General features: G+C 49.2%; 4 protein-coding genes across 5 annotated transcripts in view; 2 read left to right on the top strand and 2 right to left on the bottom strand.

The window, feature by feature from the left end:
* Positions 1-4,789, bottom strand: part of KIF3A (kinesin family member 3A) — a 21,068-nt gene extending 16,279 nt beyond the window's left edge. Inside the window, exons 1-5 of the mRNA XM_059825636.1 lie at positions 4,758-4,789; positions 2,935-3,217; positions 1,185-1,329; positions 856-940; positions 257-362 (exon numbers count right to left, since the gene is read on the bottom strand). Of these exons, the coding sequence (XP_059681619.1) occupies positions 257-362; positions 856-940; positions 1,185-1,329; positions 2,935-3,217; positions 4,758-4,763 (625 nt within the window). The 5' untranslated portion in view covers positions 4,764-4,789. The remainder of the gene's footprint in view (positions 1-256; positions 363-855; positions 941-1,184; positions 1,330-2,934; positions 3,218-4,757) is intronic.
* A 3,539-nt stretch (positions 4,790-8,328) lies between these two features.
* CCNI2 (cyclin I family member 2) lies at positions 8,329-14,555 on the top strand. Its single transcript, XM_009815476.2, has 6 exons — positions 8,329-8,442; positions 9,799-9,933; positions 10,680-10,754; positions 11,955-12,095; positions 13,113-13,343; positions 14,148-14,555. The coding sequence occupies exons 1-6, from the start codon at positions 8,329-8,331 to the stop codon at positions 14,553-14,555; spliced, it is 1,104 nt and encodes a 367-aa protein (XP_009813778.2).
* A 10,561-nt stretch (positions 14,556-25,116) lies between these two features.
* SEPTIN8 (septin 8) lies at positions 25,117-59,308 on the bottom strand. Of its 2 annotated transcripts, none has more exons than XM_059825538.1 (10): positions 59,263-59,308; positions 41,666-41,780; positions 37,722-37,917; positions 36,842-37,028; positions 31,810-31,971; positions 30,248-30,344; positions 29,722-29,890; positions 29,332-29,464; positions 28,329-28,519; positions 25,117-25,733 (listed from the first exon to the last, which is right to left on the bottom strand). In XM_059825538.1, the coding sequence occupies exons 1-10, from the start codon at positions 59,290-59,292 to the stop codon at positions 25,730-25,732; spliced, it is 1,284 nt and encodes a 427-aa protein (XP_059681521.1). In that variant the 5' UTR covers positions 59,293-59,308; the 3' UTR covers positions 25,117-25,729. The 2 variants fall into 2 exon arrangements, with proteins under 2 accessions (XP_059681521.1, XP_059681522.1); XM_059825539.1 differs by having other exon boundaries at positions 36,842-37,022.
* A 9,043-nt stretch (positions 59,309-68,351) lies between these two features.
* Positions 68,352-69,698, top strand: SOWAHA (sosondowah ankyrin repeat domain family member A). The gene has a single exon (XM_059825551.1). It carries the CDS (start codon positions 68,361-68,363, stop codon positions 69,696-69,698), a length of 1,338 nt encoding a protein of 445 aa, XP_059681534.1. The 5' UTR covers positions 68,352-68,360.
* The last annotated feature ends 328 nt before the right edge of the window (positions 69,699-70,026 follow it).

Here is a 70,026-nt window from a genome sequence, read left to right as displayed (position 1 = left end):
ACTAGTAGTTCTGACATGCTGACTGCCCTCATTGCATCCTCCCCTTTGCCATTTCCCCGGCTGGCACTGGCCAATGTGGGAGGCACAGCCTTCTTTACCTGTTCCTGCACAAAAAGGGTTTGGGAGGAGATACTCTTTTTGCTCTGCTCAGCTGAACAATCTTTCCAGCATTAGAACTAGGATCTCTTACTGTGGTCTCATAACCAGACCTTTGTTCTGACTGAGCTATAAACCTGCCCACAGCAAGGCTACGTACGGTTCTTGTGGCCCAGAGTCATGATTCTGTCCATATCATCTGCATTGTTTACGACATAAGCTGAAAGGTCTTTGATATAAACTCCCACATCAGGTCTCTCTTTAACCTAAGAGAGAAACAGTTTAGATGGAGCATCCTTAGGAGACCCACGATAGCAAATTTCAGTGGTGCTGTAATAGTACAGTGATTTACTCCTCCAGGTTCTGCTTTGCACATAAAACACTCCAACACTCAGAATCAGAGCAGCTAAGGAATCAAGACCCGTGCAGGACAATATTCCACTGGTTTCCCCCAGTGGCAAATAATGACTTCAAATCTCAGTCTCCCATTCCTAGAAAGACTGCCAAGGTGCCTTCAGGGTAGAACTGCAGGCACAAAATTGACTCAGATGGAACAGCCAGTTTCTCGCTATGCAGCTGACCAAGTGGAAAAGATTCAGAGATGTCAGTAGTGATATCCAGCTACTGTATCTTAAAGGAAATAGCACATGTGCTGAGGAGCCCTATCTGCCACTTCCCTTCAAGTGCTTCTCTAGCCTTTAAAATATGATATTCCTCCCTGAATCAAAGCGAACTTCACTTTCAGAACAGCAGGCTCACCTCTAATCTCTGTGTCTGGTCTTTTCCTAGAAGGTCCCGCACTTCTTCATTGTAAATTTCCAGGTAAGACACACGAACTAAAAACCTGAAGACAAACAGTTGGATAGCTTTCTTAGTAAGACATTTGTTGAAGTCTGACAAACACACGCACAGAGTGCAAAGGAAATGCAGTGATATACCAACACAATCCTGCTACCCCATTAAGAACTGCCTAAGCAGGAGTCTTTCAGCTAGGGCCAGAGGTACCATTTCAGTTGCCATTGTCAAGGTCAGGCTCCTACTACAGATGGACACACAAAAGACAGCAGCAGTGAAGAGAAGCCATTTACCTTGTATCCCCCTCTGCCTTGGCAATGTGACCAAATATATGGGCAAAGGAATTGGGAATGATGCCTCTAAGCTCAGGAACTGCTCGGACCCCTTCCATGGTGAAAGTTTTGCCTGTTCCAGTCTGCCCATATGCAAAAATAGTACCTGAAGGATAAGAAGATACATGAGCAAACTCTAAGAAGCTGCTAACTGCAGTTTTACTTCACCCCTTCTTAGCCTGATGGCACTAAACACCTCTATTGCTATGGAGGTGAAAGTTTCCACCTACTCCGGTAGATACTGTACAAGGCTAGGAGCAACAGAAATGCTGGTCAACCACAGCAAGCAGGACTGAGCCACTGTTTTTTATCCAGCCTGCAAGATACCCAAGAAAAAGACAGCTTGTTTTAACTGTGCAGAGCGATTAAAGTATGGAGTGCTAGGACTCTTAGGTCTCACACACAAATAATTAAGGCAAGCCCAATTAATAACATGGTCAATTAGAGGAAGATCATTATATACCAACTGCAAAAACAGCTATTGCTAGCGCTCTAAGCCACAGCAGAAACAGTGTGAGGCTTCTACAACACAGGCCACAGCACAAGCCTAGTTCTGAACCTGCAGAAGCAGCTACAGCTTGGACTAGATAATCAGCCTGCACAGGAAGACATCCAGAAAATTTACTGAGATCCCAGACTCTGGTACTCCAGAAATATACTGGTCCTTAAGTTTAGCCTAGCATTTCTGAAAACTCAAGTTTTGATTGTCAAGCCACTGACCTTACAGTTTGGAAAAGCCAAATAGAGTAGAATATTTCGGCTGGACGGGACCTACAATGGACATCTAGTCCAACTGCCTGACCAATTTAGGGCTGACCAAAAAGTTAAAGCATGTTATTAAGGGCATTGTCCAAATGCCTGTTAAACACTGACAGGCTTGGGGCATCAACCACCTCTCCAGGAAGCCTGTTGACCACCCTCTTGGTAAAGAAATGCTTCCCAATGTCCAGTCTAAACCTCCCCTGGGGCAGCTTTCAACCATTTATTTTTGAACAATTAATTTTAATCGGCTGAAACCTGGGTGTGTTAGCACAAGAGCTTATTAGGCATTTTACAAACCTTTAAAAACTTTGTAATCTGTTGTTGTTTATAGCATACTGTTATGGAAAGCAGTAATTTGCTTCCTTACTAGCATCTGCTTTCCTTTACATAATCATTTGCATGCATAACAGACACACACACAAATCACGGTCATACTCTTCCCAGCTGTAGGAAGCAACATATTATCTGTGGGGTAGGGCAGATGTGTTTAACTAGTCATCTTAGTTTAAAATAGCAAAGTTTAGAGGAGAAAACGCAGCAGTTATATGCACAAGTCTGGTATGCATACCTAGTTACTGCAGGACCGGGGCAGCTGCCTGGTTACTGAAATTGTATAGTGAAGAGTCACTGAGAATTCTGATAATGAGATAAAGTGTATATCTTTTGCAAACAGAAGATACAAAATAAAAACATACAGCTAACTGACCTCAGCTGCGTCTTGCTCATCATGGATCTCCCACTATTAACGATCATATCATAGTAGGTACAACCACCAAGTACTCAGAACAGCAAGTACCTTCAGGCTATTTTAAGTTAGAGGCCACAACAGAAACAATACAGGGCTATAGCACTCAGAAGGTGAAACTCTCTTAAATAAGATCAGCAGGAACTCTTAACAATGCTAAGAATAGCAGATGGGATCCTTGACTTAAAACAACAAGCGACTTACCATTGTATCCTTCTAGGACAGAGTCAATAATAGGCCTTGCAGTTAAGTTATAGACATCCAGCTGTTTACTCTCTGGTCCAAACACTGTGTCAAACGTAAATGTCTTCGGAGGCTCATTGGATGAGTCTGTTTTATGAACAGTTATAGTTCCTCTCATTTCATCTACATTGACTGCCATTTTGTAGCCTGTAGCTTTCTCTCGTTCATTAAGAGGCCGGCATCGAACAACAACCTTGACATTGTCACAGCTCTCTGGCTTGTCCAGCTTCTCAGGCTTGTTGATCTATAATTATTAAAAAAGAAAAAATACACAGGCTGTAACACTGCTGTTAACATACCCGTGTGTTTAAGCACAAACGCTGCTGAATCAACTCAAGTAGATGCATACATCTCCATAGGATCATGAACTGGGGTACTTAAAACCGGACCGTTTTATAATTAAAGCTGAGAGAATAACATACACTTACTCAGTCAATGCAATCTTCTTCTGTTTGCTAATGTGGAAACTGATTGAGTAAAACTTGAGAATTTCACATTCAATATCATCTATGAATTTCTTCAAGAAACAATTCTGTGCTTGGAAACAATCCGCGAGCAGTTTGCTGGAAGTAGGTGCAGCCGTGCCATTCTTTTACATTAACACTGACCATGCTCTCTCACTGGAGCACACAAGTCTCAAACCTTACAGATGACATAAGCAGATACCAGTGAGCACTGGCTGAAGGGAATTCATTTACGTTACAAGCTTCAGTGTACTTGCTGAATTTTAATTATTTAGGAAAGTCAAATGCTGCATTATAAAACCTCACAAACTTTTTCTTTTGCGAAGTAGTTACAAATACAAATTTTGAAGCACCACCGACTAATTTGATGTCACATGCTTCCCCTGATTAAATAAATCTAAAACCCATTTGATCTAGTACATTCTAAGACACCACCCTTGGTGATTGGTGCTGTAGCTGAGCATTTAACTACTTCTAAAGCAGATATCTTGGATGTCAACAGGAAAAAAACCCTGTTTCCAAGCACCTCTCCCACCAGCTGCCACCTGCCTAGATTCCTCTCAGGCCTCAGCAGAGGCCAGAAACAGCTTCTGTTGCTCTGGTGAAAGCAGTGAGCTGATTAGGCCCATCTTGTTGCAGGAGGGATCCTACAGCCGTACTCTACCACCGCAGGTGCAAGAGTTTGTGAAATCAGCTACAGAACTAGTGAGTCACGGTGAGCCACGCGCTACCTCGCCACTGCGCTGCCATCCACAGCCTCCCAGGGGAAAGCACGCAGGCTGAAACGCCGCCCGGGCCAGACCTCAGCCCGGAGCCGCCACCCGGATTCCTCCTACCCGCCGCTCCCCCAGCCGGGGCCGTCCGCCTCACCGCGCCGTGCGCTGACAGCAGCGGGCCGCGCCAGCGCAGCATCACGAGGCGGTCGGGAGCGGAGGCCGGGCCGGCCTTCGCCCCTGCCTGCCAAGGGGCCGCCGCTGCCGGGGGGCTCGGCTCGGCTCACCCCACCCGCAGCCCCGCACCGCCCCGGCCCCGCTCAGCCTGACAGGACGGCACACGCCGCCCGCGATTTCCCACCCCACGGCGCAGGCGGCTCCCGCGCCGAGACGGAGACGGGAGCAGAGGCCTGCGAACCCACCACGCCGGGCGCCGCGGCTCCTGTCAGCGGCGGGCCGAGGAATACAGGAACCGGACGGCACCAGGGCCGGGCCGCCGCCCCCTCGGCCGGTCACACCGCGCCCCCCGAGCCCAGCGGCAGCCGCCACCCCCGCTGCGGGCGTCCCCTCCCCGCGGCGGCCGCAGACCCGGCGCGGCGGGGCTCACCGGCATGGCGGCGGCGCGCGGGCAGGGAGCGGCGCCGGGCGCGAGGCACCCGCCGGGCGGCACAACGGAACAATAACAGCACCGCGCCTGCGCCCGCCCCGAGCCGCCCCGGCCCGCAGCCAATCCCCGCGCGCTGCGGAGGCCGCGCACCAATGGCTGGCGACGATAGGCGGGGCCCGGCATGCCTCTCGCGGCCATAGGTGCCTGGCCTCAGCCAATGACGAGGGGGGAGCGGCGGGGGCGGGCGGGGCGTCGTGTCGTCATGGGAACGGCGGGGGGCGCGGGGCGGGCCGCTGCTGGTGTCACCGCGGCTCGATGGCGCCGCCCGGGACGGGCGCGGGCGGCCTTGCCCGGTGGCCCCGGGGCTCCGGGACAGGGCTCCGGGGCGGGGGGGCTGACAGAGCTCCAGGGGGCTTCGGTCTTAGGCCTGACGAGGCTCCAGGACTGACTGGCCTCCGTGGGCTGACAAGGCTCTGGGGGTTCTGAGAGGACTCTGGGCCTGACGAGGCTCTGAGGGGACTGACAGGGCTCTGGGGGGGCTGACAGGGCTCCAGTGGCTCGGACAGGGCTCCGGGCCTGTGGCGGGGCTCCACTGGCTCTGGCGGGGCTCCAGAGCTGATAGGGCTGCAGCCACAGCCTGTTCTCCACACAGAGAGAAAATCCGTCTACTCCTTTTCCCGATCCCTGATCTGTTTCTCACTTCCCTCCCAGGTATTTCTGCACACCCAAATCCTTCTGTTGGCAGGTCGCAGGGCATTCTTCCAGTCCCACTCCCCCCCACTCTGCCTTTGCTCTGGACACAGGGGCCTGGGATGCCAGAGCAAGGCCAGGAATAAGCAGCAGTAAGCATCAAGCACAGAAACAAACTGAGGGCTGTAAGTCAGTTGTGCTGTATTTTTGCCAGAGGGCTGTAGGCGGGAGCAGGAATGTGGACAGGATTGATCTGGGGCTTCCAGAAGGGTTTCTCATCTCACCCACCAAACTCACTGGTGTATCGCAGGGCAGGGAACACGCCGGTAATGACAGGATGGGGCCGTTCCCTCACCCCCAGTTGAGCGTCACCAGGTGAGTCAGGGAGCTGGAGGAGAAGGTGTTCAGCAAACACAGTCGCTTTGCTATTTATACATTGCCACAGTATTACTCAGAGCTGTACTGTATGCAAAGATTTGTAGACTAATAGAGTAATTTAGCACCAAAAAATGTATAACCCAAAGGGCTGGTGAGAGAATAGGGAGTCGTGTGTGGGCAGACAAAGCAGAGGAACAAGAAAAGATTTAACATAAAATATTGGAACCAGCTCCCCACAGAAAATGCTGCATGGGAAAAACAAAGGGAACCAGGATCCAAGGGGAAAGCTGAGGAGAGTGGTCACGAGAAGGGGAGAGACCCTGGTTGGAAGCAAACCTGGGGTGAAACACGGATGCTGGCAGAGCAGCCCAGCCCTGGGAGGGGACAGGGGTGTGTCCATGAAACACACAAAAAAGGATCCTTCCCAGTGTCTGGAAGGAAAACAGCTCCTGTCAGGTGTTGGGGATGATGTGGATGCAGCAAAAGGGTATTTATTTTGGACAGGGCCATGGCGAAGAGCAGGGGCAGTGTATTTGTTGAGGCAATAACCCATGCCAGGAAAGGAGGTAGGGGTGGATTTGGGGGCTGAAGGTTACCGTGTTTTTCACCATGGCAGAACTTCATCCTGATCCCGGGAACGCATTGCCTGACACGGACAATAACCTCTGTGCAGGCGAGACAGCCCCACGCGGGCTGAGCCAGCGTTCACCCGGGAAGTGCCAAGCGGTTTGGACCAGGAGAGCAGTGATCCGGTGATCCGGCGGAGCCATTCCCCGTGAGATCGAGCAGGACAAGGCTGTGCTCTCCCAGGAGAAGGATGCTCGCACGAGGAGGTTGTGGCCAGAGACCCACCGAAGTCTGCAAGAAGGAGCTGTGCCGAAAAGGACTTTCGCACCCACTAGACAGCTGGGTTTTACCGTGGGGGCTTTATGACACAGCAGTTCCTGGCGGAGACGTTCAGCAGCGCCTGCGGGCGCTGAAACGGGGCGAAACACCTCAGGGCGCGGTGCTGGGTCTCCGCAGCCACCGCCTCCCCTCCCCGGGCGGGCCGGGGCGGGCCCTGCGCGCAGCCGCGGATGTCAGCGGGCGGCCCGGCCCGGCCCATCCCGTCCCGCCCGGCCGAGCTGCTCCCCGGCGGCGGGGCCGCACCGCCCGCCCGGTGCCCCCATGCCCGGCCGGACCCGGCCCGCACCCCCGGCGCGGCCCAGCCGGGCGGGTAAGGACGGCACCGCGGCTTTTGCGGGCGGGGCGCGGGTCTCCTCCCGGGGGCGGGGCGGGGCGGGACGGGGCTCCCCGCCGCCCCCGGCCGCTGTGCGGGACTGGAAGGGCGGTCCGGGCGCGGGCGGTGCGGGAACTGCTCGGTGTCGTTCTCAGGGACAGTCGCGTTCAAATTAGCCGGAGGGTGAGCTTTTAATTAATTCTTCTTTTTCCCCAGCGACAGAAAGATAAACTTTTCTCTGCCTCAAACCGGACAGATAAATCTTTTCCAGCTCTCCCTCCGCTGAACCGGTGCGGGCAGCCAGCTTTGGGTGCTCGGGCAGCCAGCTTTGGGTGCTCGGGCAGCCAGCTTTGGGTGCTCCGGCAGCCAGCTTTGGGTGCTCCGGCAGCCAGGGGCAGCGACAGCCAAAGTCATGTGCGGTTCCTGCGTCCAGTGAAACAACAAACATCACAGAGTTTCAGCTTTAGAAATGTAGAGCGGTTTCCAGAGGATTCGTGTCACTTTGGGGGTTTTAATGGAGCTGTGGGGATAATGGTGTCAGCTTCCAGAAGAGGCTGATGAGGAAGCCCACATCCACCACTCTTCACAAAGAAAAGCAGAAATTTTATATGTAGTAACATCTTTTTTCTGCTGTTAAAGGGAGATCAAAATGTAAGCATTGAAATACTCAGTTTCAGGCTGAGATGTTCTCTCTGCTTGGTTCTTACATGATATCATTCAGAGACATTTATTTGATGTAAATATGTGCTTAGTCTGGAGAGTGGTATTTCCAAAGTGTTGCTGCTGCATGTCTTCAGCAGCAACTGAGAAAGATTAGACTGCTTTATGGAAAACTGTTAACTGGGAATTAATAAACCTCCTCAGCCATCTTTGAGCTTTTGTACGGCAACAATAGACCTCTATTTGCCAGAAACTTGAAATCAGGTGATAATGGGTTGCAACTTAATAGCTCTGCCAGTGGAGAGCTGAGGAGTAACAAATACCGCTCAGCCCAAGGTTACTCAAGCAAGCCTTTACACAGCCCGGGAGTAAAAAAGCTCGACTGCCCTGTTGTTCAGCCATCTGACATGTTTTCTTTCATCATGAGCTTCCCCCTGGGAACATGGATGACCGGATTGCTCTGTCTGCAAACAAACAAGTCGTATCGCTGCTCCTGACTTAGCTCTCAGCGTTGGAAAGGCATCACGAGAGGAAAGCAGAACAGGGAGCTGGGATGTTGCTTTGTAATTCTTTTCTTGGTTTTGACAGTGGCTCCCATCAGGGAAACTGGCTCAAAGACTTGCCATGAAGTGCCCTGGACCTCCAGAGAGCTCGAGACTTGCCTTCTTCCTGGAAAATGCCTTAGCCAGAGAGGCTAGGATTTGGAAAGTGCCAGTTTTCCAGAACCTCACCCTGAAGGTATTTTCCTTTGTCCTCTTTGGAAGTGCCTAAGGGACTCTGTAGAGATGCAGTGCTGGTCCTGCCATCTAATCCACCTGAATTAAAAGTCATCCCGCATGGACTAAGCTTAAGGAATGGAGGGGGAGGAGGGTCTGTATTTGTCCCATCTCACATCTTATTAATGCCCCAGGTGCTTTGCATTTTGTTTTGACTCAGATAGTTTTGGGCAATCTGGTGGAGGAGGTAAGAGCAGACAATTGATAGTAAAGCCATAAATACATCATGTTAGAGTTAATTGTGCTCGACACCATCTTCGAGTCCCATCTATTCAGATGGGAGAAAAGGGAATTCACTGGGGCCTGACAGAGACCCAGCCTCATTCCTGGCTGCCAGAGCGAGTCAGTCTGCTACCTTCGGAAGCTACAACACTTAATGGCTCTCTGTGCACAATGGAAACCGTTAATGCTCAGCTGCTTCTGTGAAGTGCAGCAGATCCACGGAAGAATGCACAAAAGTGCCTTGCCAGCCTTGTCTCTTTTTTGCAATAGTGTAGAAATGCTATTTTTTCCCAAGCATTTTTACTACCAAATAAAGCAAAATAGTGAAATGGAGGATAATGTGATGAGTAATATTAAACTAATTGGTGGTAAATGTTGTCTGTTCTGTGTAGCTGCTAGGCCCTTTCAGTTCTCCTACAATTATGTTCAAGTACATGCCATGGGTCATGTGTGGCATTGTAATGGCAGCCAGAGTAAAGTCCTTCCTCTCACCTGAATGCATCTTCTAATAAGATATAAAAAAGAAAAAAACTGAGTATGTTTTGCCTTGTGCCTTGGGGGATTCATAAACCTGGCTTTTGTGGTCCCAACACTAAGCAAATTCAAGGGCTGTTAAAAAAGAAATCTTGCAGAGTAAATCAAAACCAACTCCTGACTCCAGTTTCTCGCTCCCTGTCGAGGCTGTCTGAATGAAACGTGCTGCAGCAGAGGCTTCTGTCTTCTCTGGAGGGGGAAATAACGAGCACACCCAGCACCTTGTTTGTAAGAAAGAGCTCTGTTCAGTGGTTCAGCTGTGCAAGGGGAGGGCTGGGTGCTTCCTCAATCAGAGCTCCAGAAAATTCCAGTACCAGGCCCTTGTAAGCACAGCTAGAGTCTGACTGGGTGGGCAACACGAGTGAGTGCTTTAAACTGCTCCAAAATGCGCCCTTGCCCTCACTCTGTAGACACAGCCGACAACTTTCTTCATTTCAAGCCTCCAGACATCTGAAATGTTAATTAGAGCACTTAGAATTATTTCAGTCTTCCTTTGGAGATATGTTAACAAAATCATCAAAGCACTAACTGTATTTTTTTTCTATCTTTTTCTTCCCCTCAGGGTACAGATATCTCTCTGTTGTGTTACAAGAAAGCAGTTCTCTGGATTGCAGAAATAAGCTCTCAGTTCCAGTTTTACCCTGAAACATTTGCCTTAGCTACCAGCATCCTTAACCGGTTATTGGCATCAGTAAAGGTAGAGAATCTCTCAGCTTTTTCTTGGCTAGATTACTGATTGGGGATGTAAGGAGTACGTAATCAGTTTATACACAAAGCAGGGACTATATTTGGCAGCAGATTTAGGGAGCAGTCAGGGTCTTCACTGGGGAGGGCTTTTAAGCACGCATGTACATGAACTTGAGTGTTTGAGGAGGTTCCACTGATTCACAGCCCTCGGTAGAAGTGTTTGTGTGAATTGTAGTCCAAATGCTGTGGTAAGTACAAAGCACTCATTATCATCTGGCTGCTAAACAGAAAACATTTGCATTATCACTTCTAATATTTTAGCTTTGAAACCACTATTTTTAACCAAATGATGGGGCCAACTTTTTCTGCCATTGAAGCAACAGCAAAGTTATGAGTTGAACTGAGCCTTGCAGCTCTCAATTCCATTTAGATCAATACTGGCATTTGGTGAAAGCATATTAATTAATATCTCAGTTGAGAAGAGGAGTAACATTGCATTGTAAATACTGTGGCATTGCATGGTTTAAAATTGTGGGATACATGAATAAAAATTGCACTAAGAGGAGGATGTATTGTGTTTCACTTTGGATTTCCTTGCTCTATTTCCAGCTTCAAATGAATCTTTCTGCAGCTAAACCAATTCAGAAACAACTGCAACTTAAATGAAAGTTTGAAACTTGTGCATCTGTCGTAGAATGACAATTAGTTCCCCCAAGACTGTTATCTTCTTTACTCAGTGTTTTCTTCTCCCTTCAGGCCCAATTAAAGTATCTTCAGTGCATAGCAATTTCCTGCCTCGTCCTTGCAGCAAAAACCAATGAAGAAGATGAGGTCTGTATATTTAATTTTAAACACACTAAACTCATCCTTTGTGTTCACATTGTTTATGTCTCCAGGTCTTTCAACAACTTGGGTATAACAAGGAAGTGTTAACTTGTTTACCCTAAGTAGTCCTTAAGGGGTGACAGTAACATTTTCAGTCCTGCTTCATTGTCGCTTGGAAGAATTGTGACCTTTATGGATGAAGGACTTGTGTTTGCTTATGTAATGGATGTGTTTCCCTCGTCCCGCCCTTAAACCTCTCTCGTCTCTTCAGAATCCACGGCTTGCAGTAAAGCTTAGTCTGGGGGGACAGTCAAGATGCACAAGCACAACTTTGTGCGCACGGCATCAGAGTGCTGTAATTCTGTTGTGATAGGTCCTGGGAGGGAAAGGTAGGTGAGACAGAGCAGAGGTTCTTCAGAGGAAGCTTGAAATAGATGAGTTTGCTTGGAGTTGAAACTGGTTTCTGAACCTGGTGAGGAAATGACTCAGGTCTGCACCTCAACGTGAGCGTGTAAAATCAGCAACTACCCATGCAAGTGTGAGATCACACAGGATAATCTCCCATGGCAGAAACGCACTGGTAAGACTTCTTCAGACATTTACAAACATGAGCCAAAAGCATTTCAGATTGCATTTCTCCTCTTTCCTTCATTCTGTTTTGAAAAAGAACAGGAAACGGAGGAGTTGGAGTCAGACATGCATCTCTCTTCGAACAACTTCTGCTGTAGTGAAATGCTCTTCATAGCCTTTCTTAGGATGTGTCATGCTGAGGTTATTCTTTTCCCCTCAGCTAAAAAGGAGAAGCTGAGTCAATGACCGCAGGAAACAAGACAACCGCAGAAGGCCCTGTAAAACAGGCCCCCAGGAAGCCTCCTCCTAGCTTGTCAGAGGAGCAAAACTAACGAGACTGGTAGCAGGGAGCGTGCCTCACCGGTGCAGCGTTAAGGGGGCTGACAGGGCCCCGGGAGGTGAACGGCATCGTTATTGCTGTGGGTTCGTAGCCAGCTGCCCTGTGGCGAGCATGGGCCAGTCTTCGTTTAGGATGGGAGTTATCTAGGAACGTGGTCTCCTGAGCAAGCATTCTGCTTAGCACTTTGGGTTGTGTGTAAACTTGTCAGATCCCTTTGCAATACAGAAAAACACACACAGCACTGTGTAGACGTTGGCTTCTTTATTAGGTTTGTTTGTTTTTTTGTTTTTTTACAGGTAATACCATCGGTGAAGATGCTCGCGGTGCAGAGTGGTTGTAAACGCTCTCCAGCTGAGATCTTGAGAATGGAAAGAATTATACTAGATAAGCTTCACTGGGATCTTTACACAGCAACACCAATGGATTTCTTAAACATTGTAAGCACTAAGTTTTGCAAATTTTTTTTCTTTAAAGAAACAGCTCCTTATCAAATAAGACTAGAAAACACAGATGCACACACGTACACACACCCACACATCCTTCCCAAGATGCTTTGCAGACTACCTGTTCTTAGCTATCTGCAACTCTTTTGAAGAATGTTACAGTGATTTTTTTATATCTTTATTTTTTAAATTTTGTACTATTTAAAACCTTTTGTTTTGCTCAAAATATTTACTCCCATCTTTAAAGGACAGTTAAAACGGACGTTAAAAAGATTCTCATAATGGACAACTCTACGCCATTTTTATTTTTTTTAAATACACACTGCAAAAATATTTCTAACTATTTCCATTCTATTAATACTGTACATAGAAAGCTGTCAGAGTTTTGCTACATTTCACACACAGGTTTTTTTCTTAAACCATTTTGCTTTTCATCCCACTAATTATTCACGCTTGGTTTAGGCAATGAGACTACCCCAATCTGGCACTTAGTTCACATTGCAGTTACTAAACATTTGATAGAAACAATTAAACTTTGTCTTCAAGAAACGATCGTGTGCTAGTAAGGCAAAAATCATGTGATACAAACACATCCTGGATCCCTTTTTTAAGGTTATGTGCAAATATTAAGCCATCTTAGGCTGCTGATTGTGAAAACTGCCTTTCTTAGGTGCTTGTTTCCTCAGTAAATTCAGAGTGCAGTCATTATTACTGGGTTTACTCTATTCGTATCTGCTGGCCTGAATTGAATCTCCTGGATAGCGATCTGGATAACGTAGAAACTTCAGAAATTGTTAGGAAACACAGACCTTGTACATTCATTATAAGCTCAAAAAAACAGTTCAATGGTTGGCAAGTACAAACACAAAACACAAAAAAAAAGGGGTTTCCTGATATGAGATGAAATTAGTCTGTATTTCTGGTTGATAACATATGAAAACATACAAAGTTCACTGACCTCTGCTTTTTTGTTTTATATATATATATATATATACTTTATCTTCTCTCCAGTTCCATGCCATGGTGATGTCCAAGTGGCCCCACCTACTACACGGGCTGCCTCAGACGAATCCTTCCCGCCACGTTGCGTTCTTGACCAGACAGCTACAGCACTGTATGGCGTGCCACCAACTACTGCAGTTTAAGGGCTCCACATTGGCTTTGGTGATCATCACCTTAGAGCTGGAGAGGCTGACTCCTGATTGGTTTCCTGTTATTACTGATCTGCTAAAAAAAGCACAGGTAGGAATCAAAATGGCCTTTGGTCACAAATCTTGAGGCCAGGACACCCACCGATAGATTAATAAAGCGCACGTGTATTTACAACCAACATTGCACTTTAGCAGCCTTCTGAGAAGCATGTGTCCATGTTCCACCTTTGTGGCAGACCTTGCTAGTGCTAACGAGAGAGGGAGTAAAACTGCAGTTAAGGGCTGTGGCCGGGGAGAGGGCTTTCCCTCTGGCAGGGAAGGGAGGTTTCCAAATCGCTTGGCCACACACAGCTCCCTGCCTGCGGAGCAAGGAGAGATTCTCCCACAATGGGAGTGTCTGAGAGCACCTAAAAACCCGCTCACTGTGTCCCCAGCCTCCCACTGAACACTGTGAAAACTTCTAAGTACACATGAAAGGCAAGCTCTGGGTTGTTTTTGTTTTTTTTTTAAAGCTTTTCTCCAGTTTCATTAAACACAGTCTTTTAAGAGAGCATACCGAGAAGGCTGAAGACCCAGGCTGTCAGCTTACCATCCCATTTTGTGGTCTTGAATTTGTCCACAATAACCCAGCCTCCTGCTGTCCCTCCTGACTGCTGTCGCCTCCTAAAAAGAGGGAGCGCTTGCCCACCTTTTATGTAGTAGTTCAGGAGCTCCCGGTTAAGTGTTTTCCATCAGGGCCAACATGAATCTTGCTGATTGCTGATAGGCATCTATTGAGGTGAACAACACAGCCTGTGCTGCCCTCCCCTGACTTACAGAGTTGCAGGAGCAGTGGCCAGAAGAGTAATTTATCATTAACTTAAAAAAAAAAAAAAATCTGCATCTTTCCTTACAGGTTAACAGCACTGAATTCATCCACTGCAAAGAGCTTGTGGATCAAGAGCTAATGCGCTTGCAGCCATCCAATGCTGTTTTTATTTTCCATCCCATCAGTCAAGCCCTCCAGGGCCATCCAAAGACAAGGCTACCCTGCCGCCACCCTTCTGCATTGAAGAATTCCCGTCAAGCGAGGTTGAGGGTCGCTGTAAGCCAGCCAGTTTCAGCACCTTTCACTCCTGCTACAACCCAAATTCCTGATGACACCATGGAGACAGATGAATACTATGATGGGTTCGGACACCTGTACAGCGAGGATGGGGGAGCGAGTGGTGGGAGGGTGAATGCGGGTGGCTCGTGCCCCCCGCTGAGGCCTGGAGACGGCGGCTCCCCGTGTCCTCCCTTACAGCCGCCTGAAAGGGACTAGTGCAGAATTGCTGCCTTGGAGGCAGCAGCTGCAGAACCAGGAGGTCCCAGCGAACCGAACAGCCGACGCAACGGAGCAGAAGTGCTGCTGTCTTTTTCAGAGGATAATGACAGTGTCTTTCTATTTTTTTTTTACGTCCTTCCTAAGCAGTGTGTGCTACCCCTCAGTTTTTAACATCCCGTAAATACAGAAAGCTGGGGAGAGGAGGGACTTGGTCACAATCCTACAACTCAGGGATCAAGTTGGCAGAAGGCTACGAACTGCACCAAACAGAATCGAATGTCTCAGTTTAAAACAGCTGCGATGAAGTGTGACAGACTGAGCCCTTCATCCAGCTCACTCTGTTCTTCTCTTAGAGCTAGTTTGACTTGCCCCATGGGAGAGGGAACAGGAGCTGGGGGAGCTCCCACTGCTGGCTCTGTAAGTAATCCTCAGGTGGAACCAAGGTTTTGCTTTAGTCATGAGAAGACAGAGAACCAAACCTTCTAGTTTTTCTTAAGGCCGCCCCCGGAACGCCGGGGTCTGAGGCCTGTGCCCCTCCCTGGTTAAGCCATTGGAGACCCAATCCCAGTTCCTGCAAGCTGTGGGAAATCGCTTCTTGTTGGCAATCAGTGTTGCCTTGGGTCCTCACCAACCAGCGTGTGCCATTCAGGGGTTTTTAGTTTATTCTGTTTTACCAGACCAGACAATACAAAATGCCTTTAATTAATTCCACCACACACCCCCCCCCATTATTTTTCATTAACTGCTAACCTTCACAGCAAAGCATTTTTACAAAGGTCAGTTTAAAGCTCTATTGCACTTTTTAAAACCAACCTTATGCATTCTCTAAAAAGAAGTGTTTTCTTTGGGTTTTTTTTCGTTCTGTTCTTGTTTTGAACACTAGGGCCAGCATTTTCAGGTGTGAAGGTGTAATCCAGACAGTAGTGGCTGATTAATGCCAACCCACGTGCAAATCCTGTCCCAGAACAGGAAAGGGTTTCATACAGAGGGGCACAGGCTCAGAGCTGAGCAAGTGCCTCACGTAATGACACAGGATAAATAAACAGGGGACAGGGATGAGACAGGAGCAAGGAGACCCTCATGCTGCCTAACAGCAGCACTCATCAGTGCAGGAAGAAAGTTTCTGGCCTCCTTCCCCTTGCTCATCGTCTTACCTTGTAGGAGAGGAGTTCCTGAATGCCGAGCTGTGCGGGACGGATGTCCTGAGCAGCTCTGCTAACAGAGAACGCTTTCTGAAGTATTACGTTTGCTGGAACCAGCACTGAGCACAGAGTGAGCGTTGTATGCGTGCAGGGAGAAAGCCATGCTTTGCTTTTTAAACCGCAAAGAAAGCGGTGCCCAAGCGTTCTGGAAAGAAGCATTTGGCATCAGAGACGTAGTTCAAACGACACGTGTGAGCAGATGTGACTTGAACCAGCGGTGAAACCGAAGAGGGTCCCATGAGGCAAGTCAGAGCCGCCGCAAACTGTGAACGCTGTGCTGCTGGGGGGGAGCTGCTGCCCTGGCCTGGGGATGTCGCAGGAGCGGGACTCGGCGCCTGGTTTTAGACCGGACGAGGTCTGGGAGGTGCCCACGCAGCCGGGGGCCAGGCAGCGGCACACTTGGGAGATGTTACTTCCACAGGGGAGGTTTTCTTTTTGTGGTAGGGCTCTTCCCTCCCCCCCAGCGCAGCGCCTTCCTTTTCTCTCACAAGCTGTGACTCGACTGCCTGACTTTTTGAAGGAGGCAAGTTGTCTTTTGCAGTTTTCATTAAATAAAATATAAGCTTGGTCTGCGCGTTCTCGGTGTGCTCCTTGAAGAGTCCAGCCAAAGGCTGATGCCCGCACAGGTCCTGGCAGGAGGCTGGGATGCGTGTCTGGTGCTGCTTTTCCTCCCATCCCTTTGCCCTAGCTCAAGCATCTTCTCTGGCAACGTTAACCAGTGGAAATGTGAGCAGAAAAATTCTACACGCAGTAATTAACATGCTGTGACTTTATACCACAACAACAATACCTCATGGTTTTTCCCCCCAGCTTCGAGCCTATGCACATAGTTTCTTGTCCGTAACCTGGATGACACGTTAAAACCCAGGAACGAACCTGCTTTTCCAAACCTCTGCAGATCTGTATGATCAGTGTTCAGAAGTATACATTAACAGGGGGTTCATTCTAAAAGATGAAGTCGGTGCTGAAAGGCCCACCAGGGTCCTGTGTTCCCAGTCAGGGTGCAAGGTGCCACGCTGGGATGGGAACAGTAAATCCAGAGCCTGACTGCTCTCCCAGGATCTGCTGCTGCTTCTCCCTGGCAGCGCCGGTCCCTTCTCCGCACCTATTCCAGTGCTGGAGTTACAGTAAAGGAGCAAACGCTGGCGGCTTGGCCCCCGTAGGTTAAAAGTGCCGCTTACCTTTGCGTTCTTGTCACCATTAAGAACGAGCTGCAAACTGCAAGAAGCAGCTGCTGTTGCAACGGGATCGTTCTTGTTAGGGAAAGAGCATTTTTGATAGTGAGAGCTGCACAAATTCCCTCTCACTGGCAGAAAGGAGTCTGAGGCTGTTAATATCTTTCCCCTCACTGCCTGGACAAGCGAGGAGTAACAAGACCAACACACCACACATCCAGGTGACAGCAGGAACGGAAGCAACCACTTTGCCCAGCTGAGTTTCAGAGATGATGACCACCTCACTTCTGTGCCTGCCCCTTTGGATTGTGCCTAGCCTGCATGCTACAGACACAAGTTTATTCTACCCGCAGCTAAGCTCCCCGCTGTGGATCCCGTAACTGTTTTGCTACACACCAGTTACCGGCCAGAACGTGCCAGACTCAGCCGGCACAGCGAGCGCTGGCACAGATCGGACGTGTTTAGGGCTAGTTTTGTGAGGATTGCTGTTTTGGGGAACATTCGGTCCCTGTAAAACTCCAGAGAACATTTACAGGATATTTTCAAAGAGCTCTTATGGTGCCTCATGTTGACCCGCTAAGGGCGGTCGCTTCCGCCCTCTCTCCGGGCAGCACAGCACAGCTCCCCATCCCGGGCTCTGGCCCTCGGCAGAGAAGTGAGGGTGGATTTGTGTCAGCAGTGGCAGGACCCCTTCCCCTGCAGGGGTCTTGGCCCAGGTGAGGCACAGCTCTCAAACCCTGACTCCTTTTGCTGCTGCCTTACTTCGGGCCAGATTTCCAAATGCCTGAAGTTAACACCACCTCGTAAACAAAGCTGCAATTACATCTGAAATCCTCTACGGTAAGTATCCACGGAATTGTTTTGTCCTTCAAGAAGTTTCCTGGCAGACACCGCTGCTGCACACAGATGCTCAGATTCTGAATCAGAACGGAAACATAAACCAAACCTTAAATCACCTACAGAAACAGCAAAGCAGTTCAGAGTCACCCCAAGCCGCCGTCACATCTCCCATTCACAAACCACCACCAAAAGGAAAAGTGGCACAGCTGAAGCAAGTCACCCAGGAACCGTTACGCGCAAGGATGAAGCTGCCGTACTGCGGACCAGCACTCACCACAGTGTTCCAGGTAATAAACCTGACTTGGTATCGCTACTTACAGTGGGCGTGTGATGACCTAGAAGAAGAGTTCATTTACACAGTTGTGCAAATAAAGAAACTTCTGTCGTCAGAGAATTGATCAAGATACAAGAAAACAGCAGAGGAAAGAGCAATAGTCACAACAGTTGTTTTACCGTATTACAGGTTTCTGACAAAATTTGCTGATCAAAGAAACGCACAGAAACAATTCACAGCAACCAGCACCGGGATCAGAGAGATCTTTCAAAGGACCCAGCAGGCTACCTCGAGACATCACCGAAACCGAGTGCCTTCAGACACGTGTAAAGCCTTTATACCTCATTTGTGGGGTTGCCTCTACGTGGTGGTTATTTTGCTAATTGGCTTTACTGTTTTAAATTCAATTTGAGCAGTACTTACAGTTCGATTCTTTAAGAATGCAGAAAAGTGCACTTAGATCAAGTGATGCATTAACTCCTGGCAGGTCTCAGCAGTTCCCTCTCGTTCTTCCTCCGCAATGCATGCAATTTGAATCCCATTGGTGACCAAACTACAGTTATGGCAAACAGGACTTAATCAAATCTTCTGAGAAATTTGGAAAAAAAAAAAAAAAGCTTTTATTCCCAATTCACCTATCCAGGTGGGAATCTAACTCGACAATAGCTCCAAACTGGATTAAAGCTTTGCCAAGGAAATTAGATCGGTTTGCTTCAAGAAGAGAACACAGGCAAGTTTAGAAGTCACCAAAGCAGCAGCAAAGGGCGTTTCATTGCTCAGCTCAGCCTGATGGTCACACACTGCTTCAGCTTCCCTCCTCTTTGGTGCAGGGCACAACAGACATGAAGACAGACAGAGCCATCAGCAGTGGACGTCCAGCTCTGAATCCATGGCCCCGGAGAGACAGCCTGGTCAGATCCTGGCCACTTCTCACCTGGTCCCACTTCCACTGAAGCACGTGGTGCCTCACCCCCGCCTGCTGTGGCAGCGGGGACAGGCAGGGATGAGCCGTGTGGGATTAACACGCTTGTCATGGGGTCTAGTCCCTACTGCCTGCAAGTGGCAGGAGTCCCCAGATCTTCCCTGTGTGCCCAGTGTGGTTATTTTCAGACCACATACCTGTTACTTGCTGAGATTTATTTCCAAGTTCTATTTTATGCTAAAGGCATCCAGAGGTTTCAGCAACTGTGATGCACAACTCACCCTGGGGACAGGAGCTCAGTGCCTGCGGCAGTCAGCGCCTCTACACCACCCTCCCCGTCTCGACAAACTCCTGGGTGGCGATGGAGACCCAGCCTGCTCCGTGGGAGCCACGCTGGGCTCTGGACACACACCCCTGTTCACAGCCGCATCGTGTCCCACTCCGGTCACACCACCCAGCACACGGTAGGGGTACGGGGTGCCAACTTCCTTCAAACCCCCTCCCAGGGACTGGTTTTCTGCCGGACCTACAGCCCCATCCCACGGCAGCGGGGCGAGCAGCAGCTTGGAGAAGGGGAGGGAGGCAGCAGCCGCCTGGACACATGGGGACATGCAGGGGACATCACACTTTAAATACAGATACACAGGGTAACGGGGTTAACGGAGAGAAACTGGAATAATAGTGAGGGTTGTGAATTGGACACAGCACGCTGTTCTTCCAGGGAATTTAACTAGCATACAAAACGTGTTTCTAACAGATGTTTGTTAAACAAGTCAGTTTTGTTTTTATTAAACCCAACTTTGGTACAAGCAGGTCATTCCTGAGATGCATTTACAAGGCTGTTTTAAAACGAAAATCAACTGGGGCCTCTCCCTGTTCCTGTGTGAAGTTAGACTGGGGCAGAGACATCACACTTCCCCCCCCCCCCCCTTTTTTTTTTCCCCTTTAAACAAGTAATTGTGTAAGGGGAAATCAGTCTGTTACAAACACAGAGCTCACAACAGGAACATCGAGTCTCCAGCTTTAAACTGTTTCCCCTCTGTTAACATATAACATTTAGTTGTCCTTTAAAATGGTTCCATTCTCACCCACCACATCCCAGTAGGAAGAGCCGGAGTCCGGACTGGCCAGGCAGGGTTACCTGGCCCCGAAGCAGCGAGCGGGGAGGTGGGCAGGGAGCTCTGGGAAGGGGTTAAGTTGTGAGGCACGCGGGTGCAGCCCTGGGAGAACTAAACAAATGAAGGTTGGGGATTTTGGTTATAAAACACGTAAGTCTACAGGAAAAAGCTACACGGAAGAGTTATTGCCAAGAAACATGAGATTCCAGCTCAGGAGGTTAGGGACGTTAGGAGGTTCTCCAGGTACACCCCAAAACCAGACCGAGGAGAGGACACACGGAAGCCCCATGACAGCGGCAGCTCAAGCAGCAAGCTGAACTCTCGCCTCACGCTAGCTCAGATTTGTCCCTCATCTCTCTGGAAGTTTGGTCAGTGTTAACGGCTTTGTCCGGGCTCTCGCCCAGAGATCAGCGTTTTGGTTTAGTGCGAGCCATGCAGCAGCCTTAATTAGCAATTTATCTTTTGGCAAGTATCTTAGATTTCAACTTTATCAAGAAACCTGATCAAGCAAACTTCTCCCAATCAAAAGATACGGTGCATCTTAGTCCTTGCTATATAATCTCTTCTGTGCAATACATGGCAAGCTTAAAGGTGAAAGCACCAATTAATTTCTTCTGCATGAGATGTTTTGGCCTTAATAAATCTTCTAATTAACATGTCTTCCTGATGTTATGGAGCACGCACTGGGAAGACTAAAAAAGCTACAGAAAGAACAAAAGAGAATCAGTATTTAAGGTTCAGTTATTTACATTAATTAAAGACAGCACGAAAGGTCAAAGTACCAATCTAACGCATGCGCCCTGATAGCGCACGGGGCTGGGAACACAGGAGACATTGGAATTTACACCGTCGCAGCTCGGAGAGGCTCTCACGGCTGCCAAGATCTGGCTCAGAACCAGTAATCAGAGGATTGATTTAAAATTTTAATGAGGAAAGACTGCTGACAGGGAAGATCTGAGAAGCCACGTGCTACTGCGACGTGGGATGGGGAGCGGTGCGGAGCCGTCCCCAGCCTGGCCAGGACCACAGGCACCACCGACCAGCCTGAGCCGGCTCTCCCAGCCGCAGAACCCGCGGCTTCGCTCTGGCCTGGCAAGTTACGTCCCTCCCAGCTGCGCAGTTCTCCCTATCGAGCCGCCTGGGACCAGGAGACGAGGCCAGGTTTGGGTCGTCTCCTGCACGGAAAGCATCAACACGTCCTAGGGCCTCGGTCACCTGGCTTCAGCTCTGGAACTGCAAAACAGGGACAGTACCGACCTCACTGCTGAACGGCTCTTAAACAGCACTTCGCATTTCTCATTCTCTTGCAGGCGTCTCTAGGAGCTTTGCACAAGTATCAATAAACGATTTTAACACCACTCCTGTGGAAAAATACTTGCCCATGTACGTCATCCTGAATCCCCAGGTGGCCCGTCTTTAAAATGACCAGCTACTCTGCCGCCTTAGTTTCTCAGTTAGTTCTTATGTACCTGAATGCACTTTCTCTTCTCTGGCCTCCTACAAGATTAGGCTTTAAAAAGTATTGGGATGGAAACGGTTGTAAAACATTTCATACAGACCACTTGGTATCAACTGCTAAGTCCCCATGAAGGCTTATCCTTCAAAAATTTAAGAGGCTGAGGCGACACAACTCTGACCCAGTGCAGGCTCAGACTTCCACCTGCGCTCTTTGTCGGGGATCGCTACAGGCAGTATCACACCAGCTCCGACCACCGCTTCTGGTCAGCTGTCTGCGGTGACGCACGGTGTCCGTCCGGCTGGGTACCCATCCCGGCCTTGTAAGAGGGTGGGGTGCCAACAGGCAGCACGCAGCATGACCAGAGCTGCCCTCCCCTTTTAAGCAAGCTGCGTATTAAATGCAAAAAGCAGAGGTCTCGCACAGAAGCCGACCCCTGCAGCAACAGCACAGTCTGTCGGCACATTTCTAAAAAGATTTCGGAAGCAGTCAGGATCACCGACTTGCTTTTGTTCTTGAAACTGGGGCTGCAGAAAAAGCTCCCATCAGAAGCACCACTTCAGTAAACACTGCATCAGCCAAACTCCACTTGTTGGTTTTGTCTTAAGTGCAGCATTGATCTCAGTCCAATACCGAATAAAACCCAGAGAGACCCTAAATTAACGGAATAAAACGTCATACGTAGCAGTGCCCCACAGAACAGACGCCAAGAAGAGGCCTTCAGGTAAAGCTTCCGCAGCAGCGCGCTCTGAAAAAAGAACCCCGAACTAAAGCTGTGCTCTTTTTTTTGGCCTTGATCTAAGTGTATGATGTGCTTCTCCAGAAAAAGCATACAGCTTTGGAAGTACCATTAGGAAGACGTCACCCTCCATCTCTGCTCCCTTTTCATCCTGCCCTTCAACCATCTCTTCGGGGCCCGTTACACCAGTGAAACCGCTGGTAAATCTACCCGCTCAGTCAGCGGATCCCACAAAGGAGACGTTCCAACAAGCTTAAAGGCAACATTTGCCCAAATAGGAATGGCATCTGAATTAATATCTTAGAATTTCTCCCGGGATTACAGATGAGGTGCTTTTGGCATACTGTATGATTAGCTAATTGTTAATTAATTAGCTGATTTTACTTTTGAATGTTCCCAATAGTCATAAGACACCCTGTGACTGGCAATCTTTCAATCATTACGCATTATTATTTCAACAGAGATCCACTAGATAACACAGGAAATCCACTGCTAAATAAACGACACCACAAAAACTCAAAATACATGTGAGATTTAATAAAAGAAAAAAAGTACAAAGTGAGTGGGAAGAACTGAATGTAAAAAAACCCACCACCCCAACACATTCGGAATGACAAAGCAAAGGGATGCAGCACGTCGGCGAGGCTGCTACCCGCCCCGGGCAGGTCCCCACGGCACCTCCACGTGCCCCGAGCCAGCCCCCCCATCCAGCCGGGGCATCCGCCACAGCCCGACCTGAAGCCTACAGAGCTGAGAGCCCCGCAAAACACATTTGAAATTAGAAAGCAGACAACATACATGATGGTAAATGTTTAAATGATAAAAAAAGGATAGTTTTTCCCATTAATACCAACCTTTTACGGATAAATGTATAAAACAGCTGGAAGATGTGGAACTGAACAGCTTCAGTCATTTCTGAAGGGTTTTTCTTTTACTTCTAGCCTAGAAGATGTAAATCTTCGGACTGGAGTGAGATTAGCATCACCATGTATTTGTAACTTGTTAAATAAAACTAAGATAGAGAACTACCCTATATACCATATACTTAAATCTTGTCTTAGCCAAAAGGAAAAATCAAGTACTAGAGAAAAGAAAAAATGACTGAGTCCCATTGGGGAGATTACGATGTTGCCTGCTCTAAAGAACAAGTGGCTACAAGGAAAAGGTATGTCTGTCACAACATAAAGTCAATGTATATATAATAATCATCATTAAAATATTGTTACATACATTCTGAATGTCTTCATCAGAAAAAGCTGGAAATTTCTCCACAATGCCCATGGATTTTAAGGTTTTTACTCTTTCATTGTTATCATCATTATTCATAACTACCTGTTATTCTAGGAAAAAAGAATTGATCTCTGATGAGCCAGGGCAGAGAGAAATCATTTGCATAGATCTTGCTAGCTGCAGCGTGAGCTTGGGAGAAAACTATCGACTGGAAACGCGATGGCGAGGCAGCTGTTGGCACACCCAGTATCGTCAGTTATTGGTTTATCCCAGCCTCGGCAGCACTGGCCTTGGGAAGCAAAACAATGAACCAAATAGTGCTGCTTACTCATGCAATTAGTGCACCAGAGTTTCTCTCATTAGCAAAAATTCAAAATCCTGCCTCTAATTTGCTACATGAGTGGACTGTAGGCAGTGGTGAGCTGGAATTGTCTTCTTGCATGTAACAATAGGTTGGGTTCCTTGTACGTTTCTCGGAGAAAAACACATTGACCCTCCTAAGGTTTGACAGTTACTCTTTAAAATGCATCTAACCTGGAGGCACTGCCTTAAAAATTAAACGTTCAGCTTTCAGACTCCTAACAAGCGCGCATAATTTTTACTCTCTGAAAAACGGCCTGTTCCAAAAGGTACCTGTGAGATCTGCATGAGGTTCGTTCTTACACGCATCAAGTAACACTGACATGATTTTCAATATATCCATATAAAAAGGCCAATGCCCATATGAAAACAGTTTAACACCTGAGTATGTATTTAGAAAAAAAAAAAGCTGCTTTAACGGGATATGCAAGTTAAAGAACCCCATTTTACAGTCCAGCAAAATGCTACCCTCAAACAGACCTGTAGCGGCTCAGATGCAAGGCCGTGCACCTCCATCTCACGTAAGGAATTGGCTGACATCTTAGCTTAAAGACACGTCTTTAAGAAAAAAAAAAAAATCAGAGAAATCCTGTAACGTTAATAACTAAATAAAAATGCACGCACTCACAACTAACACTTAGCCAGCCAGTGTTTTTATAAACTCTGAAGACACTATGTGGGGGTTAATATAAATATTTGCTTTCTTTTAGCCTATTATCTGATGAATGGATGGAATTGGGTCCAACTAATTTTCCATGACAGCATAGCTAGTAAGTCTCTATTCAGTTATCGTCCTGCCTTATCACAAAACGGGTTGAGTGGAAAAAAATCATATTGATCCTAATTATTCCTCTAAGCTCCGTTGCCCAGGAAAACAAGGCTGAGATTTCTAGGCATGAGGAATGTTAAAGGAAGCACCTTCTAAGAGGAATAGAGCCTATCAGTATAAATACGGTGCATAGCTCAAGGTCAGGGGATTCTCCTTATTAGGCACATAATAAGTTTAAGGTTAAAGAGTAAAAGTAAAGATGACCACTTAAATAGTGTTTCCACAACAGTAAAATACATTGGTAAGTGACAAGTGAAAAGTTACACACATCCTGTAGTTCCACATTATACAACAAACTCTTACAAAAAATCTTTCTGTATAAATGTTCTACTTTAGCAGTAAAGAAAATTCAAAACATTGTCCCATGAATTTTATTAACCACTCTCTCTCTCTTTTTATATATATATATATATATTATAAATGATGTAGAAAGTGTTTAGAGTAATTCAGGATTAAAATATATAATTACTGGAATGAGGGTTACTCAGACTAAGATTCCCAGGGCAGAAAGTCTAAGCATTGTGTTTTTCTACCCATTCTAAAAAACTTACTCAAATCGAGAATTTTGTTAGAAAAATAAACGTTTCAGCATTCTATATACCACTCCTCACATTTGTGCAGGTACAGGGGAAGGTAGATGAGCCTCGAGCAGTCACCTTAGCCAATTAAAAAAAAATAAATCTAGAAAGCAAGTATTTAGCTGGTGGGTAAGATGAGTTCAGACAAGCAGTTACGGTCACTTTATACACGACTGCTCAATCACTGGGTTTAGAACAAAACATCTTACTTAAGGGATTAGTTGACTTTAACAAAATGTACATGGTAAGGTTACTTCCTTAAAACCTCCTGATAAACTCTGTACAGATAACAGCGAGTCGTTACACTGCAACCACCGAAGATGCTCATTTTCTCTTTCACTTTGGTCCACTCACACAATGTTATGAGAAGGGTCACAGGGTGGGAAACTCAAGCAACTTAACACATGAAAGCACCAAGTCCACTCTTGGCCTGAAAGTCTGTGTGTGATTAACTGAAAGAAACAAAACATAAAAAAGCATGAATTAAAGTTATGAAAATTAAACAAAACCAAAATGTAGCGAGATATGTTATAAACAAAAAAAGGGAGAGAAGGGCAAACACTGCTCGGGCATCTGGAGACTCACAGACGAGAGCACCCCCGGCACGCCGAGCCCCGCGCCACACACCACGACCTGCTTGGCAGCTGCAAGCGCAAAAGAGAACCTCAGCACAAGCGCTTTTATTTCCCCTCGACACCTGCAATTCGTCCATCTCCAGTTTTACTTACTAAAGCTACTAAAAACGCTCGTTGACCGAAGCCCCGGGCACAGCCTGAACCCCGCGCTCTGCCGGGGGAAGCTTTGTCGCCGGTCCCGGGGGAGGACACTGCCTGCCACCGGCTCCCCAGATCCCAGCTGCCTTCCAGCCCGGTTTGGTTGAAAGATCTCGGTAAGAAAGCTGGCAAAGACGTTCCTGCTGCTTGCCAGGGAATACGCAGATCCGCTTAATGCCCGTGCGGTCTGTGGGGGCAACATCAAACCGACCGCCTGGGATGCGGCAGTGGGGTGGGGTAGGGCTGTGCTCTCTGAGACACAGGTTTCACAAGACCCCCGGCTCCTTTTGATGCCTCCCAGATGAAGAGGGGGTCTGGGAAGACAGGTCACTGGCAAGGCCAAGGGGAGGCACCTTCCTTTGAATTTATTACTATAAATTTCGTTATCCTGCTAGAGCAGAAACCCCCAAAATGCCACACTTTGAACTAGCTCACAGGTTTGCAAAAAAAATACCGAAACCCTAATCCAAAACCACTTCCTCTCCCTAATTTATTAATTTTATTCCTGGTGACAGTGCACCTCCTCTAGCCATGCTCCAGGTGCTGAAGGGAGCCCCCCGGCCCCGGCACCGCACAGGGGTCCCCCCTGCACAGAGCACATGCTGTGGGTGCCCCTCGGTCCTTCATACTCTGCCCGAGCTGCGTTCTCCCGGCCCCGCTTCTGACGGTGGCTGCCCAGAAGAGGAAGGGCGTCCAGACTCGCATCTGTAGGTGGGCTAAAACCAGCAAAGCGCAGGAAACCTATTTCTATCACAGACAGACGGAGCAGAGAGGAAGGCGCAGCGTTTCCGCCTGGCCAGCGCACACACAGTACATCACCGCCGGAGCATCTCAGCGACCGGCATCGCTTGTGCAAGTTAAGAGCATCACCTCCTTCAAAGCAGACCGGGGCCTCAGGCTGCCCCGGTATTCAGCCCCTAATTCATGTGTGAGTTTAGCTGGATTAAACTCTATTTTCAGCAACATATTTTACAAAGCGCCTTGGACTCTGTGCGTGAGGTGGGACATGCCCAGAGCACACTGAGAAGTCTGCAGAAGAGAGTGCTTTGGTTTTGGTTTAACACCAACACATTTACGTTCGAAGGAAATACGTTAAATAATACGCAGTTATCTTCCACAGGAAGAAACAAATTACTAGCATGTCGGTAATGCAGAATGAGCTTCTCTGGTGCTGCAGTTCACAGCAGAGAAATGACAGACCACAAGATCTCATCAGCAACGTGAAGACGAAAGTTGTGCTGTCAAGAGCAAACTCGGGTGTTGCTACTCTTGATTTTTAGGGTTGGTTTTTTTTTTTCATCACTAAAAGGCTCAGAAAGCATTGCCACCAGCCTGTTCTGGATTTGACAGAATACAGTTCTGACACTTAAGCTCCTTCACGCAAGAGGAAGCGACAAAAAATGGTGGAATAACAGAATTATCAGCTTGCATGACGGCACGCTTCTCAGTTTGCTCCCTAGCCAGTGTTTCTTGAAGACTGGCTTGAATGGAAGCAGGATCGCCTGCCCCCTCCTTTTCTTCTTAAACCTGTTTGCCCCATTCCTGCTCTATCATTACACAACCAGGCAGCTGAAAGAGCATTATTTACATGCCCTCACTCCACACTCTTGCTGGCTTCAGCAATGTCAATTAACTCGCAGCAAGCTGAGATAAGAATTCTGCCTTTAGGGGAGAGGAGCTTTCTCGTAAGCAGAACTGTGTCTTGGAGCCCTATTTCACATGAAGCCCTAAGGAATTTCCAATGCATCCTCACTCTAAGCTGCTGTTTCCTTCTTTACAGCTCTGCCTCTGAAAATAAAGTAAGAGCACTCTCCAAAGAGGGCCCCAAGCCTACAGATCACAGCGAGGTAGTGTGTGACGGGGGACCTCACCTGTAAAGATATTACAGCTGCGTCAAGACTGTCCCCACTCCTCTCTGCTGGGGAGAAGATGCAGCTTATTTCTACCCACCTTCCCGTCTGTTTCCAGGAGCAAACGGTTCGCAGGATCCTTTGAGCTGGCTGTCACAGAGGCAAGGGCAAACCCCCCGGGACTCTTGGCCTTTAGAGAACGGCCCCAAATTGCGAATCCCTCCCACCTGCAGCCACAGGACTTCCCCAGGGTGGTGCCCAGGCACAGGTGGACCCTCTCTCTCCTCTGCTTTTGCAAAGAGTCAGAAGGGTAGGAATTAGGATTCCAAAATCCCCTTTTCCATTTGCTGTCTAAGCAAAAGCATCTGAGCAGACACCCGGCTTCCCAACGGCAGAGGAGAAAGACTTGAGTTCAGTCACTTACTTTTTCTTGTCTTTGTCCTTCTTCAGCGGCTGCTGTGAGGTAGCCTGCAAGGATTGGGACTGCAAGGTCTCCACCGCTACTTTCCGCCTATTGAAGGCGTTCATCTCTTCATCCAGCTCCCTCCTCTTCTCCTCCACCTTCCTTTTCTCTTCCTGGTGTATCCTTTTCAAGTGCTCAAATTTCTCATGCAGCTGGTAGGAGACAGACCCTCTGAGCATCACATCCAGCACGACCGTCAGGCTGCGGAGGCTCCCCCTGCCCCGCTGCCCCCGGGGCCGCAGTCACACCTCCCGCACGAATCCCCCCCACCCCACAGAGACCGACCAGCTGGCGGGGTACGGCAGCCAGCGCCCCTGCACTGTGCAAGCCCCTCGGCAGAGCTGACCTCTGGGCAATCACAGCCTCTTCGCTAAAAGCAGTGAAGACAATAAATTCAGCTCTGCCTGACACCACATATCAAACCGGGAGAAAGCGTGAGCCCTGGATAACTGCACTGAGGATCTCAGCTCGGTCTGCAGCCCTGCCGTGGGGCATTGTGGGCTCTTCCGTTCCTCGCTAGTTTTGCAGATGGTCCATTTATTTCCTCCCCAGTCACGGCAGCTGCCCGTGGCCTCACAGCACTGAGCCGGGGGACTCCAGCCCAGCTGCCCCCTTTATTCTGCTGTCCAGTGAGCCTCCAGGAGTGAAGTCTACCCAACATGGATGCTGACCAAAACGTCCTGCATTGCCCTTCACTCACCAGGCAGCAGCCGAGCCTCCTACACACTGCGCAGGATGGGGAAGACTGTTGTTTCTGAGGCACCTAAACCAGTGATGCTGTTCTGAAAACACTGGCCAATGTCCCCTCCTCTGAGTAGGGGAAGGTGTGTGTGCATGTTAGTGCTTTGGCTGGTGAGGTCTGCTCAAGAGCTGCATGTGCTTTCCAGGATTTGTATGCTGCCCAGACCCAGATCCTATGCTGGCTGTATTTTGGGCTCCTCTCACAGGTTTTTGGCACACCCACCTCTCTCTCCTTCTCCTTCAGCTCTGCCTCCGTCTCCTTGACTTTGTTAACAAACATTTGTCTCATTTCTTCCTCTTTCTTCTGGAGCTCGCCCAAGAACTCTTTCCTTTTGGTCTCATATGTTTCTTGGAGGCTGAGGAAGAAAGCAAACAAAATCCAGACTCTTTGGACACCAATGAGTTAGGGATGGGGAAATGCACGCCTGTCTGCGTTGCTTAAAGACAAACAGGCAGGGAAGGGAATGCCACCAAAGTCAGCTGCAAAGTTCAAATCCAGTGCTAGTATTTTCCAGCCCAGCATTGTGAATACCACCTACAAACCTCCCATTCTTTTGGGATGTCATTACCAAACTATTGCTCTAAACTGGTGCTAGACATGAAGGCCGCTCACCTGAAGGGCTGGCTGTCCGGATCCGTGTCCTTGAAGCCCATCTCTTCCAGTTTGCACCTCCTGTACAGCTCATAGTGGCGGGTGTGAGTCTGCTCCCGAAGATCCTCCATGTTGACTCGAATCAGCATTTCCCGCAGTTTCACAAAGTCACAGTGACTTTCATTCTCAACTGATGGAAGCAAAGAGAGAAGTCAGCGAACTGCACGCGTGGCGGGGGAGCACATTTGCACATGTCAATTAACTCCAGAGACTCCCCTCCCAAGGACCTCTACCTGTTGTCCCGCACAGGGCACAGCACAGCCCCTTGGAGGCAGAGATTCCCGTTGACCTTTACTACTTGCCGGTAGGAATGGGAATTCAAAGGAAAGGCTGGCCAACCCACAAAAGGCTGCACAGGACTCTTCTGCGCCGTTTAGCACAGGGCACTTTTGTGCGGACGCGCTGTTGGGAGGGCAGAGGGTGCCAGCACGTGCACTTGCACGCACAAGGGAGGTTTGCAGCGGGCGCCCGGCTCACAGCGCCTTACCTTGCACCACTCCCCACGGGTACTGCCGAGCTCTCACCAGCTTGTTCCCAACTTTCACTTCCTCCGTGCTGCCGACCACAGCGAAGGGCAGATGAGCCTGAAACAGAGCCAAGGCCAGGGACTCAGTGCGTGGGCTAACCCCTCAGAGATCAGCCTGACCATTAGAACCCCCTCGCCCAGGCACAGGACCTACTTCAAAAAGTCCTTCCTCTGAAGCTATCAATCTCCGATACTCAGAGCAGTCTCTACCATGAGCTGGGATATTACGACAGAGAGCAGCGTAGGGCCACAGCACAGCTTACTAGCAATGCTGGCTGGACTGAACTAGGTGGGGAAATATTGTAGGAACACCATGATCATTACTGATCTCCCTCTATCCATTTGTCAGGTTGTTCTTGCAGCTGTAGTCTCTCCACACGCCAAGAGCAGGGCACTCCCCGCCTGGCAGAAAGAAGCAAAGACATCCGTAAACAGGCCTTGGCACAGCAGTTTGTGTGTGGGCACTGGAAGGGACATGTGCAGGATACAACATGTGCTCACGGCTCTCCAAGTCTGCAAAGCACCAAGCGCAGTAAGGAAACCGGGCACCGTCCTCGGCATTGCAGGAGAGGAGCCACGGAGCAAGCGCTCCAGTAGGACGAGGCTGACAAAATCCTTCACGTTTAGGAGGAAATGGATCCAGAAGTGTGGAACTGGTAGAGAAGCGGCCAAAAATATTTTCATTGGAGGGGAGGGAAGAAAAAGAAAAACCAAGCAAGCGTGGTTCACGTCTTTCTCCCCAATGCACACAGCTTGCAATTATTTTAAAAAGAATGCATCCTCCAAATTTTTCACAAATTCAGCAAAAAAGAACTATTATAGGGAAAACACATATCTAGTTGACCCAGAAGTCAACTGGGTATTGACAGTTAAAAAAATAAAAGGGAGGGTGAGAGAAAAGACAAAGCATTTAATCAGAAACAGCTATGCAGAAAAATGTTCATTTTGATGAAAAAGCTACTTTTTATTTAAAAAATTAACGTGGAAACATTTCAGCTGTTTCTACTGCAATAGCTACACTCTGATTTGGGAGACAGGAAACTTGAAAGTGTTTTACAAATGCTTCAGTCAGGTCTGAATTTGATCTTTGAATTTCAAAAAAGACAACACAGAGTCTAACAATTTTTCTTCTTTATTTTCAATTGGGTTTTCTCTGCTCAGCCTCCATAAGTCAGAAGGCTAATGTAACTCTTAAATGTAAAATTTTTATTCAAAGTTTCTCCCTCCTCAAATGAAAAGAAGCCTAAAAGCAGACAGAATGAATTTTGAAGAAAGCATTTTTCAAAAATTCAATAAAACAAATTTTAGAGCCGAGCTGAGTTTCTCTAGAGAGCCCACAGATTAAATAAGAGCCACATTTTAATTAATTCTGTATGCAACAGCCTTAGGCGACTGTCAGATCCACAGCTCAACTTTCAAACAGATTTAGCATCCGGACAATCCTTGCCCTTCAAATGCATTTTTGTGCAGCAATTTAATTTGTCACAACTTCTGGAGGCAACGCGACTGGCAGCGTTACTCACGTTCATCACAGAGTTGATCTCAGCGACTGCTTCGTCATCTGTGGGGAACTGATAGATCTGCACACCATTGCTGACCAGCTCGCTCATTATCTTTATCTTGAACTTGTGCAACTCGCTCTTGGAGATGGTGTCTGCTTTGGCAATAATCGGGATGATATTCACCTACAGCAGAAGGAAGGAAGGAAAAATAACCAGGTGAGCAGCAGTCAGGCAAGCTCTTGGGAGCGCGGGTGCCCGCGGGCTGACCCAGGTCCTATCCCGGTGGCTGCTTTACATTTCACAAAACCACAAAGGTGCTACATTTTGCATGCGAACTGCAGCACAAGCCCAGCTGAACACTAGAGGGAAGAGTTTTCCAGGACTAATTTGGCTACAAGACTTCCCGATAAACCAAAGACAAACACCTTGCAATAAACACAAAACGAGCAGATCAAAGCCTCTGCTCTTGCCTATGTATTTTGTAACACACTTCGAGGGAGGCAGAGACAGCCTAACTGTCACATCTCGAGTTATCACCTATCCACTTCTGGCTGTGCTGACAAGCCGCTTTAGAAGACAAGCGCAAGGATGAAACACTGCAGCAAGCTGATGTGAAGCCTTCCCATGCTTAAGCAGAAAGAGCAGGGACTCCTCAGATGCTTTCACAGCAGCTGCGGATCCTTCCCGAGGACTCCCTGAGCCTCTCCGTGAGGATCACAACTCAGGCGTGCTGTGCGGATTAGATGGACCACCTGGGAAAGGTGCAGGGTGCCTCGCAGCAGACAGGAGATTTGTTTTCATGCTGTTGTTGCTCAGCTTTGGTTTTACAACAGCAGTCACCAAGCACAATACCCCGCGCGGCTTCACCCACCCCGGTTTCAAAGACACCCACAAGCTGCGGGGTGGGGAGGTCCCCCCGTGCCCACTACATACCAAGATCGAGAGCAAACAACGGCCACATCCCACATCCTTCAGGAGGGATGTGATTCACTGTGGCCTCGTACTTGGGAGAGCTACAGCGGGGCAGGATCTGTCACAGGAACCTCTATTAGATAATGCTGTTACACCCAGAAAAGCCAAGTGCAATACTGCAAACCACTGCTTAAACAACCACCAACAAAACTCGTCTGTCTGAACAGCGGACAAATTCATAGCAGTAAAACAGAAGAATTCAGACAAATGAGGGGAAAGTCTGATTTGCCATCGAACATTTCCCAACAGCCAACGCTTTTTGTCCTACAGAGCAGAAATTCATAGCAGCCATTTGGTCTCCAGTGCGTGCCCATTAAAATAAACGACCTTGCTTTCCCAGCTCAAGTTCTCTTTGTAGCTCAGTGTTTTTTCCATACTACTTGTTTTTTCTCCCCCCCTCTAGTTTAGCACTCACTAAATACAAGTGCATTTACTTGCTCCAAAAGAAAATAGTCTTAATTTGCTCATTGCAAAATCTGAGAGGATAAATTCTGTATTTCTCTCAGCCACTCATCTGGCCTCTTTTATCAAGGACCACAAACCTACACAGAACAAGGTCTGCTGCTCACTCCACTCCTCAGCAGGGCAATGTCCTCATTACAAAGGTAAAAAGGGCTGCAACCACAGCTGGGTGCCTCACTGACCTGCTAAGAGCTGAGGAGGCTTGGATCCACCATCTCGCCCAGAAGAAGGGTCAGCTGAGGGCTCACGTACCACCCGCTCAGGAGCGGTATCCGCGAGGGGAAAGGCACTGCCTGGGAGCTGCTGTGTGCATGGCTTCGTGCTCTCCAGCCAGCCGGGCACACTGACAAACCGGCACAAGGGGTGATTTTAGTCCATTTTCAGTTGGCCTAAGCAATTCCTCCCTCTTCTTCCAGAAAACACCAGCTCAGCCCTGCTTAGAGCAACACTGTAGAGCAACTTTCTTATGTCTCAGGGTAGAAGAGCAATATTCTCTATTTAAAGATCTAGTAATAAAATCATGAAGTTGACTACTGGAGTGTCATCCCACTGAATGTGACAGGCGTGCAGTGTCCCCTTGACTGACAGTCCATGTGCTGGAAGTCTTTGCTGGAGCCTGAATTATGACCAGAGGAAGTCTGTGCTTCAGACAAGACAGTGAACTCACATGCACACACATAAAATGCACCTCCTTGTCAAGTCATTCTGACCGCAGAGTTATTTCTCATCTCCAAAAATAAAACGTACAACAACGTGCCAAAATAAGTCAGTTGGTAGAAAATAGTTTTGCTAATATAATAAGGCTACATGTGTTTTCACACTGTGAAATACAGCTGTATTTTTCCCCATCTCCAGAGTGTTCCTGAATGCAAGTCCCAGCGAAGCCAACAGGCAAATCCTACCCTGGAAGCCAAACAGCAGAGGCACAAACCGGCCTGAAGCATCCCCACGGGCCAGTGACCCGCCTTGGATGTGTCAGCTCACGAAGGGCAAGCAATTAGCCACAGCTCGTAAACAGCACACGCTGGCTGGAAACCATCCAGGGACAACAACCAGGGCGCCCCAGGATGCCCACGGCAGCACACAGCTGTGCCGCCACCTTCCAGGGCAGAGCTGTGGTTTAAATCGATAAATCACCTTCTCATCCGATACAGATGCAATTTTATTTATGTTATTTATCTCCTCCTTTTCCCAGGTTAAACCCAATGGAAAGCCACCCCCTGCCAGGTCATACATGCTTCCCACCTACCAGCCAGGCAGCCACATTTCATCTACCTAGAACCACTTCTGAAGATGCTTCTAGCTCTCTGGCTGTAATCAAATACCCGAGACAACAGCTGGCCATGAGCTCAGCCAAACAAATATTGTATTACAGTACAAGGGAAGAATTGTTTAGAAAAAAGCCTTACCCAGAAGGGATTTTGTAAACTTTACGCTAAAAGCAAGATTCATTATTGAAATCGTCACACAGATTCAAAAGCCTGCCCAACACCTGATGCCATGCCACCGGTGTGCTAAAGCAAAGGTGTAACTGGGCCAGGTTCCTACAAAACCCTTGTCAAACTAGTCTCAGAGGCTGAACCAGCAGGGCACGCAGCAAAGCATTGCCTCCGATACACCTTTTGTCTCCACGGGCTCCATTCTTCAACTGTAAAACAGGGGCCACCAGCCATGTAAAGCTTCCCAAGAGAAAAGCCAGGTCAGGTGTGCTCACACGGCGGCAGACGTGCGTCAGTGCGCATCACGTCACCTCTCTGCTCAGCCACGGTAACCCCTCGCTGTTACCAGTCTGGAGCACACAGAAAGCTGCCTGGGGTTTGCTGACACCCCACTTCACTCCGCACATGTGCACAAATGGTTCATGTGTACTAAGAAAGGGGCACAGCACTGTCACGCACAAATCTTTAAGGAGTGCCTGGAAAGCACCTTGATGTCCTGGGATGACATTGATGCAGAAATGCAACATAAACCCCTGACACCCAGAAAAGATCAATGGTCTCTACTTGCTTATTCATTTCCATGTGTGTGCTTGTGTGAGGCCACCACACCATGAAATCCAAGATGTTCTCACACTGTGGTAAGAAGCAGATGAGAGCAAAGGGATAAAAGGACTTCAGAGAGGGACTATGCAAGTGGAAGTTGAGAAGTATAAAAAGCTTGTGTGCACACAAAGTTCCCATCTCTGCACAAGCACAAAGGATTTATTTTGGTACTACCCAAGGACCACATTAAAGGCAGCCAGGGGGAGATGTGAAAAGTAGGGAATGCAGAAGGAAAAGGAGAGAAAAGCTTTGCGGGACCACCAGCACCAAGGGGAATCGTGCAAAAGCTTTCCTCCAAACATATTTCTGGGAACATGTAATGCTGGCACCGTGCCAAGAGACAAGAGTTTATTAAGGGAAAGTTTTTGGATCCCTGATGAAGTGAGTGTAACAGCCACCACGGTTACAAACAGCCCACTGCAATGGGAAGCCAGTGCCTGCTCTGGAGTGGGGCCAAGGAAAAGCAGGCCAACAGCCCCGGGTGGTGAGGGCAAACAGCAGGGACCCCACAAGGGGCAACTCTGCCCACCAGGAAAGACCGACAGAGCTGCACGTGGACAACAGCCAGAGGAGAGAGCATTCCCTCAACGTGACCCAGGGGATCCCCAGTTACTGCAGGGTCCCAGCTGCCTTGCCTCCCCCTCCGTAGGCTGATCAGCATCTGCCATCCAGAAGGAACCACCTTGCTGCTAAAATACTGCTCTGAAACCTAGGAAATTCTTGCGAAGAAAAGAAGAGGTGCTGCTGCCACTGGTGACCTTTGAAGCCTCCTGCAGCTCCCTGGAAGCCAGCTGGAACAACCAAAAGTGTGTCAGAAACCTCCTCCAAGCTGCAGGAATATCAGCGGTAGCCGGTTAAGTAGCCCACTGCCCCCTGCGGCAGAGTAGCTTATGCACAAAGAAACAACCCACAGCTATACCCTCTCATGACCCACTTTTAGGATTCCTATGACCTTGAGAATTTCTCACCCTATTTACATTTTCAGAAGATATTGTGGTCTCCTATCCAGATCACCTGGCACTACCAGCAGTGACAGCTCACGCACTCCCCGTAAGCCAGCATGCACAGCCAACGCTTCTCTTCAGCCCTTGTCTCCTCTGTACTGACCACCACCTTAGGGTGCCTACAGTTCTGGTGGTTCTCAGCCCCTCTATTCCTGCTGACAGGTCAGGACAGCAGAGGTGGCTCCGCAGTTTCCAAAATTCAACTGCAGGAACAGGAACACATCCTTACCTGCACACCTGTAAAGAAGAGCTAATAAAGATGCAGCTGATGGCTTTAATAAATATGAACTAATCCGAGTAAGATTCTTACAGTGATGGACACTCTAGATTTCACACAGCTAGCTGGAAAACAGGTTTTTCACCTGCCATTTTTCAGGAAAACCAGTGAGAAAAAAAAAGCACTGGACCTCAGCAACCCAAGAGGGCAGACGAAGTTTTACCAGAGTCCTAAAAATGGCTCAGCTATCATGCAGGAAGGAGTCCAGCACTTACATGGAAGAAACAAAGCCTTCCGCATATTAACAGAAGCATCACCACTTCCAGAAAGAGGGACCATGGCTTCCAACACCTTACCTTGCTATCCAGCTTCTTCATTGTCACCAGGTCCAAGGACTTGAGTGAGTGCCCGGTTGGGGTGATGAAGTACAGGCAGACATGAATCCTCGTGTCATGATAGTTGAAGAGAGATCGTCGGATTTTCAGCTCTTCTTGCAAATAATTTTCAAACTGCGTATCAATGTACTCAACTATCGGCCTGTAACTAAAACCATACCATTAGCAACCCAGATACTGGAGCTCAAAATTAAACATTTTGAAGGCTTAAGGAGTTCTCCTAGACATACCGTGGTATCATTTAAAAAGTAGTTACAAGACTCGAACAATTTAGCCTTACAGCAGGAGAAGTGTGGCATTTACACACAGACCTTATAATCCAACGGTTGCTGGCATGTCCTGAGACTGCACTGCAAAGTCTAAGGACAGTGGAGCACGGAAAGACGACTACTTCCACAGATCAAACTTTGCCCAGACCTCAGGCCTCAGCCATCTGGCTGCAGCAATGCAACATGACCAAGGAGAGACCTTGGAGTCCCAGAAAGCCTTTACCTGGGGCTTGAACAAGATGTCTGTGTAATTAAATGAGACAGGTCCAGAGACACTGATCACTGCCAGAACAGATAATTCCCAACTCTGCACTGAGGACAGCTTGTTAACTGCTCATGCTCCTGGAGGACACCATTCTCTGCTGGAAAGACCTCCTATGACCTCTCTTTTTGGCACCTCACCCAACTCCCTCTACACTTAGTCCCCAGAACCAGAGCCACTGCAGGGAGCTTCTCTGTTAAACAGAAACACAGACATCTCCTCTGCAACGCTGCAAGCAGGACTGCAGGCAGTTCACGTCTAAGCACCAGAGGCAAGCCCAGAAATGCCAAGCAGATGGCACGAGACCTGCCTTTCATCTTTATTTATCTGATCCCCAAATCCAACCGCATCCACAATCGTTAGCTTCAGGTGGACGTTGCTCTCCTGCAGGTCGTAGGTCCGTGGCCGCAAGCGAACCGCGCTCTCATAGTGACTGGCTTCCTCCGTCTCAAACGTGGTATTGAAGAGGGTATTCATTAGCGTGGATTTCCCAATGCCGGTCTCACCTAGGAAGGAGAAATCATCAGCTCACTGCAGCATGAATTTGTCACAGGTACTTCAAAGAACATTAATTACAGAGCAGAACTAAATTGTACTGTGAAAAGTTACTACAAATTGCTTGTGGATAGACATATAATTGTCACAAAGGTAACTGCACTCTCGAAGGCCTCCCATGCTTAACGCAAAGCTAGCACAGAGCACTTTGGTCTCATCTCTGCAGTGAGGATCATACAGCACAGGAAAACACACTATCTTCCCCTCCACCTACCCTGACTTTGCTTGGGAGCCTGCACCAGAGAAGCTGGGAAGAATACAATTTTAGTAGAGTCTTAAGTCTTCAGATGAGAAGGAGTAAAACTCAGCTGCTCCTACTGACAAGGACTATCTGGGTCAGTTGTTGGCTGTCCCAAACACAGCGACAGCTCCAGGCAACACTGCAGATCAGCATGAAGCGATGGGTGTTCGGCGTGCTGTGCAGGGGACAGGGGAGTCTGACAATGAGGTTTCCTCTCACTCCTTTCTGTGAGATTCCCGACTAACAGGCTTCTTTACCACTTTCTGTCTTTGCTTTATCTTGCTATTAAAGTCTCTGGGGACCTGCCTTCTTTGGGAGCAGAGACCCCTGTGAGGAGGGAATCTGGGGGCCTATTTCAGTGCAGAGAAACAGGCAGATGGCAAGTTGTCCTAGCAGGTCCAGAGCTATCAGACTGAAAATCTCTTTTCACAGCAGAAAAGACGCTGGATGAAGGTTTCATGATTTCGCTGTGCAGCTGAACTTTGGTCTGCCTAGAAGCCTTAAAGCAGCTTGTCCTTCTTCCACAGCCTCAACCCTGTAGTCCCACATGTCCCATTAATAACTGCCAAAGGACTAAAGCCCATTCTGCTGTAACCCCTTCCACCTCCATCCACACAGCAGCTACACCAGTCGGCTCTGTGGCTCTTTTACTCTCCTCTCCGAAAAGCACCGCAAGCTCCGCACAAGGCACTCGGTGAGCTGCTGAGATCTGGCTCGGTACATGCAAACTGTCCAAGATGGACCCATTCTGCACAGACACATCACAGACAGCACGTCTATACTTTGAGATGATAGGGCCACCTGTGCAGCAAACAGAATTGGCCAAACTGGAGGAAATCAGCAACAAACTCTTCCGTCACATCAGGCATGAGCTTCCACAGGCATCCAAACAACCTCAGCAAGAGAGCAGCTGCCTGACAGAGAGCAAGAGGTGCTGCTCTGCCCTGAAGAGCTCCAGCTGCACAGGGAGATCTTGCAACCCAGCTGGTTTCATCTCTCATTGCTCTTGATTTCTGGAGTTTCCCTTTAGTATTTCTGTTTCCTTCAAGGCTGCCTTGTTGCCCCATGATTCTTCAGGCCAGATCAGCCAAGGGGAGACGAGAATGGTGTTTAAGGGAAACCAAAGTGAAACCAATACCAAAATGCTATATAGCATCTGTGACACAGAGGCCAAAGCATGATAATATTTTCAGAGGCCATGTTCCACGGTGCATTTTTACTGTGGACCTCAGCAGAACCCTGTGCTGGAGCAATGAAGCAGGGCACTTCCGAGGTATCTTCATCTTTCCAGTAGCAGAAAAAATTCTGCCAACTTGAACCTCCGAGATATGCAGAGGGAGAGAACACGGAGTCAAGAGGGGATGGCAGAGAAACTTGCTAGGGAGAGAATAGTTGTTGGGGAACCAGCAGAGGCAAGATTAGAAGTTTCCCATCTGTAACCCCCCTGTTCCAACAGCCATTGAGGGACACCTGGGATGCATCACAAACCAAGCTCCATCCCAGAATATTTGGCTCACAGGCTGTGTGTGAGCCAGAAAGGCTTTGAACTGCCGCTCCTGGTAACAAAACGAGACTCTGATATTTTCCAGATTGGGCCCATTTAAACTCCTCATTCACTACACGCAGCTCTATTGGCCATGGGAGTGAAGAGAGGCAAAATCCAAGGAAATAGCCTTCTACTCCCCGCTCATTTCCCAGGCGGTCTTCTACCGAGCGCAGCCCCTCTCGCTGAACCCAGCCACCTCCAAGGAGCCCTACAGTGGACGTGCCGATGGGCAAGCAGGAGGGTCAGCAAGTTTCTGTTTGAGGGAGGTGCCATTCCTGCTGCCAAGGGGTTTGGGCTTTTTCCTTCTTCAAGGTTCTGCTCTTCACTGGAGAATAAATACCTCATGGTGCTCAGAACAGCGCAGAGGCACACACTGCTTCCTACCAGCTGTTGCTAAGAGTTGTGCAAGGAAATAAAGCCAGCCTGGTGCTCTAGAGTAACGTGAAAGGAATCACATCAATAGTGAGTTCTCCATATAAGCCACATTCTCCTGTTCAGTTATGGGCACAGTTGGGAGCAGGAACTGGCAAACAGGGGTACAGGGGTTTTTTCCCCCGTGCCCTCTTGTCCAAAAAAAAAAAAAAAAAAAAAAAAAGCCGCAGTAATTTTTTCCAGTGTTCCACAAATGGTATGGCCAGATGAGAATACAGGAGTATCCATTCTGGTGTCCCCAAGAATGACACTAATTAAAACCATATTGCCCTCTGCTGCCGTTACCCTTCTGCTACGGAAGAAGTCTATGAAGTGATCTCAGCCATGCTTTTTACTTGTGGTTTGGATATGCAAAAGTGGCTTAGGTATGGCACAAGCACCTTGTTAAGTTGTCAGGGTTTTGCTGCACAGTCTATACAAAGCCATATTCTCTTTGGGCAGATTGAGGGCCAGGCAGGGAGCTGCTGTCTCTGGATGTATTTCTGCTGGTCTAGCAGGTTACAATACTTCAGAAGTCATACACAATGCAAGAACCAGCCAAAGTAACAATAATGCTCATCTTATCACTGGAAGGAATTGGTTTCTAGTACTCTAGCCAGCATTGCCTGCTAGATCACGTCAATACCAAATTAAAAAACAAGAATATAATGAGGTTATTTTGAAGAGAGCCTGTCACACCTGCTCACAATCTTCAAGACATACTTTACAATCAATAAAACCAGGAACACTCCCTTCCCCTTTTTCTAGCACAGAGATGGTCATGCTTCAAGCCCTCTGACTCACCCTGGGAAAGCATTAACCAGGCACAGCTCGGATACAAACCTCTTATCCCTAGCTTTGGGGTGCAGGCTTACACTCAGAAATGACCGAGTTACCACCAGCAGCTCTCAGCTAACACGTGGTGCATCTGACTGCATCTACTTGGACACCGTATTCACCAAGAAGCTGCTCGTGCCAGCCACCCCAGTTCGCAAATGGAAATCTTTAACTTGCCACATACAGTCTTCCCTTAATCCTTCCTATTCCAAAGCTACTGCAGCAAAGGAGATGAGCAACACCTCACTGATTACGGAAATTCTTCTGGTTTGACCCCAAAGGCTCAGCCACTTGGACCTCCCTGCAGCTCCTGCACTGGTAGCTCAGCTCCATGCAGAGCTGGACAGTCCCACACCCGTTTCCTCCCCTCCTCACCAAAGGCAGAAAGTTGCTATATTAAAGCTTTTCCCAAAACTCTCTCTAATTTTGGGCAATGAGTCTCCAACAGTCACTTGTGAAAGTCACAACTCAGAAGCACATCAACCTCCAGAGAGCTCAAGTTCATCGAAATCATTATGCACTTTTTTTTAGAGAGTTAGGCATTTCTGACTTGCTTAAAGTCACTGCTGAGGCCCGTGGCGCAGCAGGACACACAAGAAATCCCGGTCCCAACCTCACCGTGCCCCAGCTCAGCCCACGTCTGTTTGCAGAGGACCGTGCTCACCCACACAGAGGATGTTGAAGCTGAAGCCTTGTGTGACAGACTTGCTGACCAGCTGATCGGGGAGACTGTCGAAGCCGACATGGCCCCCCAGGGAAAGGTTCCTCTTCTCTTCATTCTGGTAGGGAGGGAGAAGCAGCCAGATTAGCAGAACTGCGCCGAGATGGCAAATCAGAGACACGAGAGGAACCACCAAGCCCAAGAAATAACCACCCTCCCGGGCACTGCGGAGCCACCGACACAAACCCTAACGCTGCCCGCAAGAGCTTGTGTTTTGGCACGCCACAGCACAAACCCTCCAACAGCCACCAACAACAGAAAAGGAGAGGGAAAAATACTGACCTTAATGGGGAATGGGAAGAACTAAGCTACCAGGCTACAAAGAAAAGAAAACACTAGCATGAGCTCCAACTACATGCAGCTGGGAGAAATACCCACCACGATGTGTTTTAGCACTCATTTCTCCTTGTCCTTTTCTATTTTATTTTCTTAAACCCTCCAGCACTGAATTCAGCTTGACAGACTGCATTTTCCCCCCCGAGTACTGGATATTTCTCCCTTTGCTATTGCCATAAGCAGCGTGGTTTTGTTCGCTCATGCATCCAGGGGTGCTGGTCGCACAGGCAGGGTGAGGAATCCTCTTGCTTTACCATCTGTGACCACACAGTTTTCCACCGTTTCTCTGCTGTTCCTGTTCCTGCCTCCCCCATATGCACTTTGTTCTTCCTTCTGTCTCCCTCCCCCAGAGAAAGATGAAGCTGATCACCTGTAGGAAGCTTTGCTTAGAAACTAAGACAATAAATATCTGAGGAGACAACAGGTCTATGCTGTGTTGTACAGAAAGGCAGCCCAGATCGGCTGTAAAGTCCAGAAGAGAGGAAACAACAGAAGGGTCATTTCTCTTTCTAGTAGTTAAAACAGGAGAGTTTGGATTTGCACAGTATTTCAACGGGTGTTGCCACCTCTCCACATAACCAAACAACGCCGTCCGAACCCAGAGACCAGACCACTGCCCCTCCAGCCTTTCAAACCCTCTTAGCCTTCCACAGAGAAGCAAGGATACGCGATTTCAGACTATGATTCGTTCACCCTCACAGTTTCTTTGGTAAATGAGTCTGTTTTTCCTTAATCACCAGCACACAGTGGAAGATGGGGATGGAAAAAACATCTGCCTTTTGCCTGGCTCAGGTTCTTCCATCCCCGACAATTCATACTTAATGTCCCAGCACTAAGACCATAAGACAAGAGCATACCCTCAGAAGAGCCTTAGTGGGCTGTCAAACTTTAAATTAACTCAAGAGGAAACTAAAAGAAATGACATGGTAAGCCTTGCGTATTGCTCTATGCCTGCAATAGGATTGCTAAACAAAACACGAACCTTTGTTCAACTGCATCTCGAGTCAAAGCCCCCTTTAGCTCTACCTTTGGTAGAACAAATATTCTCAGCTTTGTAAAATAAACCATTTAAATCACAAGAACAACTTGTGAACAGCAGAAGCAGCTCCTGTGTCTCACATACAAGCCTTCCGGCTGTCCTGGTTAGCATTTGTTACCAGCTTTCAGATTATTTTAGCCCAGTGCTCTCCCAAGGGACTCCCTGGAGAGAAACACATCCAAAGCGTAGCTGGGCTCCTGCGATCAATTCTGTTTCATCCCATCAGGATCGATCATGCTCACTAACTAGTGGGAAATAGCAATCATTTAAGGTTTTCCTGTGGGAGAGACGGCATCAATTAAGGTTTTAAGGTGGCCAAGAGTTTACATGAATTAAAAAAGGCCCCTAAGACACGGAAACCTCCAAGTTGTAGTTTCTTCCATCCATCTGTCACCACATGGAGCTGCTAAAGCCCAGACTAACACCTCTGCAGGGACAGACCTCAGCTGCAGGATGATTCCCCAGCACACAAGGAGAAAAGCGAGTCCGTGCTGATCCGGGCGGCCCAATGCTCAACCGCAGATCCAGCACGGGATGGTGCGACTGCACCGGGAGGGGAACTTGGGCACATGTGTGCTGGGAAAGGGCTCAGAGTTGTTTAGGTTTGGTTTTCCTCTTAGGGAGGAGACCGTCACACGGCGCAGGAAGCCACTGCATGCACCAGCAGAGCTCGGGGGGCTGCCTCGGGCTCTCAGCCCCATCCCCTCAGCACCCCCTTCTCCTCTCCCCCCCAGCCACCACCTTACAGAGCTTAAAAAGCCAGTTCCCACCACTGCAACCCAGCGACAGCCAAGCAAGCCCTTCCCACAGAAAGTCAGAGTTTGATGGTTACGCTTTGCGTCTTTTCACTTTAAATAATAAACAAAAACAAGCAAACAAAAACACAAACCAGAAGCCTGGGATGACATTTTGGATGGAAAATAAATAAAGGCTGCCGATGGCTGTGATTAGGCTGAGAGTGCCCGAGGCTGGGAAGAGGTTTCCAGGCAACAGGCAGCACCACTGCTCGGGATTTTAAAATAGGCTCCAGCTCGGCAAGGCTGCATTTTAAAATAGGCTCCAGCTAGGCAAGGCTGCATTGAGAACTCAGTCATGCTTCAGCCGGAGGAAACCCAAATGCATTTTGCACAGGGCTTTCTTTTTCTCTTCTTTTTTTTTTGGCATTTGGTTGCTGTTCGTTACGGGACAAGAATAGACTTACTCAAAACTGCTCACCATCTCTTAAAGCTGCTAAACCAGCGAGCCAAACTTCAGTAAAATATTTTTGTCAGTGACCTTGAAATGCACAGTTTCCCTTTATTTCTGTAAGTAGCAATAATAATCTGGTTCAAGTCCAAGACGCTGCTGATACCAAAGCAGAAAACCATTTGCTGTGCTTGCAGTGCGTTCAGCTGTCATTCAGCCTCCAACGGGATTTTGCTGTTGTTGCTCTGTTAGGACAAACAACGGCAACAACTGCTGGAAAGTAATAGGACTAAGAAAAGAAAGAAAGAGAAAAGAAGTTTTCTCGTTTTATTCTTTCCTCCAATCCATCGAGCTTACAAACTTGACAGCCTTGCCAATACAACCTGTTTTTCTGCACACTTGTGTTGTTTGGTGCGTTGACCTGCGCTGGAGAGGAACCACCACCCCGCTGAGCAACCACCAGCACTTCTTCCTGCATCTACCTGCAATCGATTTGCGAGTCTCACCCCGAATGACTAACCCTTCTGGCCAGCTCCCGCTCGCCCAGGGTAGCTCAAGGACAGCTTGACATGGTTCACCCGCTAGTAAAGACAACAAGGTCACATCAAAATTGCATTCTTTCCAGCAGAAGCAGCCAGCTCAGTATAAACAACCAAGCCGGAATATAAGTGCTGCAATAAACGAAGGCAGCAGTAACGCAACAAGGGGGGGTGTGTGTGTGTTGGTTTTGTTTTAAACAAAAGCTAAGAATTTCCGTAGGACTTTTTCCGCGTTTGGTGCCAGCGATGCGACTGCCCTGCAGGACAGGAGCAGGCAGGTTACGTGGCAGAGCTGGATGGGATCGGCCATGGCAAGAGCCAGGCAGAAACACAGCCCTGCCCCTTCCAGCTGCCCTGGTCTCTGCAACACTCCCGCCCTCCGCAATACCCGATGATAATTAGGTCCCTCATCTCACGGCCTGGAGAAGTAACTCTCCTGCTTCTTACCAGGCAAGACCCCATTCTGCGGCTGCAAATAACCATGAGGCAGTCAAGCTCTCCTGAAGGCCATTTGGTCATTTTGCAACATGATAATTAAGAGTTTGCGATGGCTCCGAGTGCGAGCTCTCACCATAAACAGCCACTGCAGCCCTGAACATCACTTCTTGGGTCACTAACGGCATCCTGTGATAGGCAACTACCAGGGTTTTACTTGGAGCCTTTGAACGTGCTCTTTGAAGATCTTCTGTAGCTTGAGCTGATCTTCAGGGCTTGAAGCAGAGACATAAGGGGATAATTTGTATTTTGAATCTGGAATTTCATGGGAAACAAAAGATTCATCAGAAGGTCAGAGCAGAATTTATTAATTTTCAATTCCAAAAGTCCTTTAGTCCATTTTCACAGATGCTCTGGCCGGGCCGAGAAGCAGACTCTGTCAAGGCAACAGGCACACAAATGGCACCTGGGGGCACAGCCACAGGAACAACAGCCACCCCGGAGGAAAATCGATCTTTGGCTCTGGTTCGACAGCTACATCACAGGACCCTTCTCCTGGCACGCAGCAGAAAGCCTGTGCTACCAAGGGTACGTCTGACGGCCACACTTAGCTGAGCACCACAAGAACTGAAAAGAAACCCTCAAACATAGTGCTTCAAACCTGCTGTAAGGCACCAGCCACCCCAGCTCCCGGACACGCTCCGCTGGAGGCTGGGGATGCATTTGGGATGCACGACAGCACGCTGGCCCATTCCTGTGGCCACACCAGCACGAAGCTGCACAGGGAACCGAAAACAGCATTTCAAGCCTACATCAGCTTCCTAAGCCCATCCACAGCAGGGTCCCACAAACTGTGCCATGCAGCAGGACCACGGGGCTGGGAGGAAGCAGGGGACAGCATCGCTGCGGGCACGGGCAGCTGGCCAGAAACCACATCCACAGAAGATGGTATGGTATTTGGCCCTTTATTGCAAGTGAAACAAGAAAAGGCAGAGAAACACAATTGGAGAGACCAAATCCAGATCCCTATAGGAGGGTCAACACAGTATTCACATCTTAACTAGGCTCTTCCTAGTAGACAGCGGGATTAAAGAAACCTGTGAGGAGAAGTGGCACAGGCTACAGCATCAACTAGTGTGCCTACAATCCTTTAAAAAAATAAAAATCTCATCACAGTTTCTCTTCTTCCAGTCTCTTCATGTTTCACCTCCAAATTAGCATCAGTTTCACTTTGCGTCATTACATTTTTCAGCAATTTCTCCCAGGAAAAGTTGCTTTATCACTGCCTGCGCAACCCACAGGGGATGTCGGCAGCGAGAAGACCAGCTCCACATTGAGCTGCCCCTCAACTGCATAGGTTTCCTAGCTGGGGCTCCTGGAGCAGAGCAGAGCAGCTCACTCCGCTTTTAGATGTGCTGCCCCTGTTCTCTTTGCTTTCACACCAGGAGCAGTATGAACAGACTGGAACTTGGATATAAAAGACCATTCTGACATCATTTGGTTAAAAAAAAGAAAAAAGATATTGAGAAGTAATCATCTTTCAATTAATCTCAACAGAAAATGCTCTTTGGTGACATATGCTTGTGTTTTCTGCTTGAGACAACCCTCAGTTGTTTTTCTGAATGAAGCAGGTGAAAGCATATGGGTAAACAAAAGTGTAATTGAACGCCACAATTGTAAATGGTGATATTTATTTTTTTAAATGGCGATATTTTATTTTTTTAAGAACTTGGCATGATGGGAGTTGTAATGTAAATCTTGGCCCCTGCTACAGCAGGCTCATCAGCGTACAAGCAACTTGTGAATGTGCCCTGTAAAAAAGAGCGAAAACCAAAAAATCATGTGGCTTAGCTGTTTATCAGCTAAACCATTACTTCGTGAAGACTCCTGGTTTTATACCCTGAGGGACAGCACAGCACTTTTCTGTATCTAAGATGCCTTTTGCCATTTCTATGGCCCAACAAAACAAGATGAACAGCTGACATTTTCCAAGGCAAAACAGCAAGGGCCTACAGGGAAAAAAGGAGGAGAAACTCAGTCCTTTCTTCTTTCTGCTAAATGAAAAGGGCTTACGCTTGAGCAATGACCTTCAACCCAAAGGATCTGCTGCTCCCAAACGCTCCCTCCGCACCTCCGCAGGCTTTGCACCGCCGACCCATGGTCTCCCCAAGCTGTGGCCAGGCTGCAGCCCCCCAAACGCCAACGCTGCACTCAGGGGAGAGGCACGGCTGTTCAGATGAGAGCTTTCTTGTTCCAAGAGCTCACAGGCTGCGGTATTTCAGGTCCCTCTCCTCCTGGGCTTTTTCCATTTACGTTTTACACACACACGCTTATAAAATAGCAAGAGGCAACAAGACAACATCTGCACAGCGCTTTTCCATAGTGTTTTAATTCCCACTACCGAGGCACACTTTTGTTTATAAATTCCTCAATCCTGGATGACATCTTGACCTTAAATAATACCAAATCCTCCAGGACTTTGCAGCATGGGTCCCCCCCAACCTGGGTACAGTCCATTACCTTCACACCAATGCCTTGCTCTATGGCACTGGATATACCCACGGGCGCATCGTTTCGCACTGCGGTAGCACACACAGACGTGGAGTCACGGATCAGTGTGCCAGGCACCCCGCAAAGTGCAGAGCACAGACAGATCCTCTCCCGTCCAATTTACAATCAAATCAAAACAGAAAGATAAAACAGCGCTAGCAGACAGATTGCGGCTCCCTGATCAGCGTGACTCAGAGACCAGCAAGAGGAAGAGCAGGGAAAGCTCCGCACGGCCGCGGCGCCTTTGGCAGCGCTCCCGTGGCAGGACAGAGCGGTCATCGCTCTGCAGGGGCCGGCTCGGCACCCGGCACAGCTGGGGACTGCTGTTAGTCACAAAGCAATGACCTCACCTTCTTGATTCCCCGTCCACAATCCACCATCACAACAGCGTGCAACTGAGATTAATATGTAGACCAGTGGGGTTTGTAGGATGCTATTCCCTTGTCTCCCAAATGAAAATGCATGGAATCAGGAAATTATTCAGTCCTGATGCAGGGAGTCTTATTTGCACCTGAGCAGAAAAAGGACTGAATGAGATCTGGTTGTTTATTAAATCCAGGCAGAGCAAGCTGGTCCCATGTACAGGCTCATGCACGCTGGCACCCTGAGCAGCCACGCTGCCAGCATTGCCTGCCCCCTCTCAGACTGGGCAGGGCAAGTCAAACTGCCCACAAACCCATGGAACAGAGAGGTCTGCTTCAGGGTCCAGCACACACAGAGTCCCTACCTCAACCCCACAACTCTGCGATGCTGAGGGTACCTCCCCCAAGCACCCGTCCCTGCAAGATTCCTTACAGAGGCGCTGGTAGTTTTATCATCATTTCACAAGTAAACTGAGTCACGGAGCAGTTGAGTACTTGCCTAGAGACCTTTGGGCAAACAGTGTCAGAAGCCAAATTCAACTTCTTTGTCCAATCAGGCACTCCCTGGGGCTTGGCCCAGTTTCTGGATCAATGCAGAAAAATCTGGCAAATCACCTCTCTCAGATCCTACCCCATCTCTGAATACTGGCTCAACAAATGCCACTTGACATCTGCAAAGAAACAGCAGCAAGCAGAGACTCAAGTTTCCATAAAGAAAACATTTCTTCTGCCAAGCTCAGCAGCTGAGGGGTAATAACAGCAACGCCACACCTGACATTTGAAAAGCACCTCTACGGTGCTAGGAACATTCAAAATAGACACTCTCACACACCAAAATATAATCTTTCTTGTACTCCCAGGCTAAGGACTATTAGATGTGTTACAGTATCAACGAACGAGCTTGCACTTTGCAGTCTACTAAGCAGAAAGAGATGGCCCAAGAGAGGTAAGGAGACAAGATCTGAGGTTGCCTAACAATAGCCAGAGGATGCTGAGCGCAGAAAGTCTTGACAGAGGGCTTAGGTGCAATAAGCACGACCCTCATGGGTGCCTTTGGCACTGGATATGAAAGGAAGCGCACTTTCAGCTGGGGCTGGCCAGTGGAGATCTCAGCACCTCTTCGGTTAAAATTGTCACACCTAAATGCCACCTAATCTCAAGCAGATTTGCAAAGTGCAAGCACATAGCAACTCTGAAGGCTTTCAGTTAATCTTAAGCATGTGCTCAAAATTCCAGATGCCCATTGTAGAGGACTTAATAACAGGCTGGGGGAAGAAGAAAGGAAGAAAAAACCCCAAAGTCTACAGAGATAATTTTAGATGTGGGGTTTATGCTGATTTACCACTCATGTTACAATAGCAACCTGCTGCGCTTGAGCTTCTCTGCTACCTCTCACTCGAGTCCACTCTGGTGATGGTACGTGGCCAGTCAAACAGGACACATCTCGGATGGCGTGAGCAACTCTGCCTTCGCTATGCCTGTGCAGGGAAGGCAACAGTGTTTTCCCCGCTGTGGCAGCCCTGAAGAACTGTAAACGGTAACACTGCGATGCCTAACACTGCTCTTCCCTCCAGCAATGGCAGGGCAAAGCCTCCGTGGCCTTCACTGCCTTCTCTTTTCCAACACACAGCACACCAGAGCACAGCCGCGCCTGAGCCATCCCTGAGCCATCCCTCCACGTACATGACACCATTTCAGCCAGTTATGTCCAGTGGCTGCGCGCTCACAACAACAGGCTGCCAGCCCACAGTGCAGTCTCCCCCAATAAAAACTTCATCCTAAACAAACAAGACAAAAAAACCCCACACCAACCCCAAAACAATTCCCAGCCCCCCTTTAAACCGCTCTCCTAAGAATGCCAAGAATTTTCCCAGACACTTGAGCCTTTATTCATATCCCTCCCAGCTGCACTCCAGGCAGGAAAAAAAAAAGGAAAAAAAAACACTGAAGAAACCAGATATGGAGTCACCACCAAAACCTGACAAATAAAAATGAAAGCCACTTTACATTACAGAAGCAAGAAGACTCAAAAGCTGAGGTTCTCTCCTTTAGCGTTAACTAAAGGCTACGTTGCCTGAAGTGATGCTTTTCTTGAAAGCTTCTGGACCCATTTTTAAGAGCTACTGATAAACCCTGAGACCACTGAGTGCATTGCAAAGAGCAATGCTCAGCATCTTGGGAAAAGAAAAATTAAGAAAAAAAAAATCACTGGTCCAGTATCAATCTTTCACAGTGCCCCGTATGCCCCAGGCTAGTCTCAGGGAAGAAAACGCTCTGCTGCACGCCTGTAAAAATCCAGCGTGCTGAACATGCACTGTAGTCACCCACCGATAGAAGGTGGACAGGGATTCAAGTGAGAAAGCAAAGCTCTTTAAGCGAGGAACTCCTTAGGCAAACTCCTTAACCGCTTTCCTGTATCCAAGCTACTGGTGACAAAGTGGTGTTTTGATTCCTGCAGCACACCTTGTACTGATATCCCAGCAATACGCCGGACGCTGAGCGCTCCCCAGCAAGCCAGGAGCAGCGATCTGCACACTCGGCATATTCCCCTTCTGCACCGGCCTGCTCACTTGAACATTTGCGAGCAAACAGCTGAACTGCCGGCACTGCCTTCGGCTTTGCTTCAGTCTCAGCAGCCTTTCCTCCTTTAAAAAACAAAAAAACCACCACAAACAAAAAACCCACAGAATCACAGAATCACTACGGTTGGAAAAGACCTGTAAGATCATCAAGTCCAACCTGGGGGAAAAAAAAAAAAAAAAAACACAAAAAACCAAAACCCACCACACAACAACAACAAGCCACAACCCACCCAACACCACACAGCACCATGTCCATCAAGCTACATGCCACAATGCCACATCCACACGCTCCTTGAATATCTCCAGGGAGGGTGACTCTACCACCTCCCTGGGCAGCCTATTCCAATGTTTCACTACTCTCTCAGTAAAGAACTTTTTCCTAATATCCAGCCTGAACCTCCCCTGGCGCAACTTGAGGCCATTTCCTCTTGTCCTGTCGCTAGTCCTAAACACATCTACAGAATCAAATGAATTAGCACAGGCTTAAAACACCAGTTTCTGCTGACTTTCAGAGCTGAGTTTGAAGGGAGAATAAAGCTTCTCATCTTTTCTTGTACAACATACACCCAAGATGATACCTCACAACCTGTGAGTGCAACATCAGTTTTCATTTTCTGCAAACAAACTGCCTGCTTCTGGCTTAAATTCCTCTCCGACTTTTTCCACTAAAAGCAAAATTCTCACATGCTTCCTTTTCTTAAGCTGTTACTTCGCCATTTCCCTATAACATTTATGAAGCCTAATTAATTAATTGTGAGGTCTTTCTTAATTAAGAAAGAATTAAACATGCATTTTGTCCCTATCACAAGCCCTGGATGAGAGTTTACAAAGGAGCAAAACAGGATTTGCCGGGCATTATGCACACAATGTTTTGCAAACATGAATGTTGCCTTTGAGAATAAGGAAAGTTGGTTAAAACAGAGAAAACTATGGAACCAAAAATGAGAGACATTTCCTCCAAAATGACCTTAAAGGATGAGAAAGTTCAGCTTTTCGTCAGCCTGAGAATTCCATCCCCCATGAGCTATTCAAAACCAAGAAAGCAAAGTCCAAAACACAAACATAACTTTTCCTTCAGTCTGTTTAAAAAGAACCCAAAATATAGACAAACAAGAACACACCAGACTACCCTAGTTCATTTCTTTTCAAAATTATTTATTCAGACAGTGCTGAGGCTTTTAATTGAATGGAACTTCACAATTAGCCCTAACAAGAGACTAATCTTATCACCTTAGCTAGCATAAGAGACTTTCCCAAGCTCACCCAAGGCAGCAGATGCTTTCCCAGCTTGCACTCAGCTGATCTGACCAGCAGGACCTCTTCCCTTCCCCACCGTCCTACCGTGAGGAAGAGGAGGAGGCACCTGGCAAATACAAATGGCCATAGGACAAAGCCAGGAGAGAAATACAAATGGCCGTAGGACAAAGCCAGGAGAGAAACGGAGTGCTTGCCCCTAAGGAGTGGCATGGAAAAGGCTTGGGGCAGTTTAAAAGAAATGTCAAAGAGGGAAAGAGGATCTGGAGCCCCATCATGCCGAACAAGCCATGCTGGATATCAGCCACCAAGATTATTTGTTTTAGTTACCACTTAAAATAAACATAGCTAATTCCCACATACGTTTCCAGAATTTATTGCCTGATTACAATAAACACTATTATTCAGTATATTTTTAGGCAAGGGAACAGAGATATAATGGGAACCCAAGAGTTTTGGTCACCACTGTATGCTTTTTCCCAGTTTGCCTTATGCAAGCGTCTCACAGCATCTCCACAAACAGCACTTCCAGCTGCTGGACAAGTCTCCTTGTGAACCTGCCTGGAAGACACCAGAAAGAGAAGTTTTACATGCCACAGCCACTCAGCTCCAGGAGCTAAAGCAGAGTCATCATGCTAATAAGCTGACTGCTATATATCCTATTAACACAAGCCTCCAGAAAGCCTCAAAGTGTATTAGCACAGAATACCTTTAGTCTGAAGACTCAAGGCAACGGAAAAAAAAAAGAAAACCTCTATCTGGAAAACACATATGGCAAAAAAAGATAAGCTGAAAGGACTAGCCATTCTGCATGAAAATACAGAATAAATCTATATTCACGAATATGAGCTGGGAACACCTTTGCTGCAGAAGACGGGGGAAGGAGAGCATTCCTGGGAGGCCAGCCCTTTTTCGGGCAACCTTTTTACTGTGGCAGAGCTGAAAGCCAGGATCCACTTGGATTAGGATCCAAGGCCTGGAGCAGCCTGCTGGAAGCAGGGCCGGGACGGGAGACCCAGCAATGTCCCTCTGACCCAAGCTGCCCCACGATCGCAGGGCTGTCCCGCACGCACCGGGCACCTGCAGGAACATATACACTATTTAATGCCCCGCGGTCAGCCTCCTCTCCCAGCGACCGACCTGAGCAACCCTGGCTGCTGCTGCGGGGAGGTTCAATTTTCCAGCATGAACAACACGAGCTCTGGGAACATACTTCACGCCAGCCCGCAGCTGAAGGCATGCCTGTACAGTCCTTTGCAGGCAGACAGGAACTCCGCCGAGCAGAAGCTGAGGGATGTGTCCTGCCTCTCCGTTACAGCAAGAGCCGGCCGAAACGCTCACTGCCTGTGGAGGACTCTGGATGCATTCCCCGCATGCTTCCTTGCGCACGTAATGCAGCGGTGGCACAGACTCATCACAGCACCTCGTGCAGCAGCGAGGAGAGGATGGGAGCAGCCCCAAGTGCCTCGATGGAAAGCCAGCCCAGGCTCTCTCGCTCCGCAGCTCCCTGCGACAATCTGGTTTTGAGGCTGTGCGAGCCAGAGAGGGCAAGAGCCCTGGGGCAGGGTGCTCCATGGGAACCTCTCTAGCTGTCTGACATCTCTGGAATTTCATGCGTGTGGGAGACGGATGCTTTTTGGCTTTGCAAAGGAATCTGAACATCTAAACAAAGTGGTGCCTCCACAACCCTGACCCCACGGGTCCCGGTCAGCCCGCGAGCCGAGACCAGCGACTAGGGGTGTATCCGAGAAGCCTGCAGTTCTCACTGACACTGTTCTCCCCCAGCCCTCTGAAAGTCTCCGCCACCACCCCACTTTGGAGGGTGCTGATTCCCCGTCTGGCCCCACCTTTCACATCCAAATGCCACAAGTCAGAGGCGAGCAGAGCCGCTTACGCCAGAGAAGAGGCTCCGGATGGAAAGCACGTGGCTGGGACTGAGGAGAAGCAGCACCTTCAGGATTTTTTTCCCCTCACTGGAGCTGCACTAGGAGCAGAGATGTGCTCTCCTACCCATCTGACACTTTTATGATACATGAATACAAATGCAGAGCTTCAGGTATAAACCCAGAGCTCACTGCAGCTACACAGATGTGGGGAAGGGGAGAAAGAAGCAGGCTGTACATGAACGCACAGGCCCCACCTCATCAAAACACAAATATGGGCCAGGACAACATTATTTCTAAGGGTTGCAGCCAATCTGAAACAAGCAGGGCAGCTTCTCCCATCCAAAGCCTGAAATGTGCCTGGGACACGTTCTGAATAATCAAAGTTAATCACGTACATGTGCCCCTACCCCACACAGGCGGGGTAGAAACAGTGTGCCCACGCCCTGCACGTCTCCCTCAGTCCCACGGCCTCCCAAATTCCTCCTCTTAATTGCACAACCCAGGAAAAGCCAATTCAGCATCATGCCATTTCTTCCCCTCCCAACCTCGGAGCCAGAGGAGCATGAGAAGGAAAGGAAACAAGCATGACCGTCGCTCCTGCAGACAGACAAACAGCCCAGTCCCCAGAGCACTTCGTTTGCACGGCGGTGCCTCGAGACGACCGGACTGGGGACAGCGGGGGCACTCGGAGACAGGGCTGCATCTCTCCCCGCAGCTGGTGAAAGCACTGGTATTCTGCTACAGAAGATAATATTTAGGGAGCTTTTGGCCTTCCAGTAACACTGGAGACTGGCTGACAGCTGCCACTGCAGCACTGACGACGAGCCCTGACACCACGCCGGCCTCCTGAAAGAGTTATTCTTCAGGCTTTCATTTGTTTTGCCGATGTAGAGGGCATACACTGCTTCAGCATTCGCCAGCTCACGTCCTTCCACCCACTGCCTCGGCACTCGTTCCGATTACGAGCGGTTAAGAGCAGCTCTGGAGCTCCCACGCAGAACAACATGTTGCATCTCTGCTGCAAGAGGAAGAGATGCTCCGGATTCACCAACAGCAACAGCACCACAGCGGGGAAGTAAAAAAAAAAAAAAAAAAATCTTTTTCTGGGCAACATTTGTTCCCAGCACATACATTCAGAATAAGTGTTTAACTGCAATGGACTGTGGTTGAGCTAATTGGTCCTGCGGTTGAAACAGTCAGAGCTGGCTTCCTGTATGAGCACAGGCGAGCCTCCCAGGGAGGGACTGCAGGGCTTGGAGAGGCAACCACCAATTCGTCTCCTCCAGTGGAAGACTATTTTCCCCATCCCTCCTTCCCAAAAAAGTATACACCACAGGCAGAAGAGCTGGCCAGGGCAGGGAGGGAAAGGGCTGCTCCCGCTGGGCTCGCTTCCTGGTGCACGTTACCAGCTTGGAGAAAAATCTGTCACTTCTGTTCCACACTGCATGGGGGATCACTTGAGTTTTTCCAGGCTAAAGGTGAAATAATTGAACGACAAAAACAGACAAGGAAATTTAACCCTGGAACTTCCAAATGGTGCTGCTGGCTGGGCAAAAAACAGGGCAAGAGGAATAGCCGAATCCAAACGAACCCCAGTTTCCACTGGAATTGAGCCATGGAAATGTTTTCCTTGAGAGCTTGATTAAAAGAAAACGTAAGTCTATGCTTAGGACCTGCAGTGGTAAGTCTTCTGGCAACCGCTCTGTCCTAGCCATGGTACACAGAGCTGTTCTCAGCCCACTCCTCACGCCCATCTGTCATGGACCACGGTCTAACACCGGCCCCTTCACACGGACGAGTGGGTTTAGGCTCTGTGATCAGTAAGAGAAAACGGGAGCTTACCAAAAACAGCAGCAATGCATGAAGTTTACCACAACCCAGGCAGTTACGGCAGGAACAGGCACAGTTCAAAGGTCCTTCTCCTCCCACAGAGCTGGGAGCAGGTCACAAGAAGACAGTGGTGTGTCAACAGGTCACGCTCACACGAAGCTGCCAAACTGGCCAGAGCCCCCCCACTGCTCAGCAGCTCGCTGAGATAAAAAAATCCCATTGTCTCTTTCCAGTGAGGAAGATGCTATTCAGCTTTCCTCTGTTTAAAGTGGTGTTTTTCCTGGCAAGATCTTCTAAGGAGCATTAATTTATAGCAAAGCTACCAATAAAAGCCTAGCTATCAATCACTAACATGAAGGGACATCATCTTAGGACTGCATGTAGACAGCCACCCCACAACCACAGCTCACACACGGCTACATGCATGCATCCAGTGCTCTCTTCACTGGGCGTCAATGTTCACAAATCTCTTGTCCATGCACACAGTCGCAGTATGCACACAACGCAATCAGCCATGACATTTTCAAAGCTTACAGCATAATGTTAAATTCTTCTCTCAGCCCAACCTTACGGCTGAGGACACCTGCTCCTCCTCACATGCATGCGTCCAAGAGCAGGCAGCTGCTTAGAGCCCAAGCAACTGCCTTTGCACCTCCAAGTCAGACAATAGGTTAATGCAGATCATTAAGTGACAGCATTTTGGGAGGTCCATGAGTTTTAGTTAGTAAGAGAGAAAGCAAAAGCTTCTCAAAAGCAAAACCGTCTTACAGTCTCACATCTCATCCCATTTATTCTCCTACGCATCTTCAGGCACTTCTCCTTCCAGCTTTTCTAGCTTCCTCCAGAGCTTCTGCATTTCCCTGCTGCATTTCACGTGCTTTCTGGCTTTCGCTTGCACGTGGTGGTTGGGCTGTTTCCCGCTCAACATACCATCATCCTTGCTAATACTGCCAGAGTCCGCTCCAGCACACGGTCATCGCATGTGCTAGCTCAGCACTGGCCAGAACAACGAATGGAGAAGCTCCGAGCTTTGATGACAAATTAAAGTATTTCATAATTGGACCAAACTTTATCAGCTTTCTTTCCACTCTGGTGGTAACTGTAACAAAAACAACTGGTCTCGGGTATCTAGAAGCAATGCCTGCAGACCAAGCCCTGAACACAGCAGCGGTGAGCCACGTTCCCAGGGCAGATCAGCAGAAAACTTCAGTCTCCAGGGGCTGAAGCCAATCTCCCTCACAAACACTACATTCACAAAAACAAAGGCGGTCTTGAGCACCGCTGGTGTGATTCTGCTGCCTTAGAGGCAGCTTTCTATGGGCGAGCTTCCTTTCATTTGCTTTTGTTGGTCATTTCCAACAGCAGCACTTCAAGGGAACTTTATTGTGCTGGAGACAGAGGCGTTCTGGAGGACTGTACAAGGGAAGCATGCATCTGGGGAGTTTTGAAAACACATTATCCAAACCTAAGGGTCACTACATTCCAGGATGTCAGTGTCAGCTGGACACTTATAAATAGCTTCACCAATCTGAATAGCATGACCTATTGTATATCAAAAACCTCCTTCAGAGGCTTTTGCAACATTACTTCCCACTGCAGATGCAAACAGCTGGTAAATAAATGAATTTATCATCACCCCTTCTTGGCAGTAATGAGCTATTCCCACCCAGACTTTACGCCCAGGAAACTGAGGCGCGGTGATATAAAGTGACACCAAGAAAGTTGTAAACCCCACAGAAAGAACAACTCGGAACACCTTAATCATGAGGTTTCCATGACACTACTGGAGGAACCGCATCAGAGCTGAGACATCCGCTGAGGATCAAGGAGACAGCAGCCAGGACAGTCCTCTGCCCCACAGCAAATGGAAACGAGACGTTGCTCTCCCACCCACTTCTGCCAGATCCGTGGTTCCAGGCGAACGGCAAACTAGTCCAGAGGCAAAGATCAGCAGAGAGATCTGCTGGGCCTGCAGATCCCTCTAAACTCACCCTAGCTCCCTGCACCAAGCAAGCAGATTTTCTCCTAATGGAGTTGGGCACTAAAGTCATGTTGGAGCCCTGCCATTTCACTTTGGTGCCCAAATGAGAGCCAAGCACCTTCGGGAACTTCCCCCCCACCGCTTTCTTTTTTTAAAGAAAAGTGACAGAGTATTGACGCAAGTACACCAAGCATCCAAGTACCCACACCAAAGAATGCAAGATTAACCTTAATTTTCTCCTGGGCTAGGCAGTATTTTAAGGTTCCTGTAACACCAATGAAAACCTGCACAGGCACCAGCAGGCACACGAAATTAGCATTAAAAGTATTTATCTATGACACAAACGCAGAAAGAGTTGCAGCGAGACAGTTACGGTGTTTCCATTCCCTGCCACTGAGGCTTTACCTTAATCCCCTCTCCCCAGAGCCTAGAAGCATTTGCTTTCTTAAATAAGAGCCTACAATCAGTTTTCCTTTATACAAGTTTTAAGTAAGTTACAGTCTTGCAAACTCATTCTTGAGCTGGAAACTTTTGGGCCAGGATTCAAAGAAACGAAGCAGAGTTTGAGATTCTTGGCAAAAAGCAGTTTACAGAGAAAACAGTAGCAGGGACTTGTTTGTGCTCAAACGGCATGCCTATAATTCAGACAACCACCGCTGCTGTTCCCATTTATTTAGCAGTATCACACCAGACATTTTTGACTTTTGAGAGCTATGCTATTTAATGCGGTAAAAACGTTTTTAGCTCTGAAAGGCCACAAGACGCATCACCGAGCTATTTAATCAGAACAGCCTTCCAACAACAACAAAAAATTCAAGCCTTGGACAAAGAATAGCTTGAAGCCGACACAGATTTTAGCCAGATTGACTTCCGATAGCAGTTATACAACATGTGAGCTGCAGCGGGGCGGCGGTGCCCAGGTCACGCTCCATATTTGCTGTACAGCATTCTTCATACGTCGGCTCAGAGACCAGTCAGCCTCGAGGGTTTGCTTTACCCGTGTTTGAATCAGCCCGTCTCTCACGGTATCGTGTACACACCGTTACGTTACTCACTGTCTCAGTGTTTGGATACCGGCGCTGTGTAAACAATTCTTATTCAGGAAGGTCTGACCCCGTTTCTTTCCGCCCCTCGTTGCGGGGTGCTGGCGCAGGGATGTCGGATACCCTTTGTGAGCATCCCGGAGGGGTCCCGAAAGGTTTTCCCTGCCGGTCCCAGCACCGGCCCGAGCGCCGAGGCCTCGGAGCCTTCCAGCCCGCCGTCCCCTCCCGCCCGCCGCGCAGGGCAGCGCCTTCCCGCGGGGACTCTCCCCGCGCCCCCCCGCCGCCGAGGGCACCGGCTTCGCCCCCCGCCCAGGACCCCCCGCCCGCCGCGCCGCACCCCCCCGGCTCTGCCGCGGACACGCAGGGGCCGGCGGGGCAGCGGCCGCGCACACGGGGCCGGCGCATCCCGCCGGCTGGATCCCCACCACCGCCGCCTGGATATTCGTTATTCCGCCCCCCGAGGGAGAAAAACCAAGTTATTCGCCCGAGGAGCGGGGCCGGGCCCCGCCGCTGCTCACCGAGAAGCGCTCCAGGTCGGTGGCGGCCATGGCCGGGGCTGGCGCGGCTCCGGCGGCGGGAGCGCGGCTCTCCGCGCCGCGGGTGGATGCGGCTGAATGGATCCAATATGGCCACTTCCTGGAAACTCCCCTCCGCCGCGCCGCCCGCCGCAGGCACCGCCCGCCCGCCCGGGGGGACCGGCACCGGCACCGGCCGCGGGCGGGAAGGGGCGGCCCCGCGCAGCCCGGCCCCTCCCGCGGCGGGGAAGGCGGGAGGCCGCGCCGGGAGCAGGCTGGCCCCAGCCCGGCCCCCTCCCTCCCCGCCTCCCGCAAGGGGAGCGCAGCGCGGGACGGGGGCTGGCGGGCGGGGCCGGGCGCCGGGGAAGGCCCCGGTGGTCCCCGCACCCGCCCCGTGACAGGGGTCAGCTGCAGGCGGGGGGTGAGAGCGCGGCTGGGGGCTTGGGGACGAGCACGTCGGTCTGGTGGCGTTCCGCGGATGAAAAGGGCTGCGAGGCAGGCAGGCGGCATCGCCCTCGACGCAGCTTCGCGTCCGGGCGTGAGGGTGGGAGTGCCGGGAGCACCCCCGCAGGGTTCAGAGGGTGCGCGCAGGTACACAGAGACCCACCTCCCCGTCTCCAGGAGCTCTCAAGCGTGCAGCGTTCCGGGAGGCGATGAGATACCCCGGGACAGCGGTGCCTCTGCACTGAAGCGTCGCCGTCACATGCGGGAGTTACACCAAAATTGGGGCCGCAGTGCGAGTTTGAGCCGGGATGCCGAGAGCTCCGGCCATTACGCTGCCTGCGTTTAGAGTAAGTTAGAGTACACAACAGAGAACCGTCAAGTCTTTCTTCATCGTTCCTTCCCACATAAAGCACAAGGCCAATCCCATCACCAGCACCCTCAGTCTTTGTAACCCACGAAGACATCTGTATTTCACAAGCTGCTAGCACAGAGCAAAGTTTCTCTTGCTTTCTGGTGCCCTCTGCCGCAGTGCACCCATCCAGGAACAGCCTGCCAGAGCCACATGTTCTCCTCGTCACGCAGCTGGGTCGCTAGACCAGAGCTACACCCCTAATCTGTCCGCTGCCCTGCTTTTGTCTTAGGTTTTCCCCAGTCTTTCTATCGGCCACTGTGCGCTCGTCTTTTCTCCTCATCCTCTCTCTTGAAGCAGTGCGTACTTCCAGTCGGAGAGACGAGTTTGGGCAAAGAGATCAAATACTTCTCCCTACAACACTGACACTATGTGGGGAAAAGACTGTTTTGAACCCCTCAAGAAGGGCAAGCCCTCTTGCAACTCACTACGCGCGAGAGCCAGAGAAAAGCTACCGTCTGCGCAAAAGGGCAGCGGCTGCTACGCAATCCCTGAGGGCACAGCAGAAATCCCGCCAGCAGCTTTGGGCGCACACGCTCAGCCCACTCTCTCTTTGCTGTTAGACACACTCCTCTCAGCTGAGCGGCTCCTCAAATACCATCCTGGGGGCTGCTTCTCTAGTCAGTGCATGCACCAGCTACAGGGAGTGTTAAGGAATCAAGATAACTTTGAGTACCGCCCGAGGCTTGATGCTCAGATCCCCTCCTCAGGCAGGGCCAGATCCTGCTGCCCCATCTTTGTTGTTGCTGGTAAGGATTGTCCTTCAAGAATCAGCTCACAGCTTGAACTTCCCTAAATTATGCTAGATGTGGGATGCTAATCTCACTGCACAACGTAACCACCTCCCAGGGAATGGACAAGGGAGAGCTTACCTGGAGTCGCTCTGCCCAGGGGACTCTTCCTTGTCCATTCAGGTGCTCCTAGATCACCTCCAGCATCCTGCACAAAGGAGGGACACAAATACAGTCGTTACCTAATTATGATACAGCTAAAGCTCCAAACCCCACCCCAATTACTAGGAAACAGTGACGAACTGTGCTTAGGCCCCGTTTCCAGTTATTTTTCAAAAGGTTTGCCAAATTTCAACTTTTTGGCAAGATAAGGAAAAGGAAAGATACCCAACATCCCTGTTCCTTTTATTCATCGCCCACAAAAGCACAGTCCCTAGAGAGCGCTAAAGCAGGACTGAAATATTCAAAGACAATTGAACCTCAGCAACCAAATTAAAACGGAACATACACTTCATTACAATACTCTATGGGCTGCACTTCATATTAACTTCTGTCTTCTCCCTTACCTGCTATTTGTGATCTTAACAAAGGTCTCCTGCTCCCACGGCAATATAAATAAACAAGACCACGCTCTGCTAGTGGGCGCTGAGTTGCTGCGTTATAGCCGGTGTGCAAGATCGTATGTTACATCTCCACATCTTTGATTCTTCCCAAGGCTCCTTGGGATCCACTTGCATTGCTCTGCTGGAGCTCTGGGAAGCACTATTCGTCCCAGAAGGGGACTGTGCTTATGCTGGAGAAATACAACAGGATGTGAAAATTAGATGTAGGTAATTGAAGGGAGGGGGCAAGAGTTATCAAATGCAAGCATTTAGAGGGATCAGAGATTAGGAAGAAGGTTGTATTCTCCCTTGAAGCAATTTCAAGGCATTTTCTGAGGAGGTGTTATCCAAGTGATCTGCTTTTTGGAATATGCTAAATCTAGTGCAGGTTAGAAGAGCTGTTTTTCTGTCCTTCCTGAGTGGACTGTCTATGACCAAATGAATTCTGCTAATCCATATATTAGTTCTGGCTAAAGGTAGGTTGCAAAAATGTTGTATTTCTCTAAAAAGGCCATTGCTGAATGCCATCTGTTAATTTATTTTCTTGGGTCACCAAAACTGACAAAAAAACCCCTAACCTTCTTCCTGTCACGGCCACAGCTCTTTGTTAATGCTGCCTTGCGCTAGAGCTGCCAGGGATAGCAAAGCCGGCCTGCTGGCCTTTGGCATCTAGAGCCGAGTTGCCCTCCACACGCAGCAGTGGTAGAAGCTTGCTGAACCTTTCATTTGTTTATCCCTTGCAAGTGAGATGTTAGTGCAGATCAGACACTCACTTTGCCATCTTGTTTCTTTGGTCGATTCCTGAAGGTTCTCTAGTTCTCCCTGGGTCCTTCTGCAAAAATGGGGAAGATAAAATCTGGTATTTCTGTGTACAGATTCAAGTAGAATAGTTTATACAGAAGCAGAGTTAACCTTCCAGGCGCCTTTATATATCAGAAAGAATCACAGAATCATTAAGGTTGGACAAGACCTGTAAGATCATCAAGTCCGACCACCACCCCAACCCCACCATGCCCACTAAACCATGTCCCGCAGTGCCACGGTCACACGTTCCTTGAACCCCTCCAGGGATGGTGACTCCACCACCTCCCTGGGCAGCCTCTGCCAGTGCTTCACCGCTCTCTCCGGAAAGACATTTTTCCTCATATCCAGCCTGAACCTCCCCTGGTGCAACTTGAGGCCATTTCCTCTTGTCCTGTCACTTGTCACTTGGGAGAAGAGACCAACACCCACCTCACCACAACCCCCTTTCAGGTAGTTGTAGAGAGTGAAAAGAAGCAAAAATAAACAGGTTAAAAATTTCCTTTTTTTTTTTTTTTTTACTTTACAGGCAAGCTTTGGAGTCCTGATTTAAGACAATGTAAAACTCTTGCTTAACAGACGCTTAAATGCCATTATGCCAGGGACTTGGGGAGGAGTGATTGACTTTGATTCATTAAGAGCTCTTTTCCCTGCCAATAAAGTACAGAATGTAACACAAGGCTCACAAAAGCTGATCCCCAGACAGCTACTGGTTTCTGTGAGCTGCAGGTCAGATGCAAAGGTTCGCGGTACAAAGGAAATTCTGAGGCACCGCAACAGATCAAGGGACAACACTGCTATGTCTTGGCTCTCTGATTGAGCTGTGCTGCTGAGACCTTCTGCAGCCAGAGTCCTCTCTCCCTTTGTCCATCGGCGCTGCCATCAGCATGGGGCAGAGCTCTGTGACAGGAGAGCACTGTGTAAGAGCTCACAGTTATTTTTAAACACCTTGTTATTTCAAAAAGCACACTGTTTCTAATGCCAATTCAAGAGAAACCCTGCTAATTTCAAAAGCTTCAGATGCATAAAAACTGCTTCAAGAGAAGAAAATTGGATTCGATGGCTCCTTTAACTGCTAAGGCATCAGTTGTTATGCAAATTATTCCTAATGGCTCGGGAATTAAACGTGTGTTACAGTGCTGAATGCTCCTGCAAGGATTTTAAACTCTGTGGAATATTTGTACCTGCTAAATCCACAGTGAATTTAGATGTGCTGTGAACTTTCTACAGGTAAGGAGCAGGGGCAGAGAATACAAAGGATGGAGAGGCACAAATGTGTCCCTGGAACCTCTCTGTCCTGGAGAGAGGCAGGAAAATGCCCCTCGCTGCATGGATGGCAGCACTGCAGTAGCACAGTTCTGATAGTGGGGAGAGCAGTAGGAGTTGCTTTGTTTCTTCACGTTGTGACCCTAGGTACAGGCAATGAAAGTGGAGAGAAATAAATGCCATCACAGCCCCTTTCACACACAGCCACAGAGAGCGAGCGATCATCCTACCTGCCACACGAATACTGCAGCAGGACCAAGGCCTTCTGGAGACAGCTGCATCTTTCAGGGCTGAGTAAAATCCTCCATCGTCAAATCCAGGTGGTGCAGATCAACAGAACTCCTTCACATTTTTCAATGCAGGCTGGAGGAAGCAGCTTATTAGTAACTATTCCTTTCTCGCAATGTGTCCTTCTGAGGATTTTTAGAAATCAAATGGCTTCATAGCTACTCTTTTAGCAGCATTACCACCAAGCACCTTAATAAACTTGCATTGGTTATACTGGCAATATATGGGACCTACAAGTCTTCTCTACAGAAGTGCTATCCTTGTAAGCTGTAAGTCTGTAGGAGCTGTAGGTCCATTTTCCCTATGCACACTGAGCGGTCCCGGTGAATGTAAGTGGGATGGCTGGAAACAGACCCTGAATTTCCCTGCCTCCTCATGTTCAAGGGCAGCATTACCACACTGTACCTCATGCCAGGTTTGCATTATCCTGCTAGAATCCCATCAAGTTCGCAGGCACCACCTGAAAAACAGAGGATATTTGGGATGGACCCTTGCATCATCTATGTGGAACAAGCAGTGTTTAATAAATACAAACTCTGAGATATGTGGAAAACTGCATTTGAATGGTTGCTGTTGAGAAACATTGTCCGAACCGGTTACTGATGTCCTTGAAGGTCCAGCTGAACCTTGCTCATTTATGAGAAAATGCCTTTTATCTGCAAATAATCTGCTTCCCCTCTCCCTGCCCCATCACAGACTTTTGCTCAATTGTTTATCTATGGAAGGTTATTGCATTTCTCCATGGAACAAAGGAAGAGCTATTTTCCTTCACAATGTGTGCTCTTTGTTTCACATTAAAATATCAATAAGGAAAGTGGAAAATCATGGGCTTTGTCATCCTATTTATTCTGAGAACCCTGATTTCATTTCAGAGGATAATAAGTTTTCCTTGAGGTACAAATCCCATCCGTAGTCAATAGCACCTAAGTGTCACCTTTCTGCAAAGCAGCAGTGCCCTGTCCGACTGAGACTATCCCCCATATTCCCTTTTTCTTCCTCCGTTGCTTCCAACCTGGCACCTCACCTTCCCTACAGCTCTGAGAACATCATGTGGAAAGGAGCAGGAAGACCTGGGATACCATCTCCTTCAGTTCTGAAGTGTCAGTAGAAGCTTCTTTGCTCTGACTAGATGCTTTGCTCGATCTCCCACTTCAGTTTCTGGTTTTGTGCGGTGTGAAGAACGACAGTCATATAACCTTTACCTTCCTCCCCTGAGAGGGTGGGAAAAGGCCCCAGGCTCTCTGTGCCATTTACTGCACTGTAATGTTGATAGTTTGAAAGTTTGTGAAACTTCTTCATGCGAAAGAGAACTCTCCTCAGTCCACAGTTCAAAGCAGAGGCCAGCTCTCTACGGCTTATGACGTAGAACTAGCAAACTGCACTATTTGTGTTTTAAAAAGTAGTAGTAAATTTATTTAATCATGGGTTTCTGTACATTGTTTTTGTCCCAGCCAGTAAATTAAAAATATCAAGACAGTTGGCTTGAAATCTCCTACGAAGCAGCCCACAGTATTCCGTAAATAGCCCCACAAAAATAACTTGCTGTGCAGGTTTTTGATGACACAGAAAAAGGAGCAAAACTTCTCATGCTTTTTAAGGCGGGAAATTTCAGATGACTGATGAGCATAACACCCATAATGCTCCAGGCTTTTATTATCTATATGAATAAAATTTATTCAAACAGCTTAATTTCTGCTGCACAATCTGATCAGAATATGACCAGCGCTCAGTAAACTAAGAGGAGCTCACTGGGATCTGGTCCCCCGGTACTTGGCACTCAGCCTGAAAGGTGGGCAACCAAAAGGCATGAGCAGATGAAGGGGAAGGTTGGTAAACGGGATGCGCCCCATGCTGCAGTCTGGAAATGGTATGGAGGGTTAGCCAAAAGTGGTGGGTTTTTCTTAATTACAGAAAGTATAGGACTAACCTTACATCCACTGACAGAGAGACTACGAGAAGGAGCTCAACCACACGGCACAGGTTGCCCACAAAGGATGAAGTCAGCGCACGTGGGACAGGCGGTTGGATGCATCACTGGAAAATTACCTGGGGAAAGAATGCCTTGCGTCAGGGCAGTTCAACGAGAGCAACCAGTTCACACTTGGCATGGCACGAGGCACATTTGTAGACATCCTCTCTCCTCTTCTATGACCTGCTGGGGATGTGCCCTTCTGCTCTGCGGCCACGAGGAATGCCAGGACCTGCAGTGGGGAACGGTCTCAGTAACATCCCTCCTTTGGGACCCCAACCCAACGCAAGCCCCCAGAGAGGTTGATGGGACCTTAGTGACCCAGGGGTTGCCCCCTTGGGTGCTGAGCAGTGAGGCTTCCTGGGGGCCTGGTGCATGGAGATCCCTCTGCAGGAGAGGTGCCAGGCTAGGGATAAAATGGGTGGGATTTGGTGGCACCCTTGTGGGTCTCAAAGGATACACGGGTGCAGGGGGCTGATGCCTGTGCAGGCAGGGACGGAGCGCAGCACCTCTGCGAGCACCCACAGCGTAGGGGTTAGCCCAAGGACATACCCTGCCACGCTTGAACCAATTCAAGCAATAGGAGCAACCTCTTCCCTTTTGTAACGTAAGAAAATGTTTTTTAAAAGAGCCTATTCTTCTGAATTATTTTCCCTCCTCCTCTCCCTCATTTGCAGATATGAACTATAATCTTAGAGTATAGTTGAAAGTTTGCAATGCAAAAATCATGGACTGCTGAGATTTTCTTATGCCTGCAATAGATTCTAGTAAGGAAAAGAAATCAACATTGAAAGCAAGGCATAGCAATTAATGTTTGGATGGATGCTCATTATTAGCTCTCTACAGTAGGCCAGGCAGAACTGTGGCGATGCCATAAGCTAGAGAGCACTGCTAATTCAGTAGAACACTAGACACAAGTGGCTGCCTCAGCAGAGGGCGAGGTTGCTGTGTATGCCACCTAAAAAGGCAGTAATAAGAGGTGTGTGATTCACATAGAAATACTGAATTGCTACAAGCAGCATGAAGATTACATGCTATGATGCTAAAGAACGTTAGAGCAGCAAAATGATTTTGAGGAACTGTCTCAGCGCCAGCTTGTTAGCAAGAGATAAAATAGCTTTTCAGAGATTTGCACAAAGATGGAGAGAGCAGGGGAGAGGCTGCCAAAGGAAGACTCTGAGCAATCTGTGGGCAGAGGCTCTTCCGCCACCAGTAAAGGTGTGAAGAGGCAGAAGGGAGGTCAGCATCAACGAGAAGGGAGAGAGGTGCATTGCGTGGGGATGGACACACGTCAAATTGCCTTCAAAATGGAGACTTTGGCACCGGCTGATACTCCATTTTATTCAAGTTCTAAGACAGTGAAAACAAAACCGAATCTATTTTCTGTTTTCTTATCCATCCTTGTACAGACAGTTACTTTTATCTGCCTTCATACCACACTGAGTCTGTTCACACTGTGCCCAGTCTCTCTTGCTGTTTTCCTAGACAAACTGTTCAGTCATTCAGGAATCGATTTAGTGATCTCAATTGCAACACTCAGTGGAGGAGAAAACAAGTTTGCAGGCTGAACGTCATCCCTCCAGGAGGTCTTCAGTCCTACTTCTTCACCTGGGGAAAGGCATTTGTCAGGTTTTTTTTTTTTCCTGTAGAACTGAGAACAATAATAATGTTAAATGCTTAAGCAGAAGTAATTGATATGGCAGCAGAGACAGCTTCTCTCTTTATAAAAGGAGCTCTCTCTTCTCGAGGTGCACATGAATAGATGCAGGCATGTTGTAAAGATTTCATCATTTAAATAGACGGACATTGTAGATACAATATAGATAAAAGAAACAGAGAGAATAGGCGCGATAACATATATGGTATCACACAGAGTGTAGTATATTTCAAAGGACTGACCCATCCAGCTATCTCCGGACTTATTTTGAGGGACGAGACTCCAACCCAGAAGAATCGCAGCTCCTGCAGAACACCAGAGGCTTCTCAGAGAACGGAGACCTGACCTCGCAGAGCGATTTCTACCGAGAGCCGCACCACTTATTTGCTACTGAAACAAAAAACCCCCGTGGTTTTAGCAAGTTGGAAGAGGAGCAAACCAAGGAGGCGTTTGCCCCTGCCCGAGGGGTCTCCGAAGAGCTGATACACTCGCGACCTTACCGACACGCGTCTCCCCAGTTCCCTGAGGGAGACCTTAGCGCAGCAAGCGCCACGGGAGCGGGTCAGGCCGCCGCCTCCCCGCCCGGCCCCGGGGTTCGGGGTTCGGGGTTCGGGGTCCGCGGGGCCGGGGCCGGGGCCGGGGCCGGGGCCGGGGCCGGGGCCGGGCAGCCTCCGCCGCAGCGCCGCCCCGCGGGAGGAGACAGGCGCCGGTGCCGCTCCGCTCCCTCAGACGGAGGCGGCGGCGCGGGCGGGGCGGGGCGGGGCGGCCCGATCACCTCAGCGGGAGCGGCCGCGGGGGACGCGCTCGCCGCCGCAGGTGCCTCCTGCAGATCCCGGCGAGCCCCCGAGGGCGGGCAGGCGGGCGGGCTGCCGGGCTCCCTCCGCCGCGGAGCGTCGGCGGGCGCGGCGGAGGCTCCACCACCTGTGGCGGCGGGATGGCGGAGCTCGACATCAGCCCGGCGGCCGTGCTGGGCTTCCTGCGGGAGCGCGGCGGGCGGGTGCGCAACGCCGAGCTGGTGAGCACCTTCCGGCCGCTGGTGGAGGCCGGCGGGGACGCGGCGGCGCGGGCGGAGCGGCGGGAGCGGTTCAAGGCGGCGGTGAACGCGGTGGCGGTGGTGAAGGAGCGCGACGGCGCCAAGTTCGTCGTCCTGCGGCGGGAGCTGCGGACCGCCCCGCCGCCGGGGGGCGCGCTGGCGCCGGCGGGCGATGGCGGCGCCCCCGAGGCCGTCCCCGCCGGGCGGCTCTCGCCCGCGCCCCCCGAGGAGCTGCCGTCGCCGCGGGCCGTCTCCGAGCTGCGGGGCCTCTTCCAGGGCGGCGGCGGCGGGGTGCCCCTGCCCGCCGGCGCGGGGGGGTCCCGGCGGGAGCCGCCCCCCAAGCCCTGCATGCTGCCGGTGCGCTGCGTGCCGCCCCCTGCCCCCGCTGCCCCGGGGCTGCCCGAGGAGCCCGGGTCCCCCTTGTCGCCCCCGCAGCCGGAGGAGGAGGCCGGGTCCCGCTCGCCCGGCCTGCGGCGGGGGCCCAGGAACCATCGGGCCAGCGAGGAGGTGGCGGTGGTGCCGCTGGAGGAGGCCGAGCACCGGTGGCTGGTGATGGCGGCGGGCGGGCAGTGGACCCAGCAGCTCCACGGGCTGCTGCTGGGCGACGCCAGCTTGGCGGCCCGGCGGGACTTCATCTCGGGCTTCACCGCCCTGCACTGGGCCGCCAAGAGCGGCAACTGCGACATGGTGACGAATATCATCAGAGCGGCCGAGAAGGGGGGGGCCCCCGTCAACGTGGACGCCAGGTCGCACGGCGGCTACACGGCGCTCCACCTGGCCGCCATGCACGGCCAGGAGAAGATCATCACCATGCTGGTCTACAGCTACCACGCCAAGACCGACCTGAGGGACTACAGCGGGAAGAAGCCGCACCAGTACTTAAAGGAAGGGACCTCCTCTGCGGTCAGGCGCTTGCTGGGGGACCCCAGCCTTCCCCACAACGTGGAGCCCTCCATGCCCATCAAGAAGACCACAAAGCTTGCGGCTTCAATCTTGAGCTCCACTAGCACTTTCCTGGGGGTCATATCCGATGACATGGCTTTCTACGATCTCACCAAAGGTTTAAGGAAGCCCTCGTCCTTAAACAAGCTCCTGGCCGCCACTACGGGCCCGAGGAGGAAGCCAAAGACCAGAGGGGGCTTCCCTTCATATTCCTCCCTCTCCGAGGTAATGGAGGAGGAGGAAGAGGAGGTCATCGTGAAACGCAGACCCGTTTCCGAGCTGTTCTTTGGCCACTAGCTTCTGCCTTCTTGGGATCGACATTGTTTAATAATGTGACTGGGGTCTCGATTTTCTCTTGCAGAAGCAGCCTGGATTTCTTCTCTCCGTGTCTGTCTTTTTGGATGTTTAACTGAGTCAGTGATAGGGTTTGGTTCCAGAGGCCGCTGGATGAAACCCAGCTCACAGGCGCCGGTGGCAAGGGAGCTGCCCAGGGAGTGTTATAAATGCTCTATGTACTGTCGTGCTGATGTATCGGTGGAGACCACAAACTTTATACTTAATGGTTGAGAGACTAAAACAACCTCTGTGTCTGTAGACGGGTTAAAATACTTAAGGTACAGCCTTC

This window comes from Gavia stellata, chromosome 16, assembly GCF_030936135.1.
Source record: "Gavia stellata isolate bGavSte3 chromosome 16, bGavSte3.hap2, whole genome shotgun sequence".
Lineage (NCBI taxonomy): Eukaryota > Metazoa > Chordata > Aves > Gaviiformes > Gaviidae > Gavia > Gavia stellata.
Note: the sequence above shows the minus strand (reverse complement) of the source record. Positions and strands in the feature narration are given on the sequence as shown.

What these genes read in the sequence shown, in the direction of transcription:
- CCNI2 (XM_009815476.2), top strand. Translation starts at nt 8,329, where the DNA reads ATGAAGTGCCCTGGACCTCCAGAGAGCTCGAGACTTGCCTTCTTCCTG. An exon ending in TCCAGAACCTCACCCTGAAG is followed by an intron (nt 8,443 to 9,798) that starts GTATTTTCCTTT and finishes TCTTCCCCTCAG; the next exon opens with GGTACAGATATCTCTCTGTT. An exon ending in GGTTATTGGCATCAGTAAAG is followed by an intron (nt 9,934 to 10,679) that starts GTAGAGAATCTC and finishes TTCTCCCTTCAG; the next exon opens with GCCCAATTAAAGTATCTTCA.
- SEPTIN8 (XM_059825538.1), bottom strand. Translation starts at nt 59,292, where the DNA reads ATGGCCGCCACCGACCTGGAGCGCTTCTCG. An exon ending in AGATCAACTCTGTGATGAAC is followed by an intron (nt 30,345 to 31,809) that starts GTGAGTAACGCT and finishes GCTCTGTTTCAG; the next exon opens with GCTCATCTGCCCTTCGCTGT. An exon ending in TGAAGGAGAAGGAGAGAGAG is followed by an intron (nt 28,520 to 29,331) that starts GTGGGTGTGCCA and finishes GTCTCCTACCAG; the next exon opens with CTGCATGAGAAATTTGAGCA.
- SOWAHA (XM_059825551.1), top strand. Translation starts at nt 68,361, where the DNA reads ATGGCGGAGCTCGACATCAGCCCGGCGGCCGTGCTGGGCTTCCTGCGG.